Genomic DNA, 72089 nt, shown 5'->3' on the forward strand with positions numbered 1-72089 from the left:
TGGTTGCTACTGGTTACCTCCGTGTACCGCAGAGTCCTGCTGCTGCTGACCGCGCTATTACCCATCTACTGCTGACCCGCTCTCCACGCCTTCACGTGTCCTGCTGGATCATCTTCACTCTCCTGGGTCCTCCTTGAGTCCAGTTCCACGTGTTACTGATTCCTGTGGATTCGTGTCCCTGTTGGTCTCTTATCTGTGCGCTGCACCTACTGGACCGCTGCCTCATCTATCCTGGGACTTTTCATCCAGCCGGCCTCCTGCCGCTCAGGTATCGCTGCACTCCTATCTGACTGCCTGCTTCTGAACCACGGTATGCATACTTCTCATTGACTGTGCTGGTGTATTGCATATCCTGCTGGACTGTGTTGGTTCTCCTCTGGAGTCTGCTATCCGCTGAGTCTATTGCCATCATTGACTGTGTTAACTTGTGCTGGACTACTTCAAGAGACTTTCTATATTTGCAGACCTGTTCAGTCATTAATATATATTGTGCATGTTACTGTGGATCGTGTATAAGGTGCCTGTGTATATCCTGTGTTGCAGTCTCTCCCCGTGCACCTCCTCACATATATATTCAGTGGTACAACTTGCTAGTAGCAGACCACTGATCCCTGCTTCCAGTATCACCTGTTCCAGTATCCTCTCACATAGCAGTGGTACAACTTGCTATCGCAGACCACTGACTCTCCGGATACCTCCACTTGGATTCCATTCCTTCACTCAGACAGCGGTACCACTTGCTATCCGCAGACCGCTGACTCTCATCACCTCTTCGTTTCTGTTGGACATTCCCCCTCACTATAGCAGTGGTACAACTTGCTATCGCAGACCACTGACTACCTTCACGTGTCCTTGTCCTACAGTTCCTCGTGTACTATTACCTCCATATCACCAGTGCTGCTAGTCATAGACTTTCCTGAGCATCTCATCATCTGCTGTTACCTGTTCCGTGATCACCCAGCTACCAGAGTACCCTATTACCATCTACATTGCTCTGGTAAGCCTACCACCTGGTGATCCCTGGGTAAAGACTCCTAGTGCCCGTGACAGTAAGATCAGGCCATGACAGACCCAGATACGGAACCTACAGCCAAAGAGATGCTGCAGCATCTGGTCAGCCGTGTGGAGCAACAGGATGCCCGCCAACAGCTGTTACTTCAGTGTTACCAATCGTTAACCTCCCAAGGAACATCTGGACAGACTGTGACAGCTACTGAGGCTCCTGTGCTTTCCTCCGTTTCCCCAGTGCCATCCCAGGTGTCTACAGCTTCTACGCTTCACCTGCCTACTCCGTCAAAGTACGATGGGGACCCCAAAACTTGTAGGGGTTTCCTTAACCAATGTTCAGTCCATTTTGAGCTCCAACCTCAAAATTTTTCTACCCATCGTTCCAGAGTGGCCTATCTTATCTCTTTGTTTTCTGGACAAGCCCTGGCTTGGGCCTCCCCTCTGTGGGAAAGAAACGACCCAATATTGCAAGATAGTGCCAAATTCATTTCTACATTCCGAAGTGTGTTCGATGAACCAGGTCTTGTGACCTCCGCTGCTTCCAGCATCCTCCGTCTGCGACAAGGATCTCATACAGTAGGACAGTACGTCATTCAATTTAGGATCTTAGCCTCTGAACTTCAGTGGAACACTGAAGCCCTAGTTGCCGCCTTCTGGCAGGGGCTCTCCGATAAAATTAAAGATGCACTGACTACCCAGGAGCTTCCTTCGTCACTTGAAGATCTGATCTCTCTTTGCCATCGTGTTGATATGAGATTTCGCGAAAGAGAGGCTGAGAAAACAACTTCTGCTAAAGCACCTCTTCGTTCTAACCCTCAATTTCGTCCAGTTTCACCCTCTGTGATTCCCATGGAGATAGGACGTTCCAAATTATCTTCAGAGGAGAGGAAACGAAGAGTAAAGAATAGACTCTGTATCTATTGTGCTGATTCCACTCATATGCTCAGCTCTTGCCCTAAGAGATCGGGAAATGCCAGGCCCTAACTAGTTCTGGAGAGGTGAAGTTAGGGTCCCTGGAGTCCTCTCCATCTTCCATGAAATCTAAAGTCTGCGCCTTTGATGTTACAATTTCCTGTGCTACCAAAACCTTTGAGTCACAGGCATTGATTGATTCCGGAGCAGCAGGAAATTTTATTTCCAAATCATTAGTAAATCAATGGTCTCTACCAGTGATTACCTTAAAAACACCCATTACTGTGACGGCTATAGATGGATCACGTCTCATCAACGGTCTCATCACCCAGAGTACGTCTCCAGTAACCCTTCTGATTGGTGCCCTGCATCATGAAGAAATATCGTTTTTAATCCTCCCTGTTACGACTAGTCCAATTGTCTTAGGCCTTCCATGGCTTCAGTGTCACTCTCCCCAGATTGACTGGCGCACCCCTCAAGTCACGTCTTGGGGGTCTGAATGTCACCATCGTTGCCTTTCCCAAGTCATTCCTCTCAAAGTACAGCAATCTTCTATCTCATCTACCTCACCGGGACTCCCTCCTCAATATGCTTCATTTACTGATGTTTTTGATAAAGCTCAGTCTGAACGTCTTCCTCCTCATCGTTCTTGGGATTGTCCGATCGATCTTCTACCTGGCAAGACTCCCCCCAGGGGCCGGGTCTATCCACTCTCGTTACCTGAAACTCAAGCTACATCTGAGTATATACAGGAGAACCTCCAGCGTGGGTTTATTCGACCTTCCACCTCTCCCGCTGGAGCTGGGTTCTTCTTCGTTAAGAAGAAGGATGGATCTTTACGCCCTTGCATAGATTTTCGCGGACTCAATGCCATTACTATCAAGAATCGGTATCCCATTCCGCTGATCACTGAGTTATTCGATCGCATCAAGGGAGCCCGTATCTTTACTAAGTTGGATCTTCGTGGTGCCTACAATTTAATCAGAATCCGTTCCGGTGACGAATGGAAGACAGCGTTTAACACCAGAGACGGGCATTACGAATATCTGGTAATGCCTTTCGGGCTGTGTAATGCCCCCGCTGTTTTTCAAGGTTTCATCAATGAGATCTTCCGGGACTTATTATATGTATGTGTCGTCGTCTACCTGGACGACATATTGATCTTTTCACAGGACCTGCCTTCTCACCACCAACATGTGGCAGAAGTCCTTTCCAGGCTACGGAAAAATTCATTGTTTTGTAAATTAGAAAAATGTTCATTCGAATTACCCCAGATTCCATTCTTGGGGTATATAGTTTCCGGAGTTGGCCTGAAGATGGATCCAGACAAGGTGAATGCTGTACTACATTGGCCCCAGCCAACTACTCTTCGTGCTATCCAGCGTTTTTTAGGTTTTGCCAATTACTATAGACGCTTCATTCAAGACTTTTCTTCCATTGCATCTCCTATTGTGGCCCTGACTAGGAAGGGGGCTAATCCTAAGCAATGGTCACCTGAGGCTCTTCAAGCCTTTCAAACACTAAAAGAGTCCTTCTCTTCGGCTCCAATCCTTCGACAGCCTGATGTGACACTCCCCTTCTTCCTGGAAGTAGATGCCTCTAATGTGGGCTTAGGAGCTATTCTCTCTCAACGCTCGGAACAGCAAAAATTCCATCCTTGTGCCTTCTATTCTCGGGGCCTCCTGCCCGCAGAGAAGAATTATACTATCGGGGACAAGGAGTTACTAGCTATCAAAGCTGCATTAGAGGAATGGAGATACTTATTGGAGGGAGCTCGCCATCCGGTGACGATCTTCACGGATCATAAGAACTTGTCATATCTCCAGTCTGCCCAATGCTTGAACCCTCGTCAAGCAAGATGGTCTCTTTTCTTTTCCCGTTTTGAATTAATAATAACCTTCAAACCAGCTGCCAAGAACAAAAAAGCTGACGCTTTATCTAGAGCTTTTGTCACGTCCTCTGATATAGAAGAGGTTTCCAACCATACCATTCTAGACCCCAAATGTATCTCACTGGCTGCTTCATCCACCAAAACGCTACCATTTGGGAAGACCCTCGTGCCTGCTACTCTAAGGAGGAAAATCCTTTCGTGGTTCCATGCCTCTCGTTTTTCTGGACACGCCGGTGAACACAAGACCTTTGAGATCCTCTCTCGAAGTTACTGGTGGCCCTCAATGAGGAGAGACGTCAAAGAGTTCATTGCTTCCTGTGAGCTATGTTCCCAGTTCAAATCCTCCCGCAGAACTCCAGCAGGGTTGCTGCGACCACTACCCGTTCCGTCCAAACCGTGGACCCATATTAGTATGGATTTCGTTACTGACTTACCACCTAGTAAGAATCATAACACTATTTGGGTGGTGGTGGACAGATTTTCGAAGATGGCTCATTTCATTCCTCTATCTGGTTTGCCTTCCTCGTCTACTCTGGCTGAACATTTCATTAAAGAGATCTTCCGTATCCATGGATGTCCTTCTGAGATTGTGTCGGATAGAGGAGTACAATTCGTTTCCAGATTCTGGCGAGCCCTTTGTAAAACCTTGGGCATACGATTAGCACTCTCATCTTCTTACCATCCGCAATCTAACGGACAAACTGAACGTGTCAATCAAGATCTTGAGACTTTTATAAGGATGTTCTCTTCAGCCAATCAAGACAACTGGGTAGAGTTGCTTCCTTGGGCTGAATTCGCCCATAACAACATGTACCATGAGTCATCATCCAAAACTGCATTTTTTGTGGTCTACGGTCACCATCCGTCTTTTCCGGAATTTCCTGCCCTCCCGCCCACCCAAGTTCCTGCGGTGGAGACTGCTTGTCAGACCTTTAAAAATATCTGGTCTCAGGTCAAAACCTGTTTAAAGAAGACATCTATCAAATATAAATCTTTCGCAGATAAGAAGAGGCGGGCTATTCCACCACTAAAAATTGGAGATCGTGTCTGGTTATCTACCAAAAACATTCGTTTGAAGGTTCCATCTATGAAATTCGCCCCTCGTTTTATTGGTCCATATAGGATCATTCAAGTAATCAATCCAGTATGTGTGAAACTTCTTCTTCCTAAGAATCTTCGGATTTCTAATGCCTTCCATTTGTCTTTACTCAAACCCCTTATTATCAACCGTTTCTCAAATCCTCCCTCAGCTCCGCAGCCAGTTCAAGTTCATCAGGAGGAGGATTTTGAGATTACTGAGGTACTAGACGCAAAAATTTCGCGAGGAGTCCTCTGTTTCCTCGTTCATTGGAAGGGCTTTGGTCCTGAGGAGCGCTCTTGGATCAAGGCTGAAGATCTTAATGCTCCTGCCCTTTTGAAGAAGTTCTACTCCAAAAATCCGGACAAGCCCGGTTCCAGGCGTTCTGTGCCCACCTTTAAAAGGGGGGGTACTGTCACTCACCGTACTGTGAGTGCCTCTTCCCGGACATTTAGGAACCGTGGCCGTCCTCCATCCTGAGGGTCTGCGCATGCGCAGCCCTTTCCTATACTTCAGTGTATGTCCCTTTAACTCAAATTGGCAGATCAGGCAACACTCCCTATATTAAGCACCTGTGGTCAACACCACGTTGCCTGATCTTGGAGTCTCATTCCCTATGAGTCTCTGAAGGTGTTCCTGTATTCCTCGTGTTTTCAGCGCTGCTGATTCCTGTGGTTTCCAAACCACTTATACCTCTGTGGTTTCCAAACCACTTCTATTACTGTGGTTCCCATACCACTTCTACCATCAACTGTATCATCGTGACTGTTTGCTGATTCCTATCCGCTGCCTCCGTGCACTACAGTCTTCCAAACCACTTCAACGCTATTACATATCATTGTGACTGTTTGCTGATTCCTATCCGCTGCCTCCGTGCACTACAGTCCTCTAATCCACATCACGCTACTATATTTCACTGTGACTGTTTGCTGGTTCCTACCCGCTGCCTCCGTGCACTCCAACCTTTACTTTACATCCACTCACCTGTTCCTCATCAAGTCCGTGAGCTGATTCCTATCCGCTGCCTCCGTGCACTACAGCCTCCAGCCTACAACTCGCCTGTGTTCATTATCGTGACTGTTAGCTGATGTCTATCCGCTGCTTCCGTGCACTACAGCCTCCAGCCTACAACTCGCCTGTGTTCATCATCGTGACTGTTAGCTGATGTCTATCCGCTGCTTCTGTGCACTACAGCCTCCAGCCTACAACTCGCCTGTGTTCATCATCGTGACAAGTTAGCTGATTCCTATCCGCTGCCCCTGTGCACTGCAGTCTCTTCTCAGCTCTCCTGTGTTTCCTCGAGACTGCTGCTCTCATTGCCATTCGCTACTCTCCGTGATCAACAGCTCCTGGTCTACTCTGCTCTCCCGTGTTCCATCGCTACTGACACCTATTGGTTGCTACTGGTTACCTCCGTGTACCGCAGAGTCCTGCTGCTGCTGACCGCGCTATTACCCATCTACTGCTGACCCGCTCTCCACGCCTTCACGTGTCCTGCTGGATCATCTTCACTCTCCTGGGTCCTCCTTGAGTCCAGTTCCACGTGTTACTGATTCCTGTGGATTTGTGTCCCTGTTGGTCTCTTATCTGTGCGCTGCACCTACTGGACCGCTGCCTCATCTATCCTGGGACTTTTCATCCAGCCGGCCTCCTGCCGCTCAGGTATCGCTGCACTCCTATCTGACTGCCTGCTTCTGAACCACGGTATGCATACTTCTCATTGACTGTGCTGGTGTATTGCATATCCTGCTGGACTGTGTTGGTTCTCCTCTGGAGTCTGCTATCCGCTGAGTCTATTGCCATCATTGACTGTGTTAACTTGTGCTGGACTACTTCAAGAGACTTTCTATATTTGCAGACCTGTTCAGTCATTAATATATATTGTGCATGTTACTGTGGATCGTGTATAAGGTGCCTGTGTATATCCTGTGTTGCAGTCTCTCCCCGTGCACCTCCTCACATATATATTCAGTGGTACAACTTGCTAGTAGCAGACCACTGATCCCTGCTTCCAGTATCACCTGTTCCAGTATCCTCTCACATAGCAGTGGTACAACTTGCTATCGCAGACCACTGACTCTCCGGATACCTCCACTTGGATTCCATTCCTTCACTCAGACAGCGGTACCACTTGCTATCCGCAGACCGCTGACTCTCATCACCTCCTCGTTTCTGTTGGACATTCCCCCTCACTATAGCAGTGGTACAACTTGCTATCGCAGACCACTGACTACCTTCACGTGTCCTTGTCCTACAGTTCCTCGTGTACTATTACCTCCATATCACCAGTGCTGCTAGTCATAGACTTTCCTGAGCATCTCATCATCTGCTGTTACCTGTTCCGTGATCACCCAGCTACCAGAGTACCCTATTACCATCTACATTGCTCTGGTAAGCCTACCACCTGGTGATCCCTGGGTAAAGACTCCTAGTGCCCGTGACAGCTACACAGTGGAGACAGGTGGAACTTGAGCAGTTTAGCCAGTGGAACAGCAACACAGTGGAGACAGGTGCAGCTTGCGCAGTATAGCCGTTGAAACAGCGACACAGCAGATACAGGTGCAGCTTGAGCAGTATAGCTCTTGAAACAGCAACACAGCAGAGACACTGACGATCCAGGTGAGAGCACACAGAATAGGTAGGAACCTAATCAGACAAGTAACTTGATCAACAGGCCCAGAGGAAAGGGAGGAAGTGCCTTTTTTAAATTTAGAGCCAGATCCAGGAACCAATAGGATTCTTGCCAAAAGCAGACAGGTACTCAGTCTGCACATGTGCATATCAGGACTAAAGGTTTGAGGTCTGCTTAATGAGGCACAGGTGAATGTCTTAGTCTCTGTTTATGGAAGCCGAATAAGCGCTGTGTGACACTGCTCTCACAAAAGTGAGCAATGTTCTACTTACTGCAAAACCTAATGGTAATTTCTCCATACACATGATACTGTTGATCATCCTCTTCTTCTATACACCCTTCACTCTATTGGCCTTCGTGACACAGTCCTTTCCCGGTTCACTTCCTATTGAAGCGCTCCTTTAGTGTTTTCGACCTCTAGCACAATCTCCCCTCCACTCCCACTATCTGTTGGGGTCCCATAAGGCTCTGCTCTTGGCCCTTTACTTGTTTCATTGTATACCTCTTCTCTTGGGGCACTAATTCGCTCATTCGGCCTCCAATACCACCTCTAGGCTGATGACACCCAAATCTATATCTCTTCTCCTTCTGTACTCTCTGTAATCTCATGCAACCAACTGTCTTTCTGCTATCTCCACATGGATGTACCAACGCTACCTAAAGCTCAACATGTCCAAAACAGAACTTATTATCTTCCCTCCTGCCAGAATCATCAACTGCACTCAAATCTCCCTCACTGTCAATAGTACCACAATTTTCTCAGTATCCCAAGCCTGCTGCCTTAGTGTCACACTTGATTCCGCCCCCTCTGCTTTATTCCTCACATCCAGATTCTCTCCTAGTCCTGTCGACTCCACCTTAAAAACATTTCCAGAATACACCCTTTTCTTACTCAACATGCTACCAAAACTCTTATCCATTCTCTCATCATCTCCCGTCTTGACTATTGCAACCTCCTGCTATCTGGCATTCCTTCCACCCTTAGATCCACACTTCAATCCATCCTAAATGCTGTTGCAAGACAGATCTTCCTCTCTCTGCTGCACCACTTTGCAAATCCCTACACTGGCTCCCTGTGTTCTCCAGATTCAAATTCAAATTACTCACCCTTACCTACAAAGCCCTCAACAACAACACCCCTGCATAGATCTCAAATCTCATATCAAAATACTCTCCCTCTGCCCTCTTAGATCTACTGTACCTCTGTCCTGTGCCTTGTCTCGTCTCTGATAACCAATTCTCACTCCCGCCTACAAGACTTCTCCCTTGCTGCTCCCCACATATGGAATTCCCTACCATGCTCAATCACACTTTCCCACAGCCTTCAAATCATTATATGTTCTTTGAAAACCCTGTCTATTTTTTAGAGGTGACCTTATCCTCGATAAAACTATTCACACTAATGCACCCTCACAACTATCCCAATCTCCACTCAGAGCCACACTCACTCCTCTTGTTTCAGCTGTGCCCTCTTCCCTTTAGAATGTAAGCTCTCTAATGAGCAGAGTCCTCCATACCCTTTGTTTTCATGTCTCCATTCATTTTGTCTGCCTTGTCTGTTCTTGTTTTACATATGTCCTGTTTAATGTATGACCTTGTCTTCCCTACTGTACGGTGCTGCGGAGCCTTACAAATCTCCGATAATAATAGAGCCAAATCAGCAAGCAGGAGAATAGTCAGGAACAGTCTGCGGTTAGAATACCAGATCAGAATACTAAAGATGCAGGAACGCTGGAGTAAAGGTGTGATACTAATATTCTGACACTGAGAAGTGCATAGAGTAGGTTTATATAGGTTAGGTTATGATAGGTTAGCCAAATCAATAGTAAGGACATGGCACCCACAGCAAGAAAACATTTTGGACTGTGGTGGTGAAGTGGAGAGAGCAGCACCAAAGACACGCCAGGCAGACGCCTTACAAGTCACTAATGGATTATAAATGACAAAGTTGTGGAAATGGCATTTTTTTATATTCCTATTATTTTTCTGGGACAAACATTCCTTTGTTCCATTTCAAAGTTTCCTTTTCCAAATTTCACCACTTGTTAGTAATAAAGGGGAAGATTAATATATTTGCAGACAGTATTGCATATACTGTAAACTTCACTCTATAACATTAATTACTCTATATGGATAATACAGCTACAGGATCTCCCCACTAGAAACCCACTAGAAACCCATTATTCATAGCAAAATTTTAGATGGTCAGTTGATCATCCTCCTAATGCCCCTGCCTCTGTTCTTCTGTACATATTCAGGGGCTGACGTTTGTTCAGTGAAGCCCTAGGTGGTCTTTTAGTTGTTTAACTAAAATAACTGTGGTCTAGGCAGCCGATGGACAGACATTGTCAGGCTCCCCTTACCTCCTGGCTTCATACACACTGCAGATCCCGAACCAGCAGAAGTTTCACCACTATCATACACTCAAATGAGTGCACACCTTACAACAGTGTGTTTGTTCCAAAGGTTCCTGTAAGGCACACTATTAAACAATTTAGTGAGGAGGAGAATGGGGCATGGTACTCCAAATTCTGGAAAAACCATTAAATGTAAAAACTATTGTATGGAAATATAATAAAAGCAACACACTAAGCGCTGGTGAAAACAATTAGGTACTCAAGTGGTACAGACAGGATATTATATTTAGGCTATGCAACACACCTACAGCTTGCCAATCGTAACAAGAACTGTGGCTTGTTACATAAAAATATAAGAATAAACAACTAAATAAATAGTAGCGCTGATGTGACTGTAGAAAGCATATCTATTCAAAGATTAAAAGGTATTAAAGGAACCAATAACACCGCTCAACAGGCTATATGGATAGCACTACAAATTTATACAATTGCATAGAATGCATATGGATAGCAGCCATATAATCAACAATAGTGTAGCATACATGTAGTAATACTGTCCAAATGTATTTCAAATACACATTATTTGTACATACAGCGTTCCAGTGCTGTTAAATGCACAGATTCACTCTGAATGTTATAAGCATATAGATATATACAAGTGATAAAAATATTCAACCTAGATTCAACCTGGAGGCCCATGAAAGCTATCTGCAGTAGCAAGCTTCCTATAACTACCCGCTCAGTTTTCTCAACGGATGAACATTTCATTCATTTATCGGATACCCTGCAATCTCTATGTGATAGTATTTCCATGTGTTATCGGAGTCACGATAGATTCATCTCTATCAATACCATTGTAGCCAGACTCCTATCTTTAATTTGTGAGCAGACACGCACATGGTTAGTGTTCATTTTTCTACATTCATCACTCAATATATTGAGCCTCCCCGTGGGAGCGGAGAATTATCTCTTGATTATCAGTATTTCCACATCCATTGCGGTCACGGCACTTCCATCTCTATCAATATTATTGAAGCCGGACTCATATCTGCAATTTATGAACAGACACGCACATGGTGAGTGTTCATTTTTTACGTTTTCTACCTATTACTGAGCCCCGCCGTGGGAGGGGAGAAGCATCTCTGCATCAAGTTATTTGTTTACACCACGCTTAACAAGTGGAGCCAAATTAATTCTGTATAGCCATTCATTAATTATTTTCTAAATCCCTAATTTGGGATCACGGACTTCCATATAGCGCTTTATAAATCAGCATATTTCTGTGTAAAATTTAAGGACTCTTATTCTATATTTTTATGATTTATCATCAAGACACGTCTAATATACATCGTGGTATGGACATACTATCTGCTACCAAATACTAAGGCGCACATTTATCATTTATCAGGCAAAATGAGAAATACTTATCAATCCTTATCGCATGGATAAGGATTGATGTATTTCTCAAATTTATGAAAAATGGAACACAGAAACAGCAGTTCCGAAAAACTGCTGTTTCTGTGATAAAAAAAACCATACTCACCACTGCCTCTTCGGTCGCGCTGGCTCCGGATCTCCTCCTCTTCGGTGTACTTTCTCTTCTTCATGCTACTGCGCATGTGCCGTCCGGAGAGCTTGAGGCTGTGACAGGGAGGGATCACAAGATCACTCCCTGCGCATGCGCTGTCCAGCTCGGCTCTCCGGAGCAGAGCTGGACATAACGAAGAACAGAAGTTTTACCAGCACTTCGGATGATGTACGCCAGCCTCAGCTGGCGTACATTAACACAACAGGTTCCCGAAAAAAACATTTTTTCGGGACTTAATAGATTGCGGCCAGGAGCAGTCACCATTCTGTTGAATGGTGACTGCTCGCAAAAACGATTAGGAGTGCAAAGCAGCAGATATCAATGATATCTGCTGCGATGCACCTTTAATAAATTTGCGGAGAGCACATCGTGGCCTAATTTGCTTTCTTAAATATACCCCTAAGAGTTATCTTATCCTCATTACAGCATTCGGGACCCAGTTACATGAGACAACAACAATATTTGATTTGGATTGAGATTTCTAATTTTTTCCCTTTTCACTATCATCTGAGATTATTTATTTGATTGTTTTTATTTTTCTATACCTATTTAAGGGGTTTTATATCCCTGAGGATCTCATACTTCAATATTTTTTCATTTTATATTTTCAATTAGTTATGTGTTTGAGACCGGTCACCTAAGTTTTTGGCTTAATTCATATTTTATTATATCCTGTTTGTTATTAACTCCTTAAATAATTGCTACTATTTATAACATCTTTGGTACTCATTTAGTTGTAGTACACAACTCCTCTTGCTTATTACAATTAGCGCTGTCAGAATTGCTTGTGTTAGACTTACTTTTTGCTTAGGGTTTGGCATTTACCCTTACCTCTGATTCAGCTGCTTTTTAATCTAATTGCCTTTCTATAGCCTAGCGCAGGAATCTTTTGTTGTTGTTTTTCATATGTCTGTCTGACATTCCCATTGTCATCCATTGCAATTCCATTTCCCCATTACAATCCTTCCTGTAGCAATCCAAAATATTTCCAATCCTTGTAGTGTTGAAGAAGGGAGAGGTGAGTGGAGTGGGAAAAGGTGCAAAGGGAGAGATACTTGTTTATTTCCAGTTCCCCATTACAATCCTTCCTGTACCAATCCAAAATATTCCCAATCCTTGTAGTGTTGAAGAAGGGAGAGGTGAGTGGAGTGGGAAAAGGTGCAAAGGGAGAGATACTTGTTTATTTCCAGTTCCCCATTACAATCCTTCCTGTACCAATCCAAAATATTCCCAATCCTTGTAGTGTTGAAGAAGGGAGAGGTGAGTGGAGTGGGAAAAGGTGCAAAGGGAGAGATACTTGTTTATTTCCAGTTCCCTATTACAATCCTTCCTGTACCAATCCAAAATATTCCCAATCCTTGTAGTGTTGAAGAAGGGAGAGGTGAGTGGAGTGGGAAAAGGTGCAAAGGGAGAGATACTTGTTTATTTCCAGTTCCCCATTACAATCCTTCCTGTACCAATTCAAAATATTCCCAATTCTTGTAGTGTTGAAGAAGGGAGAGGTGAGTGGAGTGGGAAAAGGTGCAAAAGGAGAGATACTTGTTTATTTCCAGTTCCCCATTACAATCCTTCCGGTATCAATCCAAAATATTCCCAATCCTTGTTGTGTTGAAGAAGGCAGAGGCGAGTGGCAAGGGAAAAGAGTCAAAGCCTGTGGAGCACCAGGCCCAGGACATCATTAACCGCATTCACATGTGTGTAATGATATCACACATGAGGATGCATATAGCACATTGGCATAGGGGCGAACACACAACATTGCCGTGCATACCCTGTCCAGATGCAGCCTGCACTGTGCTGACACCAACACATGTTATGTACTGAGCAGACTCTTGGCCCTCAGTGTACTGTGTATGCCCTGGCTGGCACAGTCATTGTGCATGTAGATATATGCTATGTGGAGATGTGCCCTGCAGCGCCCACGAAGAGGGCGAAGATGGATCCCGCTGCTGTGAAGAAAGAAGTAAAGAAAATAAACTTACCGTTCCTGCGATCCAGCGCTGGTGAGTATTTCTTTTCTTCTGCAGGTCCCGTCAGCAGAGGGCAGATGAGACAATAAGGGCTCACCTCCCCCTGCTTGCCAATCGGCGGCCAGATGAGTGAGCCAATCCTGGCTTACCTCCGGCCGTTTAAATTATTGACACCATGGCGAGCCAATGAGTGCTCGCAGCGGCGGTTATTTAAGACGCCGGGCGGCTCCATCTTGCAAGAAGTTTGCCATTGGAGAGAGGAAAGGACGTTGTGGGATGTCCGGAGTGAAGAAGACAGAAGTGGCAGGGTGCACTTGTCAGGGCAAGGAGCTACCCTGCCACTGAAGAACAGCGCCGGAGACTTTGGCGGGAAGCCCTTGTAAGTGCTGGGAGCGCACCCGCCCAGAAGAGAGCAGGAAGACAGTGCCAAAGACGTCGGCGGGGAGCCCTTGTAAGGGCTGAGAGCGCCCCCCATCCAGAGAACCACTGGAATCCCCGCGCCAAACAGGAGAAGAGGCGCAGCCGGCCGGAGGGTCTGGAAGACCCGGAGAAGAAGTTGTGAACAAGCAGAGTATACTGCGCGGAGAAGGTAAGTATACTCTGCTGTAGGTCAGGACAGATAGCGGACACAGGGACCTGGCACAGATAGGAAGTGGTAGGTACATATTAAGGGCACAAGGCCCTCGTAAGTTGGGCTCAGAGCCCATAGGCAGATAGACCCAAGGCCCTAGTTAGAGGAAATTGAAGCCCATAGACAGGGCACAAGGCCCTGTAGTTAGCTGGGCATAGAGCCCATAGTTAGAGAGGGCATAAGGCCCTAGTAGAGAAGGCACCATGCCCTGGAGGTAGAACGGGTGTGAGAGCCCACAGCAGAAAGGGTGCAGTCCCAGTGTGATGTGAGTAAAGCTAGGTGATAGTCCTAGGCAACAGTAGAGCATAAGGCTCCTAATAGTGCTATACTTAACCGTCTGGTTAGGTAGCAGAGGTGTGTATTCCGTGGTCAGCCTTCCATATACATCAGCAAAGTCTTATTCCGCCTGTGTGGTGAATACTGTATTGTGCATTGTATTTGGTTGCGCTGTGTGTGTTTATTTACAGGTGCAAGACGTCAGGCCCCCATTAAAGGTAGGCTTTTGTTTCCTGACTGCTTTCCTGTTATACTCTGTGGGGACAGGGGTTAGTTAGGAGCACACACACAGTTAGGGAAGGACACACGGTCTTCCCGTCCCGTAGATCCCTGGGGTGACGCTGGTTTCCTGAGGCAGTGATTGGATACCTCACTAGCAGTACAGTACAGCCCCTTTGAATTCCAGCACTCAGTCCCGTGATTCCAATTGGTTGTCCAGTCTGAGCTCCGGCAGATTTCCTGGCGGATCCAGATTGGGCGGTGTCCCACTTGGGTGAATGCAGCCATTTCGAGTTCCGGTAGTGACGACTGGTGGTTCCGTACGGAAGCTGCCACCCCGGTGGTGCGCTGCTCCTGTGAGCCTCAGTCGTGCAGGTGGCGACTGGTCATTGGGATTCCGTGAGTGACCCCATAGTGAGAAGATAGTCTTCTCGGTATGACCTGGGTGAGGGTTTTAGGAACCGCCCTCCAGCGTAGAACGTGAACACCAGCTGGTGTTCCCCGTAGGTAGAGGGAGGAGGCTTAGGGAGTACACTACACCCATTTGTTAGTGAAGTTGCTTTCCTGACCATTAGTTAGTTGTTGTTTTAGGGTCAGCCACCTGTTAGCTAGTGTTAGTTGTGTGGGTTGTACATACTAGCCTCACTTGTAGAGTAGAGGGAGGCTGTGTTGTTTTAATGTCTTCCACAGTGACGGAGAGGAGCAGGAGAGTAGGGACCGGAAGTTGAAGTGCCTGGGTGAGTATAACGCTCTATTCCTACTTCTGGTTAGGCACTCACCGAAGGGTGAGTAGAGTATTTGGGGCGGGACTGTTCCTGGTCCCAAATACTCGTAGTCCCGCGCCCTTGGCAAGAACAAATCGAGGTGGCGGCAAGCGAGATTGACTCGAGTGTCTCTGCTCATTGCCGTGGTCTCGGTCACTTCCTTACTGGTAGGCACGGACTTAAGTTCTGTTTCTTCCTTAGAGGGAAGTGGAGTGAGGGGACAGAGGTTCGGCTCCTGTCTGCTGGGATTGGAGAGAGGCTGATGTGACTCAGAAGCGGACAGGAGGTGGCCATCGTTTGTAAGGTAAGATATTTGTGTGCGTCTGTCCTGTTCCCCGCAGGCATTACAGTATGCTATAAGTGTTTGATGGAAGTGACATCACTGCCATCCACTTGCCAACCAGGAAATATCTGGCAGCCATTTTCAGCTCTCAATATATACCACATAGTAATGACATATTTTCACAGTACTCCAGCCTCTTCTTGATTTGAACTCAGACAGTTTTATATGATGTCAGAAGGTTTGCTGCAGTGGCACAAGGTTTTTGACGCATAGATCCATTTATTTTTTATGACGCCATCGCGGATGCATTGCTCAAATTCCAGACGAATTGTGTGAATACTGCTGTGCTGGACTCTCAGACAATTCAAAAAAGGTACAGGCATACACCCTGCTTAATTTAGCTGGTGCTGAAGCTGTAGATAAAGCTGACACGTTTATCTATTCATAGGGGTAAGATCAGGAGAATTCAGACACACTAATAAAATAATATGCTTACCAGTGAAAAATGTCATAATTGACAGACATGCATTTAACACTGCTGTACAGAACCCCTCTGAAAGGGGTTGGGTACGGTTTATCTATGGTGATAATTCCCACATAGGCAATTCCTAGGAAAAAAAAGCGAAATAATTAAAATCCGAATGTAAAATAAAGAGACTTGCCTTGAAGCCGACGCTGGAGATCACCGATGGAAGCACAATGCTGAAAGCAAGCCATTCTGATTAAAGAAGTGTTCAGCAGTGCAAGGTGACATAATCGCGACGGCTGTCAATGCAAATTTAAAGCGGAAATTGTATTGACAGCCGTTGTGATGACGTCACCTCGCACTGTCGAACACATGTTGTGGATAGTAATGTCAAACCTTTGCTAGGTCTGCCACTACTGTATAAAACTGGGGTTAATAACGTTAAGTGCTTGTTAGGAACCCCAACAGCCAGCAACACAAAACCCGGTCTCTACTCAGAAGTCTGAATTTCGCTGGAACCCCTAGTGGTGGGGACAGACTTGGCCGCAGACAGCTGAGGGTCGTGAGTTGTGCGCTGACTGGGGAGAACCCAGCGATAGCGTAAAGGAGCAATTAGCAGAGTGAAGTGCAGGCAAGGGTCGAGGCTGGCAGTAGACAGAATATCCAGTACACAGAACCGAGGTCAGAGGTCACAGGCAAATCAGTAGCGTAGGAATCCAGGCAAAAGGTCTTGGGGCACAGGCAATCAAACGAAGCCAGGAACAGGCAAAGGTCGGCAACAATAAATCAAATCCAATAGTAACAGGAACAAGAACTATAGCAGGCTAGTAGCAGGAAGCAGGAACTATAACCAGCATGGGAGGATTGCCTCTCCCTGCCTTATAAATGTGCCCTAGCCAATAGAAAGGGACTGGGGGCAGGACCTACATTTAGCCACCAGGCTAAAGTATTGATTAGCGCGCGCGCCTGGCTACCCTGAATGCCGGGACGCGGTGCTGCATCTAATAGCGTCCCGACCGTTGCGGTTGGGGTAAGGTGGAAGTGACGTCCCGGTCGTCACGACGATGGCCAGGACGCTGGGAAACAGAGGGGATTGAGTCGCGGCGGTGCCCAGAGCCGCCGAGGCTCGTAACAGTGCTGACGTGCACATGCTGCAACAGGATGTTCCGATTGCGAGACCATTGGAAAATTCCCTGTCACATATCACATGTGTTTTGATGAGACTGTTCCTCCTACAGTGTGTGTTCCCAGAACAGTGCCTTTGGCCATGAAAGTTAAGGTGATAGCGGCGGTGCCCAGAGCCGCCGCGGCTCGTAACAGTACCCCTCCCTTGAGGAGGGGTCAAGGGACCCCAACAACCAGGTTTTCCGGGAAATCTTCTAAAGAACTCAGTGAGAAACCTATCTGAGTGTAGGTTTCTTTGCGGTACCCATGACCGTTCTTCGTGGCCGTACCCCTTCCAATGGACTAAGTAGTGAACCTGACCTTGGACCTTCTTTGAATCCAGGATTTTCTCCACAATAAATTCTTGATGTCCATCCACCGAAACTGGTTGAGGTTTGAATTTTTTGAAAGATCGGGCAGGTTTCAACAAAGAGCAGTGAAATGTACTGGGAATTTTTAAGGATTCCGGAAGCTTCAGTTTGAAGGCCACTGGATTGACTTGCTTAAGGATGGTAAATGGACCAATAATTTAGGTCCTAATTTCTTACACGGCTGACGGAGTCCAATATTCTGAGTGGAGAGCCACACAGAGTCTCAACCTTGAATGAACAAGTGGAACGATGTAATTCAGCAAAAACTTTGGACCTAAAGGAAGCTCGAAGTAAAGACTGGTGCACAGACTTCCATATCTTCCTGAGGCGGATGGCCGTGGCTCTGGTTTCAGGTGGTCTATCAGTGGTTAGAGAGGATAAGGAGTTGACTCTGGGATGGTACCCCAGGTTGCAATAAAAAGGAGAGTACCGGGAAGATGTGTGGCATGCGTTGTTGTATGCAAATTCGGCCCAGGGAAGGAGGTCAGCCCAATTGTCATGGTGTTTGGAAATATACAGTCGAAGGTATTGCTCCAAGGATTGATTCACCCTTTCGGTCTGTCCGTTTGACTGCGGGTGGTAGGCAGATGACAAACTGAGGCTGATGCTTAGGAGCGAGCAAAAGGCCTTCCAGAAGACTGCGATGAATTGTGAGTCCCGGTCCGACACGATATCTTCCGGTAGTCCATGGTAACGGAATATATATTTGACGAACAAGGTGGCCAAAGAACGGGCAGAAGGTAACTTGGTTAAAGGAATAAAATGGGCCATTTTGCTGAACCGGTCCACGGTTGCCCAGATGGTGTTACACCCAGAGGATAGAGGTAAGTCAACGATGAAGTCCATGGACACATGGGTCCAAGGTCTGACCGGAACAGGTAACGGCAGTAATGGCCCGGAAGGGGAACTCCGAGAAACTTTGTTCTTGGAGCACAGGTCACAGGATGATATATACTCTTTTACATCCTTAGACAATGATGGCCACCAGACAGTACGAGAAACAATTTCAATGGTCTTGGCAATACCGGGATGTCCCGAAGCCTTGTTGTCATGACACTGGGAGAGGACCGACTTTCTGAGGTGTACAGGCACGAAAAGTTTGCTCACTGGTGTTTCAGAAGGTGCTTGTGGTTGACATTGCTGAAGGGTTTTACCCAGTTCCTGCGTGAAGGCAATCAAAATAGAAGAAGCAGGAATAAAGGAACAGGGCTCAGAAACTGGACTTTAAGAAGAGATAAAGTTACGGGACAGGGCATCCGCTCTTAGGAAACGGGAGAAGAAGAGGGAACACCGTGCTTGCCTGGAGTTCAATCTTTTAGCGGACTCAATGTAGGATAGGTTTTTGTGGTCCGTATATATTGTGATAGTATGTTTTGCTCCTTCCAATGTCCATTTGACGGGCAGTAACTCATGATTGCCCACGTCGTAATGTTCTTCAGCGGAAGAGAATTTTCTAGACAGATAAGCACAGGGATGAAGGCGGTGGTCTTTAGAATCTTTCTGAGACAACACGGCTCCAACTCCAACATCCGAAGCATCAACTTCAACAATGAAAGGGAGGTCTGGATTAGGATGTCTTAGAACTGGGGCAGGCATGAAAGCACGTTTCAAGGCTTCAAAGGCGGAAACTGCAGTAGGCGACCAGACCTTAGGATAAGCACCCTGGTGGGTCAGAGCTGTGATTGGGGCGATGAGGATAGAAAATGAACTGATAAACTTACTATAATAATTGGCGAATCCCAGGAACCTTTGGATGACCTTCAAATTAGAGGGTTGTACCCAATCAAGAATGGCCTGTACCTTTGTGGGGTCCATAGCAAAGCCTTCAGGAAAAATGATATATCCCAGAAAAGTGACCCTGGAGACTTCGAACTCACACTTTTCTAGTTTGGCATACAGATTATGATGACGGAGCTTCAGAAGTATTTGTCGAACATGTTCCCGGTGTTGTTCTAATGAGCGGGAATAACTCAGGATGTCATCTAAATAGACCACTATGAAGGAGCCCAAGAATTCACGAAGGACATCGTTGATCAAATTTTGGAAAACAGCTGGAGCGTTGCTGAGGCCGAAGGGCATAACGAGGTATTCATAATGGCCCGTTTGAGTATTAAAGGCGGTCTTCCATTCATCACCACTTCGGATACATATCAAATTATAGGCCCCTCGTAGGTCAATTTTGGAATAAACTTTAGCTCCTTTTAGTTGATCGAAGATGGCTGAGATAAGTGGCAAAGGATATGTATTTTTAATGGTTATTTTATTTAACCCTCTGTAATCAATACAAGGCCTAAGCCCACCATCTTTTTTAGCTACAAAGAGGAAGCCTGCTCCGGCGGGAGACTTGGAAGGCCGAATAAAGCCTTTTTGCAGGTTCTCCTTTACATACGATTCCATGGCTTGGGTCTCTGGAATAGATAAAGCATATAGTCTTCCCTTAGGCAACCTAGAACCAGGGACAAGGTCAATAGCACAATCGTACTCCCGGTGTGGAGGAAGAACATCTGCTTCTTTCTTAGAGAAGACTTAGAGCAAAGGGAATGTAACCGCACTAGGTCTGTAACCAAATATCCTGTAATAGCTGTTATAATAAATATAATCAGTGTGTCAGCAAAACTAGCTGGGTGGTGCACCCTATAACCGCAATAACGTAGTTGCACAAAAAGAGGAGATAGGACAGAGGTTATGTACCAGGGCACTAAAGGATAGTTGGTTGCAGTTGATTTGCAACTTTTAAATCACTGTCTTTGTTCTTTTTAATATTTCGCGTTGCTTTACCTTGCTAGGTTGAGTTTGTTTTAATGTATACCAATAAAACATTTATATTTTATTTAGATTTACTCTAACCAACTATCCTTGAGTGCCCCGGTACATAACCTCTGTCCTATCTTCTTAGAGAAGACGTCAGAGAATTCACTGTAGTGAAAAGGCAACCATTCAAGACAGATCTGAGTAATTCTGAGTGGTAGAGACAAGCATGAGGAAGGACATCGAGGACCATACTTGATGACTTCACCCTTGGTCCAGTCGATACAAGGATTGTGAAGAACAAGCCAGGGGTGACCCAGAATTAAAGGAACCGAAGGGCAATTAATTAGATACAGAGAGATGGTTTCGGAATGAAGGGCACCCAACTTTAACTGCAGAGGAGGTGAACGATGATGTATTTCACCCTTATCTAGGCGATTTCCATCCAATCCAAAAACAGTGATGACGGATTCCAGAGGAACGGCTGCGAAACCCAAGGACCGGGGCGAGGGCCAAGTCCAAAAAGATTTCCGGCAGCTCCACTGTCCAAAAAGGCTGGAACGGAAATATCTTGTTAGTTAAAGGTGAGCTGAGCAGGTACAAGCAAAGAATTTTTTGGAGAGATGACTTGTAGGCCTAAATGGACACTCTCCATGTTCACTTGGCCTGGTCTTTTCCCGGTTTAACGGGGCAGGAACGGAGCAGATGGCCCTTCTCTCCACAGTACAAGCAGAGACCCAAAGTACGCCTCCGGGTCCGTTCCTCAGATGACAGTCGATATGCTCCCAGTTGCATAGGTTCGACTTGATCAATATGAGCGGTTTGCGGAAGCATAGGGGAACAGAATGAAGAACTTTCCTTCTCAGCCTTCCTTTCTCTGTATCTCCTGTCGATTCAGGGAGCTAACTGCATAAGTTCTTTGAGGGATCCCGCAGTAGGGTACTGGACGAGGGAGTCCTTAATTTGTTCAGAGAGACCCAGACGGAATTGACTACGAAGAGCTGGGTCATTCCAGGCACATCTCCGTACGCTAAGGCAAGGACGTCGCTCAGCGGAAGAGTATTGTGCGGAATTTCGGCGATGGTCCACTGATAGCGCCTGGAACGACCCAGCATTGCGAAGCCAATTTCGCTTAGGACTTACTGAGCAGATTAAGGATTCCTTAGTTCAGTATCCGATGTCCGACATGCTGGGAGACTCATTAGAGAATTTTTCAGGAAGTTTCCTACTAAACCGGGGTGTCGGGGTTCCTTAACCCCTCCTCAAGGGGGGGTACTGTTACGAGCCGCCGCGGCTCGTCTCCTGGTCCTGCTAGGGTCCCGGCCGTCACCTTGATGACCGGTACGTCACTTCCGCTTCCAGGTCGGCCGACACTGATAATATAGCGCTGCGTCCCGGCGGTACTAGTGGCCGGGCGCATGCGCGTAATTTAACACAGCCTGTGGGCTGATTAATGCAATTATCATGGGGGCTGTGTGAGACTCAGAGCTAGGCTCTGATTGGTGACTTGTGGTATTTAGGGCAGTGAGGTCTGCAGCCTCACTGCCGGTTATAGAGTTCTGTCCTCTGTTCTGCTGCCTGCTTGTGCTATCCATTTTGGTTCCTGCTACCTTGGATTTGACTACCCGTGTTTTGACCCCTGCTTGTTATTGGACCTGTGACCCTTCTTTTCTGACCTTGACCTTTAGCCTGGATTTCGGATTTTGCTTCTCTGCCTGTGAGTTTGACCCTTTGCTTTCCCTTGGATATTGCATCTGTGCCTGTGACCTTTTGACCTAGATTTCTTCTTATACTACTGTCCACCAATCACTCCACTCCTGGGAACTCCTTTAAGTCAGTATACATTTCTCGACCCTCGGTCGGCCCGCAGCCCAGTCTGTCCCCAACACTAGGGGCTCCAGCGAACACCTGGCCTTCTGAGTAGTTCCCGAGTTTCACTGTACTGACTTGGGAGTTCCTAACATATGCATTGAGTAAATGCCACATGATTGGCTGATTAGATATTTGCATTATCAAACAGGTATACAGGTGTACCTAATAAAGTGGTTACTGTCCCAATAATGTTGTTATTGCTTTTAGATTCTCAAAAGATACTGATCCCCCCATGTCACTTGTTACCTTACCCTTTATGTAACCATTCACAGCCTGACCCACCATAAGCTCCTTAGTCACACATCCTGACATTTACATAGGACTACCAATAAGGGAGCCAGCGGTCAGTCACATCACTGTCCACCGCCGTGAAAAGCGGAATTGCGTCCTCTTGCCCAGCAACAGGAAGCGCATGTGCAGAATTCCTGGGATGGGCGGGTAGAAGTTGTGATTGTCTAAGCACAGCGGGGAAAGTGCGGGGACAGAACACACTATCCAGCAGCCTGCCGAGCAAGCCAGGAACTCCATATCTCGTGAGATTCTGAAATCTCATGAGACTGCAAACTTCCCTGCTCACTCTGTAGGATGTTTTCTACTTTGATGTCAGCAGCATGTAGGTAAGTACAGGTGGGCTGGAGGGTGTCATAACGTGTCTGGGGGTTCATAATCTGTCTGGGGGGGTCATAATGTGCCTTGCGGGGTGGCATGATGTAACTAGGGGGTGGTGTGATATGTCTGAGGCGAGGCATGTTGTGATGTGGCAGGGGGGTGTGATGCGGCAGGGGGTGGTGTGATGCAGTAGAGGAGGGTGTGATAAATATAATATTTTATTATAATTATGTAATAAATACTGCGTGATTTGTGTTATGTACACTGTTCACTTATTTCTCAGTATGCCATATTTACATTTTCCAACAGGTCACAACATTCCAGGATCCATGCAAGAATCCAGTACCAGGTTGTGAAAGCTGTAATTACAATTAGGTGAGAGTAACACCATTTCAGTGTGCCAGACCAATGCCAGAAGTTGGAACAATATTGTTCAGCGGAACGTTGCCCTTGCGATAAAGATCGAAGCTGTGCTTCGGCAGAAGCCACTCGGTCCGGGTTATCGCAAATCAAACCAAGTGCTTCAAAGAAGGCGTCCACAGACTGCAACTGAGGGCTGTTGGAATCTAGGCTGAATGCCCAAGATTGCGGATCCCCTTGTAGGAGAGAGATAATTATCCCCACTCTCAGCTGTGGAGATCCAGACGAGAGTGATCATAATTTGAAGTAAAGTTTGCAGCTTTCACGGAAGTTACAGAAGAGCCTGCGATCTCCGAAAAAGCGGTCAGGTAAATGCATCTTGGGTTCCACCACGGTGGACTGAGCATCTTGTGAGGCTCTGAACGCCTGTTCTTGGGCGGCTTGCCGCTGGGACAGCTCCTGGACCATTTGGGACAAGGTCTGGATTTGTCCTGCCAGCACTTGCACCGGACTTGGTTCCATAGGACCGAATACAATACGATTCACTCACTCCTAGTGTAAATTTTTGGGCCGGTTATAATGTTAGGAACCCCAACAGCCAGCAACACAAAACCCAGAGTCTACTCAGAAGTCGCTGGAGCCCCTAGTGGTGGGGACAGACTTGGCCGCAGACAGCTGAGGGTTGTGAGTTGTGCGCTGACTGGGGAGAACCCAGCGATAGCATTAAGGAGCAATTAGCAGAGTGAAGTCCAGTCAAGGGTCAAGGCTGGCAGCAGACAGAATATCCAGTACACAGAACCGAGGTCAGAGGTCACAGGCAAATCAGCAGCGTAGGATTCCAGGCAAAAGTTCTAGGGGCACAGGCAATCAAATGAAGTCAGGAACAGGCAAAGGTCGGCAACAGTAAATCAAATACAATAGTAACAGGAGAAAGAACTATAGCAGGCTAGTAGCAGGAAGCAGGAACTATAACCAGCATGGGAGGATGCCTCTCTCTGCCTTATAAATGTGCCCTAGCCAATAGAAAGGGACTGGGGGCAGGACCTACGTTTAGCCACCTGGCTAAAGTATTGATTAGCGCATGCGCCCGGCTACCCTGAATGCAGGGACGCGGAGCTGCATCTAATAGCGTCCCGACCGTTGCGGTCGGGGTAAGGCGGAAGTGACGTCCCGGTCGTCATGACAACGGCCAGGATGCCGGGAAACAGAGCGGATCGAGTCACGGCGGTGCCCAGAGCCGCCGAGGCTCGTAACAGTGCTGACGTGCACATGCTGCAACAGGATGTTCCGATTGCGAGACCATTGGAAAACTCCCTGTCACATATCACATGTCTTTTGATGAGACTGTTCCTTCTACAGTGTGTGTCCCCAGAACAGTGCCTTTGGCCATGAAAGTTAAGGTGAAAGCTGAAAAATTTCCTACGACTTCATTAGGTGTCATTGCTCCAGTGGTAGAAGCCACCCCGTGGGTGTCGCCCATGGTTGCTGCAGTTAAAATGGATGGTTCAGTATGCATCTGCATTTACCCTGTGCATCTGTATAAAGCTCTGATGAGACCGCATCATCCCCTCAGGACCGTGGAGAAAGTCATTGCCGATATGCCAAATGCAAAGATATTCACCACTCTGGATGCCACGTTCGCCACTCTGGATGCCAAATGCAGGTTCTGGCAGATCACATTGGACAAGGAGTCATCTTTACTCACTACATTTATGATACCTCTGGGCAGACATGCCTTTCTCCGAATGCCCTATGGAATCTGTACTGGCAGTGAAGTGTTCCAACGCAGCATAGAACACCTCTATGAGGAACACCCTTGTAAAATCATCATTGATGACATCCTCATGTGGGGTCGCACCATGGAGATACATAACATGCGCCTCGGCAAAGTTCTCCACAGGATTCGAGAAATCAACATGCAGTTAAACCCTGACAAGTGTCGTTTCAGAGTTACTGAGTCCCATATGTTGGCCACATTCTAACCTCAGAGGGTGTCAAGTCGGGTCAAGCCAATACACTTCTACCCAGTACTCCAGTTCTTTGAGGTACATGTTCCTGTAGTCATCTCTACTGATGCTTCTGTCACGACTGTTAGTGGGTGTATGACTGGTAGGAGGTACCTGCTGTTGTTGGCGCAACTCAGAGGAAGGCGCGGAGTCTAACGTGCCCCTGGTATTCACCAGGAACCCCCGCAAGGAAGTATGGACTCCGCTGCAGGGACACGCAGGTCGCGGTCCTTCCTAGAGTCCACAGCGAGATACAAGGGGGTGTCAGACAGGCCGGTTCAGCAACGTTCAGGTAGAGGAGGTACAAAAGGGAAATCCAGAAGAATGGTGAGGCAAGCCGAGTCGGTAATCTTCAGGGAGCGCAGTACAAAGGCAGAATCCAGATAGGGGTGGTCAAACGGTCCGGGTCAAAAGGGTCACAGGCAGCACGAGGAAGGTCAGGAACAATATAGCAACTGGTACACAGAAACGCTGGAGGCAGGAAGACCTGATACTCTGGCACTGACTAGAGGACAGGAAGGGGTTTAAATAATGTGAGGATCCAATCAGCTTCAGCGCTGAGCGCTGTCATGCCTGCCGCCGGGAATACATAGCGTCCCGTTGCCTAGCAACGGGGCGCGTCATACTGCGGGGGAAATGGATGGCAGGGGGAATCCGGAAATGACGCGTCTGGTTGCCTAGCAACCAGACGCGCGATCACACAGTCAGGCGGCCGTGCGGACGGCGCCTGACAGTATACCCTCCTCTTCCTCCTCCTGTTTGAAGGAACTTTTTAAGAATTCTAGGAGCGTGAAAGTCCTGCTTGTCCACCCATGATCTCTCCTCTGGGCCAAATCCTTTCCAATGGACCAGAAATTGCTGTTTGCCACGAAGAATGCGAGAGGCCAAGATCCGACTGACTTCGAATTCAGTTCCATAAGAGGTTTGTATTGGTGGGGGACGACCGGGAGGTCGATAGAATTTATTGAGTACCAGTGGTCGTAGTAATGAGACATGAAAAGTATTATGACATCTCAGAGAAGGAGGAAGTTTCAATTTGAAGCATACAGGATTAATGACTTGCATGATGGTGTACGGGCCAATAAATCGAGGAGCCATCTTCATAGAAGGAACCTTTAGTCTTAGGTCCCGGGTGGATAGCCATACCTGGTCTCCCACCTTTAAGAGAGGAGTGGCCCTCCGATGACGATCTGCAAAGATCTTGTGATGCTGAGTAGCCTTGAGTAAAGCCGTCTTAGTCTTAGCCCAAATGAGAGAAAATTCCCGATAAAGAGTATCTACGGCTGGAACCGGTGAAGAGGATACTGGAAAAGGATCCGGAAACACAGGGTGACTTCCGTATACAATAAAGAACGGAGAGAATCCGGTAGACTCATGAATGTGTTGATTATGGGAGAACTCCGCCCAAGGAAGGAATTGAGACCATTTATTCTGGTTGTCGGAGGTAAAACAGCGGAGGAATGTCTCGAGATCCTGATTGATTCGCTCCGTCTGTCCGTTGGTTTGCGGATGGTATCCCGAAGAGAATTTCAATTCTATGTTTACTCTTTTACAAAAGGTTCTCCAAAACTGGGATGTAAATTGGACTCCGCGGTCCGAAATGATCTCCTTCGGGCACCCATGTAGTCTGAATATCTCCTTGATAAAGATATCTGCCAGACGACTGGCCGTGGGCAGTCCAGTTAGAGGAATAAAATGTGCCATCTTCGAAAATCGATCAATAACCACCCAGATAGTGGTAAACCCTGCACTGAGGGGTAGGTCTGTGATAAAATCCATGGCCACACTTTCCCAAGGAGCATCGGGGATAGGAAGTGGACGAAGAAGGCCTGCCGGGACTCTTCTACAAGTTTTGTGTTGAGCACAAGTAGTGCAGGAAGCAATAAATCTCTCAATATCGGCACGTACATTAGGCCACCAGAAGCGTCGGCAAAGCAGCGATGTTGTCTTCTTTATTCCAGCATGGCCGGCAATGCGGGATGAATGAGCCCACTGCAGGGTCTTGAACCGGAGATGGGGTTCCACAAATGACCGGCCTGGAGGAGGAGAGGACGTTTTGGTCCTAGTAAGGGCTACGATATTAGAAGGATCAATAATATGCTGCGGAACCAATGGTCTTAAACGATCGGAATCGTCAAATGAGCGAGATAATGCATCGGCACGTCCATTCTTGGCTCCCGGGCAGAATGTGAGTTTCATGTCAAATCGAGCAAAGAAGGATGCCCAGCGGGCTTGCCGAGGATTAAGGCAACGAGCCTCTTGAATGAACACTAGATTCCGATGGTCGGTAAACACAGTAACAGGAAATATAGCCCCCTCCAACAGATGTCGCCACTCCTCCAGAGCCGCCTTGATGGCCAGTAATTCCTTGTCCCCTATTCCATAATTACATTCGCTGGGAAGAAATCGTCTGGAGAAAAACCCACACGGGTTGTGTGAGCCAGCCGGAGACTCTTGAAAAAGCACCGCCCCAATGCCTACTGAGGATGCATCTACCTCTAGGAAGAAAGGTCGTTCTTGATCTGGCTGGGACAGAACTGGGGCTGAAGAGAATGCTTTCTTTAACGTTATGAAGGCAGACATGGCCTCCGAAGACCAGACCCTAGGGTTGGCAGTCTTCCTGGTTAACGCTGTAATGGGGGCTATAATGGTGGAGAATCCCTGAATAAATTGGCGATAATAGTTTGCAAAGCCGATGAACCTTTGAATGGCTTTAAGGCCTTGTGGCTGAGGCCAGTCCAGAATAGCTGACACCTTGGTGGGATCCATACAAAGACCTTGACTCGACACGATGAAACCAAGAAAAGATACCTGACTAATCTCAAACACACATTTCTCCAGCTTGCAATAGAGGTGGTGTTTCCGAAGTCTACGTAAGACCTCCTTTACTTGTTCCCGATGAGTCTTCAGATCTTTAGAAAATATTAATATATCGTCTAGATATACTACCACAGAAGTGTATAACAGGTCATGAAAGATATCGTTAACGAAGGTTTGGAAGATGGCTGGGGCGTTGCAGAGGCCGAAGGGCATCACCAGGTACTCGAAATGTCCATCTCTGGTGTTAAAGGCCGTTTTCCATTCGTCTCCTTCCTTGATGCGAATTAAATTATAGGCCCCACGGAGATCTAATTTGGAAAAGATTTGAGATCCACTGAGTTTATCAAAGAGGTCGGAGATGAGAGGTAGTGGATATCGATTTTTGACAGTGATGCGGTTGAGAGGACGATAATCAATACAAGGCCGGAGAGACCCATCCTTCTTCTTAACAAAAAAAAAACCTGCACCCGCTGGGGAAGTAGATTTGCGGATAAATCCCCGTTTCAGGTTTTCTGAAATATATTGAGACATGGCTGACGTCTCTGGACGAGATAAAGGGTAGGTCCGCCCTTTGGGGATGGGTTGGTCAGGAGATAAAACAATAGCGCAATCCCAGGGACGATGAGGAGGCAAGATCTCCGCTTCCACTTTACTGAATACATCCTGGAATTCCATATAGGCCTCAGGAAGGTGGGTTAGCTCGGACTGAGCCATTACTTGACATTTAGGAGGCAAGACTCTAGACAGACATTCAAAGCGACATCCTTCACCCCATGACATAACTTGAGCGTGGTCCCAATCCATCTGAGGAGAATGTCTTCTCAGCCATGGTAGCCCCAAGATGAGGGGATTAATGGACCTCGGCAACACCAAAAGTTGGATCATTTCGCTGTGAAGTACTCCTACCCTCAACCGAACAGGAGAAGTCACGGAGGAGATGGAGCCGTGAGTGACACGACTTCCGTCGACTGCCGTCAGAGATAACGGTTGGGGCAATGGGTTCAGAGGTATTTGGAGCTGCGAAGCTAGATCCGCCGAAATGAAGTTCCCGGAGGAGCCGGAGTCCACAAAGGCCGTGGTGGAAAAGGTACCCTTGGGGGTGCTCAGGATGACAGCCATCTGAAATTCTGGAGAATTTTCTTTAGCATAGGGAGCAACTGTGGATTCTCCTAAAACGGCCTCCCCGCCACCGTTTAGGAGGAAGAGTTTCCCGGTTTCTTGGGACAAACTCTTAGCAGGTGTCCCGGATCTCCACAATACAGACACAGGCGTTGTTTGAAGCGTCTCTCCCTCTCTTCAAGGGATAATTTAGAGCGTCCTACTTGCATTGGTTCGTCCACTGGCAGGATGGGATTTTGGAACTGGGGTGCTAGCCGTGGTATGAACCGTTTGCCAGGAGAGCGTTCCTGCGTGCGCTCTTGGTAACGCAAATCCACCTTGATGCACATGGAGATGAGAGAATCTAACTCAGCCGGGAGTTCTCTGGAAATTAACTCATCTTTAATCCGGTCCACCAGACCTTGCCAAAAGGTTGCCACCAGTGCTTCGTTATTCCATTTTAACTCGGAAGCCAGGGTTCGGAATTGAACTGCGTATTGCCCCACGGACAGGTCACCTTGGCGGAGGTTTAACAAGCTGGTAGCTGCAGAAGCAACTCTTCCGGGATCATCGAAGACTTTCCTGAAAGCTTCAATGAAAGAGTTGGAGTTATGAAGAAGTGGACCCCCTTGTTCCCATAAAGGTGAGGCCCAGGCAAGGGCTTGACCACTGAGGAGGGAGATGAGAAAAGCTACTTTGGTGCGTTCTGAAGAAAAGGCCCCTGGGTTGCACTCAAATTGGATGGCACATTGGTTCAGAAAGCCCCTGCACTTCTTGGGATCACCGTCAAACTTTTCGGGTGTCGGGATGCGTACACCGGAGGCCGCTGTAGAGACCGTAACCACACTGGATGCTGTGGATGCCGCAGAGGTTATGGCTGGTGTAGCGGGTGCAGCATTCTGAAATGTATCGAAGCGGGTAGCAATCCCTTGGACACATTGTAGAAGATGCGCTTGGGCTGCTTCTTGTTGCTCCACTCGTTGGGCCAAATGCAGAAGTAGGTCACGAGCAGACGGTTCACCAGACCCCTCCGTTGTCATGGCCAGAGTATACTGTCACGACTGTTAGTGGGTGTATGACTGGTAGGAGGTACCTGCTGTTGTTGGCGCAACTCAGAGGAAGGCGCGGAGTCTAACGTGCCCCTGGTATTCACCAGGAACCCCCGCAAGGAAGTATGGACTCCGCTGCAGGGACACGCAGGTCGCGGTCCTTCCTAGAGTCCACAGCGAGATACAAGGGGGTGTCAGACAGGCCGGTTCAGCAACGTTCAGGTAGAGGAGGTACAAAAGGGAAATCCAGAAGAATGGTGAGGCAAGCCGAGTCGGTAATCTTCAGGGAGCGCAGTACAAAGGCAGAATCCAGATAGGGGTGGTCAAACGGTCCGGGTCAAAAGGGTCACAGGCAGCACGAGGAAGGTCAGGAACAATATAGCAACTGGTACACAGAAACGCTGGAGGCAGGAAGACCTGATACTCTGGCACTGACTAGAGGACAGGAAGGGGTTTAAATAATGTGAGGATCCAATCAGCTTCAGCGCTGAGCGCTGTCATGCCTGCCGCCGGGAATACATAGCGTCCCGTTGCCTAGCAACGGGGCGCGTCATACTGCGGGGGAAATGGATGGCAGGGGGAATCCGGAAATGACGCGTCTGGTTGCCTAGCAACCAGACGCGCGATCACACAGTCAGGCGGCCGTGCGGACGGCGCCTGACAGCTTCCCAGCATGTTCTTGTTGCTGTCTGTTTGCAGCTCAACAAACCCATCAGTTTTGTGTCCAGAGCCCTTACAGACACTGAGTCACGATACGCTCAGATGAAAGGAACTGCTTGCCCTTGTCTTTGTCTGTGAAGTTCCATGGGTTCATCTATGGACGTCCAGTGGTGGCTGAAACAGAACACCAACCACTGATAACTATTCTCCGCAAACCTATGCACACTGCTTCGGCATGGCTCAAGCTCCAAAGGTACCATCTCCATGTGGTGTACAAGCGCTGAAAGGACCTCCAAGTAGCTGACACTTTATCACGTACTCACCTTTCAGACTTATGTGTCCCAGATGCTGATGATGACATGGATGTTATGGAGTTTGATGTCCTCTCCACCCAGTGAATGGAAGAGCTGCGTGATGTTACACTCAGGGATGAACTTTGCCAATGGTTGTCGCATGTTGTCCTGCATGGTTGGCTGTCTTCCTCCAGGGAATTGCCTCGTGACCTCAAGTCAGTCTTTACTTTTAGGGACTAGTTGACTACCTCAGAGGGAATACTCTTGCGTGGTCAGCGGTTTGTATCCCATATGATGTCCAAGGATTTCATGCCCAACAGGCCCATCAAGGTCACCCCTGGTGGAAGGCCACCTTGCGATGGGCTAAGGATGCATTGTATTGGCCCTCTATGGCTGCTGACATTGTGCGGTTAGTCTCTGCTTGTGTCCCCTGCAATGTTCTATTGCCCCATCATGGCAAAAAACACTCACTCTGCATGAGGTACCTGGCCTCCCTTGCTTTATTGTTGCTGCAGCTTTTTTTTGTGTGGAGGGGGAAATAGCAGCTTGTGTTAGTGGATATTCCATTTGGTTCGAGATAGACTATCTTCCTAAACTGACAAGTGCTACAGTTATTAACAAAATGAAAAGAAACTTCTCTACCCATGGTATACCATGCAAGTTGCTCACTGACAGCGCCATGCAGTTCAAGAGTGGTTTGTTCCAGTTCTTCACCAATGAATGGGACATCTCACATGTCACTAGCAGTCAGCGCTATCCACAATCTAATTGACTAGCAGAAAGGGTAGTATGTTCTGCAAAGCACCTGCTAGACAAGATGGTTCAGGCGTATTCATGGCGTTCTTTAATTTGAAATATACCCCAAGGGATGAGCTCCCTTCTCCTTCTCAACGCCTTCTGTCCACACACACTCGCACTATCATCTTACCACCAAAGCCAAGCTTACACCAACCAATAGTGAGCCCTGTTTAAAACAGGACACATCACTAACCCCTTTCTTCATCACGCGGTCTGGTAGAATCTCCAGGCCTAATACTAAATTCCAAAATTTTATGTAACTTTCGGCATTGCCAGTTCATGTGTATTTTCACTTGCACACGGTTCCCACACCTGTCACACTGTCTTGCACACATGCATCTATTGATTGTTACTTTGTTCTAAAAAAAAGAGGATGTAGATGTATGTGTTTGATTAAAGTGACATCATGGCCATCTACTTGCCAACCAGGAATACCTGCCAGCCATTTTCAGTTTTCAATATATACCACATAGTAAAGACATGTTTTCACAGACCTCCAGCCTCTTCTTCTTGATTTGTACTCAGACAGTTCTACAATGCATGCGCCTTTTGTGCTTTTGACATTATCACAGAGGAGAACTGGAGCAGGTCTGTTCTTTCACACTTATGTATACAATACAGACAGCACAGCTGATCTATGTAGTATTGAATGTCAACTAAAATAAGTAACTTTATTTGGGTTTGGATTTTACATGGGATACTACTGTTAAGTATAAGTATAGTGTACATCATAGAGGATCTAATTTGTCATTTAAAAACATAAGTTTGCAGGCCCAACTTTAATATAGGACACAGAAACCTACGGTGACATATAATATTCTTATATGTATTCTTATATGTAAAAACAAGGGGTGCACAATTCCTTAGAATAGTAGTTTTTGACAAATAAAATGATTATTTTAGTTTTATATTACAACTTTATTAGAGATGGATGGGCTCGGTTTCGTGAAAAGCGAACCCACCCGAACTTTGGGGTTCCGAGTATCGAGCTGAGTCAGCTCGGTACTCTCGCTCCTATTCAGATTCCAAAGCGAGGTAAAAGGTCATCGTGACGTCGCCAGGTCTCGGAAGTTTTGGAATCTATAAATACCGCCCTCCACGGCGAACTATGGCCATTTGAGAGAGGGACAGAGAAGGGGTAGGACAGAATATAGAGCAGTTTGGCAGGCAAAGTGATAGAAGAGAAAGAAGAGGGTGGTAGCAGTGTTAGAGAAAGCTCCATTGCTGAATTTTTCATTGTTGAAATACAAATTAGAAATCTACAAGTCCTTGCAGGCTTTTTTCTGAATTTGCACTACTAAGTGTAGGGTCTAATATACACCCAAATTGAAGCGTTGCTTTGGTCATTTGGTCATTGCTGAAATCCTAATATACCAGTTATTGCAGTCTTTTTTTCTGAATTTGCACTACAAAATGTAGGGTCTAATATACACCCTTATAGAAGAGCTGCTTTGGTCATTTGGTCATTGCTGAAATAGTAATCTTGGCTTAATAAATTGAACATGCTACCTCTCCTAATTGTGGGTGACATTGTTATCTTGTTTATTGAGGGCTGAAGAAAATAAGCACTTCAGCCACAAAAGTGCCACTCCTTGTGGATGAACTGCTTGGCTTGATAAATTGTACATGCTACCTCTCCTAAAATTGAATGAAAATCACTGGAAATTAGTGTTAGTGAGGTTAATAATAATGTAGGTAGAAAATAATAATGAAATTATGTGATTTTACCCCAAAAAATGAAATTTAGTAAAAAAAAATAGCTAAACAAAACCAAAACCAAAAAACGCAAGGGCGGTTTTGGCAAAACCAAAGCTAGAGATGGGTGGGCTCGGTTCCCCGAGATCCGAACCCGCCTGAACTTTGCCTATCCGAGTACCGAGACGAGCAGACTAAAAAGTCATATTTAGCAGCAATATCTATAGCAGGCTCGGTACTCTCCCGCCCGTTCAGAATCTAAATCGAGGCAAACGTCATTGCGACGTCGTCGGATCTCGGGGCTCGGTTCTCGCCTCCACAGCAATCCATTGCTATTTGACAGAGGGAGAGAGCAGGGTTAGGTCACAGGCTGTATTAGAGCAGGGACAGAGTAATAATTATATACCTTATTCTTTCAATTATTAATGCAATTCTGATACCAATTCTATTAGCAATTGTTAGAGCAGGAAGAGAGGAGGATAGAGGAGGCATTTTGTCAATATTTAGCACTACAAGTGCTTTGGAGTGTCCCATATTCCCCAGTGTGAAACACTGATTTTTCTGGATGCAAAAAGTCATATTTAGCAGCAGTATCTATACAATATTTTGCACTACAAGTGCTTTGGGGTGTTCCATATTCCCCAGTGTGAAACACAAATTTTTTTGCCAGCAAAAAGTCATATTAAGCAGCAGTATCTATACAATATTTTGCACTACAAGTGCTTTGGGATCATTAAAATGGATTCAATGCAGTCCACATATGAGCAGGATCAGCAAGCAGGTGCTGGCACCAGTCCTGATGGTAGTGTTCCTAGTACATCATCTGGTAAAGCCTATGTAAAAGTACACAGTCTTTTTAAATCAGGGAAAAAAACAGACACACCGTGTTGAAGCGAAAAAGAAGTGTAACTGAGGAAAAGTTAACTGCCGATAAAAAAAAATTGCCAACATGCCATTCTACACACTCAGTGGCAAAGAAAGAATGAGGCCTTCGCCTTTCTCTATTAGTGGCAGATCAAAAAATGTTACTGAGCCTTCTTCTTGTACGGTCACTCGTGACCAAGCAAGACCAAGTAATTTGGAGTCTAAAAGTGGTGCACAACTACTGTTACGTGTGAAAGCCGAGCTGCAAGAAAACAGTAAGGCATTAGAGGATAATGTATGCTCTGAATCAGAAATGACACCAATCCCTGTGGAGAGTCCATCCAACAGTGATATGTCTAATCGTGAGCATTCTGATAATGTACCCATAAAGAAGGGCCCTTTCAGCAGTTCTGCTGATGTGTGCCTGAACAGCCAGAGTGTAGCCGGTGATACACCAATTGAGGATGCCACTTTGGAATTAGAAGAGGATGAGGGGGAGATTTGTGTAGGCGACGAGGGCGCTGATGATGATGTTGATGAGGATGATGCAGACAGATACCAAATTGCCTTTCTCAATTTCTATTTATATTCTACAGTCTATACCGGCTGAATAGTTTTCTATTTTACTCCTAGTGGAGAGGGGGTCTGATGCAGACAGATACCAATCTGCCTTTGTCCATTTATTTTTATATTGTTCAGTCTATGCAGGCTGCTTTTTTTCTATTTAACTACAAGTGGATGGAGGGGGGGAAGTTGGTCATAGCCAGCCACCACACTACCTTGGTCCATTTATTTTTATATTGTTCAGTCTATGCAGGCTGCTTTTTTTCTATTTAACTACAAGTGAAGGGAGGGGCTATACAGACAGACACCAAACTGCCTTTGTCCATTTCTATTTTTATTGTGCAGTCTATACCGCCTGTTTTTTTTCTATTTTACTACAAGTGGAGGGGGGGATAATGCAGACAGAAACCAAACTGCCTTTGTCCGTTTCTTTATATATTTAACTATAAGTGTAGGGTGTAATACACACCCAAAGATGATGGCTGCATTGCCAATAGGCTAAGATGGAGAGGAAGACAATCAGGTTTGTGTGCAGAATTAAGGACGGCCTACCAGGGATTAAACTGTTTTTTTCATAATTTATTAGCTTTAGAATCACCTTATCCAAGAAACAGGAGGAGCACTAAATTAGGTTAATTTAGGCCCAAAAAAATTGATTGTTAAACAAAATTGCAAAACAAAACCAAACAAAACCAAAACCAAAACCAAAACACGCAAGGCCGGTTTTGACAAAACCAAAACCAAAACCAAAACCCAAAGGTAATCCAAAACCAAAACCAAAACCAAAACACGGGGGTCAGTGACCATCTCTAACCAAAACCAAACCCGAAGGTAATGCAGATCCAAAACCAAAACCAAAACACGATGGTCAGTGAGCATCTCTAAGCTTTATCAAGTGTTTTATAATACTTATTTGTGTTGGCTTTTATCGCTCTCATTTAAAAGATCTCTCTAATCCAGTGGTTCACAAACTTTTTTAAACTGCCTCCCCCCCCCCCCCACAGATTTTTTTCCCTGGGAATCCCCATATGTTTAGCAGTGCTTAACCTCAAGGGTATTAACAAGACAGTTTACAATGAAAATAATTAATTCATTGACTTTTAAAGATTACTTTGTAAGAAGCTAGAGCTAACTTTATATTTTTATCTGCAAGACCACAAAAAGAAAGGAGTGCACATAGAGAAAGCACTAGCATGCACTGTAAACCAGGTCTTGACAGTTGGGCACTTCAATATTCTGCAGTTTCCTTCAGTACTCAAACCACCATTGGGTGCTCCAATAGTCATGTAAAGCCTCCAAGAGATACAGAGTTTACTGCCACGCAAAGCAAGGATTCAAAATCCCACAAAAAAGATTACATGGTGACTCAAAACCTGGGATAAAAAAGCACCCAAGGTAAAATTTCAAAGCAGGCATTGATTCTACTAAGCTTGAAATTGCACTTGAGGCAATATAACGAGTAAGTGAAATTACAAAGAACCACCAGCACCCAATATATAACTGTAAAACTGTAAAAACAAAGGCCCAAGCTGGAGATGAAACAGTCTGAATGTAAATAAGTATATTTTTTGACCCTGAAACATGTGGCCTTTTACTGAAGCATTTAATTTAAAAAAAAATTGCAAACGCTCCCAAAATCACATTTTTGAACATGGACTTGATTCGGCCTTGGACATTAAAAACTGTTGTATTAGGACTTTGAAGGGTTTCATTTAATTCATTAGTTTCTGAAAAAATATCTGCTAAATATGCCAGGCTTTGGAGCCATACGGCATCTTCCATTATGCTGGAGAGGTTAAATGGGTGATCTAAAAAAGATTTGGACTTTAGAACTAATTTCAGACAAGAGCACAAGAAGCTTGCCTCGCAAGAGACACCTTACTTCAGTATGCAGCAGCAGAGTAACATGCTGGCTGCCTATTTCTTCACATAAAACAGTAAATCATCTTTAATTTGTGAGTCGTGATTTTATGAAATTAGCAATTTTGACTACATTGTCCAAGACTCGCTTTAACTCAACAGGCCTGCGTTTAGCTGCAAGAGCTTGTCTGCAAATACTGCAGTGAATACAAGATACATTCACTGCAAGTGTCTAAATTTGAGCAACAAGCCCAGGATATACTCCTGTCATTCTGTTGGCACCATAAGTGCAAATGCCAACACAGTAAAATCAATCAAGGTTTTCATCAAAATACATTTTAATCATGTTTAAAATGTCTTCACCTGTTGTACATCTAATAAAGTACCACCAGCATTGCTAGGTTAGCAACTTCAGTGCACTCATCTACCTCTGATGTGTGGAGATGGTGCCCGAGAAGCGGGCGAAGATGCCCGCCATCGCTATGCCCCTGGACGGGCTGAAGATGTGCCTGGTGCCCGTGAAGGGGGTGAAGAGTCCCCTGGTAGCTGAGCCCTGCAAGCGGGTGAAGAAAGAAGGTTACTCACCCGTCCATCGATCCAGCGGCGGTGAGTATGGCTTCTTTCCTGCAGGTCCTGTGCGCGGGGGAAGGATGAGCCAATCAGGGCTCATCTTTCCCCGCTGGCCAATCAGCGGCCGGATGCGCGAGCCAATCGCAGTTCGCACCCGGCCATTCAAAAGATTGGCGCCGACGCGAGCCAATCAGCGCTCGCGCCGGCTGACTATATAAGTCGCCGGGTGGCGCCATTTTGTCAGAAGTCCGTCGGCGGAGAAAAGGGGGGACGTCTCTTCAAGACGTCCAGCAACAGGATCAGCGGCAGCGGCGGCAGGGGGCCCTTGTGAGGGCCGTGAGCTACCCTGCCGCCCGAAGACTACAGTCAAGCCGCTGGAGCAGTGATCGCCGGCGGGGAGCCCTTGTAAGGGCTGAGAATTCCCCCGCCAAGCAGCCCTCAACAGCGCCGAACCGGAGAAGAGGCGCCGCCGGCTGGAGGGTCTGGAAGATCCGGAGAAAGAGGAAGAAGACGGCGTGGCAAGCTGAGATTCCTGCGCAGAGCAGGTAAGTGACTCAGCGTTAATTCGGGCACTAGGCCCGGGGCCACGGTCGGGCACAAGGCCCGTTGGCACAGAGTATTAGGGGCACAAGGCCCAGGGACCTGGGCACTAGGCCCCTTACTATTTAGTGGGCCAGTAGGCCATAATTTTGGTAAAGGGGACAAGCCCCTGTTAGTTAGACAGGGGGCGTAGAGCCCCAGGTGTACAAGGGCACAAGGCCCTTAGGTAGTTAGTGGCCTAGAGGCCATAGGAAGGCCACAGGGCCTGGTTAGGGGCTGGTAGCCTGTAGGCTATTAAGGGCACAAGGCCCTCAGTCAGTCAGGGAGGCCACAGGCCTCAGGCAGGGGCTAGGACCCCTAGGTAGCAGGGCACAAGGCCCTAGTTAGTGGGCTCAGAGCCCTGAGGTAGAGAGGGGGCTGAGGCCCATTAATCAGAGCACAAGGCTCTGTTTGTAGCTGGGCAGAGGCCCATGGTGTGAAGGGCAGACTGCCCCGGTGGTGATGAGGTAGAGGCGTGGGAGCCTCGTGAGTGTAGGCGCGGTCCTGTGTGAGGTGAGCACACGTGGTTAGGAGGTACAGTAGAGCGGAGGCTCCTGTGGTGCTGTAGCAACCGGCTGGTTGGCTAACAGCGGTGTGCTCTGGTAAGTAGCTTATACTGTATATTGTACAGTCTGTCTGTGCGGCGGGTATTGTTGAATTACAGTATTTTGGGTGTGCCACGTAGTTGTGTCCAGGGGCAAGACGTCAGGCCCCCATTAAAGGTAGGCTCTTGTTCCTGTGGTTTCCTGTGCTAACCCGTGCTGTGGGGACAAGTGTAGTTACCAGCATACACATAGTCAGGGGAGAACACACGTAGTTTTCCTGTCCCTTAGGTCCCCGGGGTCACCCTGGTACCCAGAGGGGGTGGCTGAGTGAGTTGGTGGCAGTGCAGCACACCTTGAGGCAGTTCCAGGGGCGGTCGTGGTTCTGATCAAGGGTCCTCAAGGCCGGTTCCGTGCAGGTGGACCTGTGGTTCCGGACGTAGGGACACGTGTGAGATACCCGAGTACAGGCAGTCGGGCGGTTCAGTTCGATCGACTGTTCCGTGCGGCAGTCGGCTCGCGGGTTAGTGTGCTGTTCTACTGAGCCTCAGCCGGGCTTAAAGAACCGGTCCTTAGGGTCTGTGGGTGACCCCATAGCAAGAAGGCAGCTTCTTGGTACGACCTGGGTGAGGGGGTTAGGAACCGCCCTCCGGTTTAGTCCGTGAACACCGGCTCGTGTTCCCCATAGTGTGTAAGTGAGCAGTTCCGTTAGTGCACCACACCTAGTTAGTCATAGTGGTTTGACTGAGTTGCATTGCCGACCATTAGAACGTTGTTAGGGTCGGGTCCGTGTTGTAGTCAGTTTAGCATTTGTGGGTGCCATCTTAGTCTCACTGACAGTGCAGAGGGAGGCTGTGTGTCCTTGTCATCCGCAGGTATTGGGGAGGTGCAGGAGAACCGGATCGGAAGTGGGAGTGTCCCGGTGAGTATTAAGCTCGATTCCCCCTTTCAGTTAGGCCCTCACCGGCAGGTGTGTGAGGTACTTGAGGCGGGATTAGTCCTCGGACTAGTCTTGGTCTTAAGTGCCTGTAGTCCCCCGCGTCTTGGCAAGAACAAAGTGAGGAGGCGGCAAGTCAGCTTGGACTGACCGTGTCCTTGTTCTTTGCCGTAGTCTCGGACATCCCTTACCTGGTAGGCACGGCCGTAATCTCTGTCTCTTCCGTAGAGGGACGTGATTGGAGGTGACGGGTTGCGGCTGCGGATCTGCTGGGATAGGATCGCAGCTGGGATATCGGAGGCGGACTGGAGGTGACCATCGTTTACAAGGTAAGTTCTTTTGTGTTGCGTCTGTCCCTGTCTTTCCCCGCAGGGGGTGTTACATTTTGGCGTAGTCGGCAGGATCAACGATGGCTCATCGGGGGATCATTCCGCTGTACGAGGGATACAGCTGTGTCATCTCTCGTGACGACGTGGCAGCGTTCACGAAGCAAATCCTGGAACGTTGTGAGACAAGGAAGAAGAAGAACAAAGGTACTAAACGGCAACAGGTGGAAAAAATGCTGTGCTGGAAGTGTGGGTTGCCTGGACACTTCGCATACCACTGCCCAGTTGCCGAGGAGATCTTTGGTGAATGGGAGGACGACAAAGTCTCCGATGAAAGGGAAGACGAAGAAGTCTTCGAGTGGAAGGACGAGGAAGCCTTCCATCAATGGTCTCAACAGAAGTCGGAGTCTGGAGGGAAGGATCGGCAGAGCCTGCTGACTGTTGGATCGCAGGTGATCGTCTCGTCCAAGCAAGATTCGCGACAGGAATACCCGCATTAGCCGGATGCTGGAGCCGGGGTATTGGAGACGTCAGGATACGTCAGACGACTTGTCCGTGGCTGTGGAAGAGTTGGTCCCTGAAGACGAAGGGAGAACTGAGCAGACCCTCCACGGGGAAGCGTTGTATCCGGAGACATGTGAAGATGTCTGCCCGGTGGTACCTGAGAGGATGGAAGCCATCAGTACCCCGGATGAGAGAGCTGCTGAAGAAGTACTGCCTGAAGAAGACTGTACTTTAGAGAGCGCAGCTGGAGAGTGGTTGATGTTGTCACCTTCTGAAGAAGCTTCCCGCACAACCGAGGAGGTATCGGACGAATGGGAGGTTCCGGCAGGCGCCGAGGAAGAGACTCCCTGGATACCGACTTCGGGCGAGGAAGTTGCCAGGATGGTGTGGATCCTGCGCGAGAGGGCCTTACCGCGAAGGATCCGGTGGACGCAAGTCAGGAATGCCGGTAAGCGACCCTTGGAGGTGGACGTAGAGGAGAAGAAGTCGATTGTGGGGACCACAATGGAAAAAGGCGCCGGAAATGTGGAGATGGTGCCCGAGAAGCGGGCGAAGATGCCCGCCATCGCTATGCCCCTGGACGGGCTGAAGATGTGCCTGGTGCCCGTGAAGGGGGTGAAGAGTCCCCTGGTAGCTGAGCCCTGCAAGCGGGTGAAGAAAGAAGGTTACTCACCCGTCCATCGATCCAGCGGCAGTGAGTATGGCTTCTTTCCTGCAGGTCCTGTGCGCGGGGGAAGGATGAGCCAATCAGGGCTCATCTTTCCCCGCTGGCCAATCAGCGGCCGGATGCGTGAGCCAATCGCGGCTCGCGCCCGGCCATTCAAAAGATTGGCGCCGACGCGAGCCAATCAGCGCTCGCGCCGGCTGATGACGTCACGCCGGCGACTATATAAGTCGCCGGGTGGCGCCATTTTGTCAGAAGTCCGTCGGCGTAGAAGAGGGAGGACGTCTCTTCAAGACGTCCAGCAACAGGATCAGCGGCAGCGGCGGCAGGGGGCCCTTGTGAGGGCCGTGAGCTACCCTGCTGCCCGAAGACTACAGTCAAGCCGCTGGAGCAGTGATCGCCGGCGGGGAGCCCTTGTAAGGGCTGAGAGCGCCCCGCCAAGCAGCCCTCAACAGCGCCGAACCGGAGAAGAGGCGCCGCCGGCTGGAGGGTCTGGAAGATCCGGAGAAAGAGGAAGAAGACGGCGTGGCAAGCTGAGATTCCTGCGCAGAGCAGGTAAGTGACTCAGCGTTAATTCGGGCACTAGGCCCGGGGCCACGGTCGGGCACAAGGCCCGTTGGCACAGAGTATTAGGGGCACAAGGCCCAGGGACCTGGGCACTAGGCCCCTTACTATTTAGTGGGCCAGTAGGCCATAATTTTGGTAAAGGGGACAAGCCCCTGTTAGTTAGACAGGGGGCGTAGAGCCCCAGGTGTACAAGGACACAAGGCCCTTAGGTAGTTAGTGGCCTAGAGGCCATAGGAAGGCCACAGGGCCTGGTTAGGGGCTGGTAGCCTATAGGCTATTAAGGGCACAAGGCCCTCAGTCAGCTAGGGAGGCCACAGGCCTCAGGCAGGGGCTAGGACCCCTAGGTAGCAGGGCACAAGGCCCTAGTTAGTGGGCTCAGAGCCCTGAGGTAGAGAGGGGGCTGAGGCCCATTAATCAGAGCACAAGGCTCTGTTTGTAGCTGGGCAGAGGCCCATGGTGTGAAGGGCAGACTGCCCCGGTGGTGTTGAGGTAGAGGCGTGGGAGCCTCGTGAGGGTAGGCGCGGTCCTGTGTGAGGTGAGCACACGTGGTTAGGAGGAACAGTAGAGCAGAGGCTCCTGTGGTGCTGTAGCAACCGGCTGGTTGGCTAACAGCGGTGTGCTCTGGTAAGTAGCTTACAAAGTGCTGTATATTGTATTAAGTCTGTGCGGCGGGTATTGTTGAATTACAGTATTTTGGGTGTGCTACGTAGTTGTGTCCAGGGGCAAGACGTCAGGCCCCCATTAAAGGTAGGCTCTTGTTCCTGTGGTTTCCTGTGCTAACCCGTGCTGTGGGGACAAGTGTAGTTACCAGCATACACATAGTCAGGGGAGAACACACGTAGTTTTCCTGTACCTTAGGTCCCCGGGGTCACCCTGGTACCCAGAGGGGGTGGCTGAGTGAGTTGGTGGCAGTGCAGCACACCTTGAGGCAGTTCCAGGGGCGTCCGTGGTTCTGATCAAGGGTCCTCAAGGCCGGTTCCGTGCAGGTGGACCTGTGGTTCCGGACGTAGGGACACGTGTGAGATACCCGAGTACAGGCAGTCGGGCGGTTCAGTTCGATCGGCTGTTCCGTGCGGCAGTCGGCCCGCGGGTTAGTGTGCTGTTCTACTGAGCCTCAGCCGGGCTTAAAGAACCGGTCCTTAGGGTCTGTGGGTGACCCCATAGCAAGAAGGCAGCTTCTTGGTACGACCTGGGTGAGGGGGGTAGGAACCGCCCTCCGGTTTAGTCCGTGAACACCGGCTGGTGTTCCCCGTAGTGTGTAAGTGAGCAGTTCCGTTAGTGCACCACACCTAGTTAGTCATAGTGGTTTGACTGAGTTGCGTTGCCGACCATTAGAACGTTGTTAGGGTCGGGTCGCTGTTATAGTCAGTTTAGCATTTGTGGGTGCCATCTTAGTCTCACTGACAGTGCAGAGGGAGGCTGTGTGTCCTTGTCATCCGCAGGTATCGGGGAGGTGCAGGAGAACCGGATCAGAAGTGGGAGTGTCCCGGTGAGTATTAAGCTCGATTCCCCCTTTCGGTTAGGCCCTCACCGGCAGGTGTGTGAGGTACTCGGTCCTCGGACTAGTCTTGGTCTTAAGTGCCTGTAGTCCCCCGCGTCTTGGCAAGAACAAAGTGAGGAGGCGGCAAGTGAGCTTGGACTGACCGTGTCCTTGTTCTTTGCCGTAGTCTCGGACAGCCCTTACCTGGTAGGCACGGCCGTAATCTCTGTCTCTTCCGTAGAGGGACGTGATTGGAGGTGACGGGTTGCGGCTGAGGATCTGCTGGGATAGGATCGCAGCTGGGATATCGGAGGCGGACTGGAGGTGACCATCGTTTACAAGGTAAGTTCTTTTGTGTTGCGTCTGTCCCTGTCTTTCCCCGCAGGGGGCGTTACAGATGCACAATATGGACTATTTTTATCTCTGTAATACTGTGCACTCAATATTATCAGACATGTCATGAATTTGCTGTGATACTGTATTATTAGAAAAGGAAACCATATTATTTTTTTCCTCGCTTCCCTGCCCCCAAATGTGCAACAAACTTGCTATTCTCGCTATTGTGTGGGCTTCAGGAGCTTTTGACACTCAGTAACTCGCTCGATATGATGCCTCAAGTACATTTACATTGTCGCAGCTGGCAACTGACACAAACGATGTAACATTAATTTTTAGGTCAGCCAATTTATGCTTAATAAAAAATCACCAGGCCTATCTTATCTATACATGGCATGCTTGGTTTCTAAGTGGTGCTTCGAAATATGGTTTTAGGCTACTTTTTGAAAGCACAACACACTGTGGTTTAGGTTGCTCTTGACATCCAATATATGTAAAACCAAATTTTGATGTAATCAGCGTCATATTTTCTTTACTTGTATCTTGATATTATCTTTTTCTTCGTCATAAAGATGTTTTGGAGGGGAGGTGGCAATTCAGCACATGGTTGATCAGATTCAGAAGTTGATGCTGCTGCATTTTGTGTGTGTTTCCAGGCCAACATTTTTACTTCCCCTATATAACCAACGATCCACTGTCTATTCTAGCCAGAAAGAGGTGGTTAGCTTTCTTTGTTTATAAATTGTTATTAATAGTTAGGAAACATGGTTTTATTCTTGTTGAAAAGTGTGCCTTTTCTTGTTAGTGGAAGCATACATTTCAGGTGGAGGCAGTGATTTGCGGCCCTCCAACTAGAGACTTTTTAAGAAATGAATGGTCTTGTGTCCTTCTGACACCCACCCTTGAGCAATATGCAAATAAAGATGCACACAGATTCAAGCTAAGCAAAAAGCTATCTATCACACTAAAATTGCTGCCAAGAAAAGTAAACGCCAATGTTACTACAGTAAAATTTCATATCTCTAGATACTGTAGAATTAGGAGTAACTTGCTAATTACAGACAATCTGTGACAACCTGCAGCTCCCCAGATGGTGACTGGCCATTCTGATAATTCCAACTCCTCCCTTCCTGGCTCTCTGGCCGGACGACTAGAAATGTCACCTGACAGGAAACACATCTCAAGTAGATCCATCCACTTATAACAGTAAGGATAATAGTACAGCAATTACTGATGAACACTTCAAGTACCCCTAGGGGTTCCTGAACCCCTGGTTGGGAATCACTGCTCTAAACTATGCTCTTGAGAGGTTTTTCATGGGGTATACAATATTTTGTGTATTCACTAGCTGCAGTAGCTAAGATGCAGGTGTAAGTAAATAAGCCAAAATCAGGTACTGTATATGAATAACTTATAATGTTCTTATATATATTATTTATGTATATACAAGGGGTGCACAATTCCTTATAATGGTATAATAATAGTAGTTTTTGACAAGTAAATTGATTATTTTAGTTTTTATTTTACAATTTTATATATTTTAAAGTATGTTCTATAATGCTTATTTTTGTTAGTTTTCATTTCTCTAATTTAAAAAAATAAAGAAAAGGATCTCTCTAACTATGATCTTGAGAGTTTTTTTCAAAGTAACAAGCTGCTCAATATATGGCATAGGCAAAGTCAAGAGCAGTGATGGTGAATAAACTTGTTAGGGATCATCACCAGTATAATGTGTATTAACTAGCTTCAATAACTAAAATGCAAGTGTAAGTAATTGAGCTAAAATCAAGTACTTTATATGAATAGCTAGCAAATGTATTGTTAATGTTATTGCTTTCAGTCCATGTCAGGGCAGGAAGTCAGGTTCAGAGAAGGGCCTGGCGATCCCAAAATTCATATCCCTATTCCCCAGTCTGCCACTTGCCTTGCAAGGGGGAAGAAACACAAAAAGCTGTCAGTAGCATCTAGTAGAGTGCTCCCAGCACTCTGATTTGTCTATAGTGCCTTAATGTGGACGTTACTTGCACAGTTACTTTAGCATCTATTCAGAAATGTTCCTGGTTGACAAATCAGCCATGGCTATGAATTGTGTGTGAACAGGGCACCGAGGGGAGGGGGGTGGGGTGGTTACAAATTAACTGGGCCTGGACCTTCCTGGGGAGCTGAGGTCCCATTAGAACACTATAGTTACAAAAAATATATATTTTTAAAAAAATACTTTTCATTTTTTGCTCGTGAGTGTGTGCAGCGCCGGACCAGAGCAGCGGACAGATGTTATAGAGTGCGGGTGGGCTGCTGGAAATCCTGTGCTGTGCAGTGGAGAAAAAGATGAGAAGATGTGATGAGGAGGGGGCATGTGTGACTAAAGGTGTTGGGCAGAGAGGAAACATGTGTGACTAATGGTGCTGGGCAGAGAGGGGGCATGTGTGACTAAAGGTCCTGGGCAGAGTGGGAGCATGTGTGATAAAGGTGTTGGGAAGAGGTGGGCCATGTGTGTTTATAGTTGCTGGGCAGAAAGGGGGCATGTGTGATTATAGCTGCTGTGCAGAGAGGGGGCATGTGTGATTAAAGCATGTGGGCAGAGAGGTGCATGTGTGATTTAAGCAAGTGGGCAGAGGGGTGCAAGTGTGATTAAAGCAAGTGGGTAGAGGGGGCAAATGTGATTAAAGCATGTGGGCAGAGAGGGGGCATGTGTGACTAGAGCAGGGGGGCATGTGTGATTAAAGCAAGTGGACAGAGGGGAACACGTGTGATTAAAGCTGCTGGGCAGTGGGGGCATGTCTGAGTAGTGTATTTTTCTATAGGAGGGTGGCCTAGTGCTTTTCACCTCATAGACAAGCCCACAATGATGCACAACCACGCCACCAATGTTATGGCCACATTCCCTTTGACGGCGCGCCGCCACTCGGTGAACAAATTGACATGGTAATCACCTATAGGGGGTCCCATAAAGTTGCTGCACTGGGCACAAAATTCCTCTTGGGGGCCCGGTGTGTGCTCCCCCCCATTGCAGTGGAGTATCAACTCATGAGTCAGGGTGGACCCCGTGCTGGCCCCTTGACCTGTGGGACCAACCTGCACCAACAATTGAACTATAGGAAGTTGGTCCTGGCATATAGGTACTTCTTAGATGTTTGCCCATCCACAGTTTTAAGCCATAATTTTAAATGTCCTATTGGTTACAGTAGACATCAGCCTCATGCTCTGACTGACTAAAGATCTGTCAAAAAACAAAAACAAAAAAAACGAGTCTGCAGACAAAAATTATTAAAAGAAATATTGAAAGAAAAAATGCATGCAATGAGCAAAATATATATATATATATATATATATATATATACATAAAAAATCTTTTAATTTTTTATTTTTTTTTTAAATAAATTTTTTTTTTGTTTTTTGACAGATCATTGTTACATTGTACTATGTTTGTTTTACATGTTGTGGAATAACACCACATTACTTTTATCTTCAGCATTATTGGTCTTCAGTTTTCTGTTTTCTTCCTAGCGCCGGGGATTGTTTTGTTTTTATTATATTAATGTAATGTAGCTGCTGCTGTTAGATATTTATGTAATGTGGAGGTTATTCATATAAGGTGCGGGTTTTTCATGTAATTTGGGGTTGACTGAGGGTAATCAAATATTGTAGTGATCAATAATGTAATATAGAGCTAATAATGTAATGATAAACCTTACCTTGTTGCACCTTCGCAAACATCCTTCTCTCATTCTCCCCTCTCTCCCCCAGCCCCGCCTTTCTCTCCCTTACTTTAATGGCTCCCTCCTGTGCCTGTTTGTCCACCCTCCCTTAGGATGTGTGCTCGTATGAGCAGGGCCCCTCTCCCCTCCTGTCTCCATACCTGTCCTTTTACTCCATCTTCGCTCATATGTCTGCCCGGAGTTCTGAAGTATTGGTACTTTGTGTTTATTGCTCTGTACTATGTCACCCTGTATGGTCTCCTGTTTGTATTATGTACGGCGCTGCGGAAACCTTGTGTCTCCTAACAAATAAATGATAATAATAATAATAATAGCTGGAAGGTTTGATTTTGGTTCTAAAAAAAAAATAATACTGCACGAACATTGCTATAAATGACACTGTATATCATTTACGAAGCACACATGATGCACAGTGAAAATTGATTACTAGTGTATACTAGTAATACTAAATAAATACTAGTGTACCCAGTTATCATGGCTGCACACAATTAGTTGAACAATGTGTTTAACAACTTTCCACTTTCTAAAAACGCCAACCCAAACTAAAAGTGTGCCTAGGTAAGGGTAGAGGTAAAAAAAATTAAAAAGGCACGCTCCAAAGAGAGGATATAAAGTCTACATGCCCTTATTGAAATTGCGCAGACACAGAATTATAAAAGCTATTGTTGTTTTGAATTGGTATCTTTATAGTCATTAGATTATGTATTAAATATGATTGGCAAAGTATTTGAACATTAGTATGTTTAACCTGTGTATAAACGTAACCGGTGGTAATCAGTATCCCAATGCTGGGTGCACCGACACCCAATACTCCTCACAATGCAGCGCCGGCATCCAGCCTCTTCGGATTTGACAGCAGTCGCAGAGCAGTGCTTCCGGGAATGTCCTGCGTCGCAGAGAAGGTAAGTGTATATTTTAATAACTTCGGTGATTACACGCTTCAGTGTTCTTTTGGGGGGGCATTGGGTGTCGGTATCCCCAGCATTGGGATAGTGTACTCAACCCAAATGTTACGTCCCCTTCCTTTGTGATTTAGTCACTCTGGCGATGGTAAATCCCTCTATCAAGCATCTTGAGTCTGAAAAAAACATTTGTCTATAAATTTATTTGCCTTGATCTGGCAGCTTGAACCTAATAGAAAAGCCATTAATAAAATAAAAAAAAATCTTCTGTTCTTGAAGCCTGATAAAAAGCCCAAAGGAACGTGCTTGGAAAAATAATATACCCTTTCCAAATGATGGAAACTAGCTCTTGACTACAGGAGCTCCTGCTATATAATGAGACAATGACAGACCCTAGGGGGTAAAAGTATCAAGGTCCAATTTTCAGCGATTTAAAATCGCAGCAAATCGCGGGTGATGATTTTAGTCCCCAAGTCACCAGATGTATTAAGCTGTGATATTTACTCTGATCTTCAAACTCGCTGGTCATCTCTAGCGATTTGCTGCGATTTCAAACACTACCGTATTTAGCTAATTCTCCCATGTTTAGCAAACTCTCCCTGTGTGTCCTAGCTGCGAGATTAGTAAACACATCCCTGTTATACTGCCTTACCTATACAGCTGGAGGTCCGCCAGCGGTCAAAATTTGATAAATGTTAAAAAAGGGTGGGGTCCCCCCGCCTGACCACTTTTAACCATAGTGCTGCCAGCCTACTGCTGGTTGCATGAAAATTGGGAAAACTTTGCGTGTAGTCCCCCTGATTTTCATGCAGCCAGCACTAGGCAAACCAGCCCGGGGTGGGTGGCACTATAGCAGTGTACAAGCTGTTTTAGCGTCGTCTGTCATATTATTTTTTTAGCCAAGCATGGTCCGGTTGGAATACAATTATGGTGGCCCTTCTGGCCTGAAGATATGAAGACTGCAATCAACAAAGGGGCCTTTCTGGCCAGAAGAACAGAATATATTTCCAAGAATGGACAATTGGAATATAAATTATTTTGGGACATTTCAAGCATGGACAATTGGAATACAAATTATTTTGAGACATGGTTTACAAGCATTTTTGGAATAAAAGCTGCTGACAACAGATGAAGAATTCAGATTGGTAAGTATATTGGGGTTTTATTATGTTTAATAAATTGATGTGGTATTAATTAGGGTATTTATTGGGGTTTTATTATTTGTATTAAAATGTTGTTGCTTTAAACAGGGTCTTGTAGTTTTGTAAACATTTTGTTTTGTGGAACAACAGGTCTCAGACAGCCATGGGTGTCAGGCCATGATGTCACTTGTGGTACTCCAAGTGACAGCATGACCTGGCTGTCATGGGCATGCTGGTGCTTGTAGTTATAGAAGTATCAGCATGCTCACACTGTTGATGGCAATCTGGCATGGATGGGACTTGTAGTTCCACAAAACAAAATGGCGTCTGTTTTTTTTTTACTTTATTGCTGTTATTACCCTACTACTCACAGCCCACATTGTTAGGAAAAGCTCTAGTACTTTCAGCACTGAGCTGGGTCTTTCTAGATGGGGTGCCACTCATTTTTTTCGGTGGACCCCACTCCATAGGGAATCCAGCCCAATGCTGAACAGCCTGGGGTTGGTTGTCATTATGGCAGGGGGACCCCTGCCGCGTGTCCCCCTGCTATAGTGACAACCACCCTGCCTGGTTTGCATATTGCTGGCTATGTGAAAATCAGGGGGACCCCATGCAAATTTTTCCCCAATTTTCACGCAACCAGCAGTAGGCTTAATAGTGGTCGGGGGACCCCATGCATTTTTTTTTGAACATTTATCTACATTTACTTTTGCCAGCCGCCGGACCTCCGGCTGTATAGACAGGCAGTTTAACAGTGATGTTTACTAATCTCGCAGCTAGGAAGCAGCGTGTTGTATCTGGCGATTTTTAAACCAAACTCGGCAGAGTTTGCTTAATCACATCTTCATACATTTGAGTCTATAGCTAGAGTGGTAAACAGTCAGGACTTTGATCTCTATCAATTTTGGAAATGGCAATTTTGACAGAAACACATCTCTGCCGAGTTTACATGAAATCTCAGGTTTATACATCAATGAGTTTCAACTCTCCTGAAATAAAATCGCTGGATTTTCAAAATGGAAGCTTGATACATTTACCCCTAGGTCTGTTTATAGCATTGGGGCTTTCCCATATCCTCAGCTCTTATGGGTTTTTTTTTAGTTTCAAGCTGCCAGATTGAGGGATATAAATTTATGGAAATGTCTTTTTACCAGGTTCAAGATGCTAGAAAGAGGAATATAATTTTATGGACATGACAATCAGGGATCAAAGATGAAGAACTTGGATGTTGGTGAATATTACTGTTTTTTTTATTTATTTCAAATTGAAGTATTTTTATATACACAATCCAAGATGCAGGTGCACTCTTTAATGACTAAGACCATATTTCTACATAATTAAAGATATGTTCAACACTGCTGTCATTTAAACTCTATAATAGAACTAGAATACACATGAGGTTCTTTTTGCAGTTTGTGCTTCTTTTATACACTGTGTACACCCAGGCACGCACTGGGAAGTTCTTTGTGGAATAATAACTTTATATTAAGCTGTGCAGTTATATTAGCATAAAAAAAGAACATATCTTGAATGTAACATTAACATGAGAAGAACCTAGAATATTCCTTGTACAACAAATACTGTACATTACTATAAATAGTCACTACACAATAACAAATTTAGGAACAGCTTCACCTGCAGTCGCTCCAGTGTATTCACTCATGCAACTTAAGTCTGAAGGGTATATGTACTAAGCTGGATATCGGCGCTTTGCTGTAATTTCTTTTTCAAAACAGCAATTTTATTAAAGACAAAACAAGATTGGCCTGCAGTTTAATAAAACTGTCATTTTAAAAAATGATGGCAAAGCGTCCAAGAATCGACAGTTTTTCAGAAACCACAGCTTAGTAAATATGTTTTCGAAGTGGGGCGGTATGTGCCAGTATGTCATACCGATACTTCTCCGACCCACTTCTTCACAGGGCCGGCGGTAAGCAGGGTAGGCAAGGAGGGAGAGTGCAATGCTTCGCTTTACATGCCTTCCCCATCTCTCCACTGGTGTTGCATCCGGCGATGATGGCTTCCTTCTCCTCTCCGCTCTGTCTTCCATTCTCACTAACTGTTGCAACATGATGATGTCACGCCCGATAGTCTGCGAGAATGGAGTAGGGAACAGAGTGGAGCCAGAACACAGAACAAAGGAAGAAGAGGAGGAGAAGAAGGCAGAAGAAAGAAGGTCACAGAAAGGTAAGTATAGAACGGAGGGGGACAGCGTGATGAATTAGGGCACAGGGTAATGATGGATGAGGCACAGGGTGATAAAGGAGGACACAGTTTGAAGAATGAGGGCATTGTGTGATATATGTAAGAGGTACAGTGTGATATGGAGTGGGTACATTGTGATGTGGAGGTACGTTGTGATGAGGGGGCACAGTGTGATATGGCACTTTTTTGATGCAAATAGGGTATCAATCAAAGGACCACTAGAGGTGTTTTTCCTTGTTTTATTGTGATAGTTTGAAAAATGTTTACATTGGCATACCTTACTGTATAGCAAAAGGTCTTCTAAAAAAATGCTACTACATGTTTCTTTTTTGTAAGTATGCATTGTATCTTTTGAATTTTCTGTTTTGAGTGAACAAGAAACAGACAGTATCAGCTAAGAGGAACCACTGTTTGAAAGAACAGACTAACCCCTGTGCCTGTGGGAGCCAGGATGGGAAATACTGAGGTTATTTTAGAGCATTCCCCCATCCCATTTTTATTTTCTGAAGTGTGGTGGGGGTGGATCAAGTGCTCTGTGACATTATCACACATAACATCACATCACAATGATGACGCTCATTGATGCGGTTCAGAAAATATACTCAATGATCTGCTATTAATTACCAAGCGGCTATTTCTTGTGATGTCCGAGTCTTATGAACCACTGAGGATAAATTGGACTTAGCATTCATAAGGTATATCTGCAGGAGATGTCTCGCTCATGCTTAGTAGTAAAGAGGTAAATATCTGATTGATTTAAAATGTTCTGGTGCTGTATGATACTTTTTGTTTTGTAAATGCTATGTGATTAATGTGTAGGATAAGAGAGGATTGGTGTTGTGGCTCATATTTTGTAAAGTTTCACATAAGTGGGTTATTTGCTATAGGCCCACAGTTTTTATACTACATTTCAAAAAACATTCTATTAGTAAGTTTTCATCTATTTGTTTGCTTTTATAACACTCAGAATTAACAATCATGTGATGTCAAGATGATATGGACCATTTGTTCACAAATGTTGAGCTGAAATTATTATGGAGATGTCTTCCTTACAATAAGCATAGATATACTATGCTAAAAGCACAACATACTTGCATGTACAAAAATGAATCTCATCACGGCAAGATTTCCAAATAACAGTTTTTTTTTATTTTGGTGGTCTGTGCATACATGCATGCTTCATCATAGGTCACAGGGCTAGATAGAAAGCAGACCAAAGGAGAGATTGAATGTGATTCACCAAGGACCTTGGAAGATTTCCCTAGTAGTGAATCCTAAAGAGTCAGCTATGATGTTTAATTTAGACAATGTGAATATCTTAATCATATATACAAATCTATAGGTATAAAAAACAACTGTGTAATCTGTTAACTAGTAGATGTCTGGCGTTTGTAGTATTATGTTTAGTCTATTGCATATTATATAATTTACTATGGATCACTGCTCTCTGTGTACTGTATACTACTGTAAATTTCATGTTTATTGCTGTGGACCTTTTGTGGCACCTTGTAAATAAAAGATAATAATAACAACTGTCACAGAGACTCATAAATTCCCTTTTGAGCGTTGCATTAGAAAAGGCAGAGTTTTCCCCGTACAACCAGTGGTGAAAGAACAGAATAATAAAGAATGGGCATAGGTGGACTAGTGTCAGTGTAACCTAGAGATTGGAACATATGTATCCATTCACAGATGAAGAGGCTCAGAAATTAAGCTTATTCCAAAAAGTAGACGTACCAGTGGTTAATATGTCATCCAGAACTACCATCCCTATAGAAGATGACAGTCTGTTACAACTTACCTGCTCCACACTTCTGTGTTGCTGATTTCCTCTGTGTGAAGTCAGCACTTCCTGGTTTGGGTGGTCACGTGATCCTGACTGGGAGGCGGCATAATCTTTCTGCAGAGTATATAAAACCTCACTCTGAGACTGCTGCAGAATCAGAGCTACAAGTGTCTCAGCTTGTCTGACTCCTGGTCCTTGTTCGATTCTTGTGCTCTCGCTCCCCAAGTTGCGATAATGTTCATTGCGTGTACCAGACTCTGGCTCCGTCTTGAAACTCCATCTGCCTCCTGACTCTGTACCTCATTGTCTACCTTTGTACCAGACACCGGCTTGTTCTGACACTCCACCTGCCACCAGAATCTATTATTAACCATTTGTGTACATATTCAGATTCAGTTTCTCCGATTGCTGCCAATTGCTTTTTCCCTCTCCTACTGTGTTCAGTATAGTGTGTTTCACCTAGTGGCAGGTCAGGGGACTGTGACCTGTGGGTTCTCGTCAGCTAAGTCCATCCCGCCTTGCGGCGGTTCTTGGTGAAGACAGGGAATCCGTTAGACTCCGCACCTTGGTCGGCCAGCGCCAATCTAGGTTAACCCTTAGAGATCTTGCAGATAGAAATATGGAGAGTTATTTTTAGAAGCTTCATATTTCATCGGTCAGTACTTTGAAATATGGGGTGGCTATGGCCACAGTGGTCAAGGCACATAAATTGCGGAGAGACGCTTTATAGAAAGACAAAGTCTGAGAGAAAGTGAGAGAAAGTCCAAGAGAAAGTTAGCAGACAATACATGTTGAAAAGCATCAAGGATATACAGATCTTGACAAAGACAGTGGCATCAGTAATGGTAGCAAGGAAGGTCTCTTGTTGCACCCTTTCGCAGCAGACTCTCAATCAAAGAATAGACTTGCCAATCTCCCATTTTAATGGTTCCTGCTTTTTGGAGGCAAATTGGACCCTATCATACAGAAGTCTTCTAGGGGTAAATCTAACTTCTTGCCACAAAATAGAAGGCATTAGTATCCTTCCTAGGCACTTGAGCACTTCAAAGATGTTAGAATGTTTAAGCCAAAGAGACAGTTTGTAGGCAAAATATTGCATCCAAATAGTCCTGCCAGGCATAACGCCTTAAGGAAGTGTGGCCAATGACTCCACAATGTGTATTGTTGGGATCAACCCCCATTAACACTAATAGGGCACAGAATCACACAGCATGCAGTGGATGGATCCACTCTATCACAGATCAATCGGTATTGGTCCTATTAAGAAATAGGCACATCAGTATCCTTGTGGGAACTGTTTTGTCCAACTCAGAACTCCTTTAACTCTAATTGAATTGGCAGTCTTGCATAACAGGTGGCAATCCTTTCTCTTGTTGCTACAGATGAAGACGGCAAATGTTTCTATAGCAGACTCTTCCTTGTCAGAAAGTTATAGGTTTGAAGAAGCTCAACAAGTTTGTTCATACCAGACATTTTTGCATGGAGCTATTGATGGCCACAATCCTTGTGGCCATCAACAAAGGGGATTTTCTCACATCTATAGACTTTCTGGATGTCTATTTTTATATCCTTGTTGTTCATCACAAAAATTTCCTCATGTTGGGCCAGAACTTTCAGTTCACCTGTCTATCATTCTGGTTGGCGATATCTCCAAGAAATTTTATGAAGGTGCTAGTTACTTTGGTGGCAGAATTGAGGAGACAAGGGACATAATATATCCCTGTCTGGAAGATATTCATTTTTGTAGTGGTGAGTTCAGAGTGCAATGTCAACTACAGAAAAGCTTATGTGAAGGCCCTTTTACAAGAGCATGGCTGAATTGTGAACACGGCAAAAAGTTATCTCATCCCATGGCAACAAATAAAGTTTATTGGGGTACAGATAAACACCATACAGAACAAATGTCAATAGAGAAGTGCATCAAAATCAATTCCCTGGCACATCAACTACAGTCTTATCATTAAATTTCACTAAGTGACTTCAATTGTAATCCATAGGGATTATTCCTTGGATGAGGTGGACAGAAAGTTAAAGGCAATAGTGCCACTTGAAGTCATGCAAATTTAAATTGTATGATTGTTTCTGCTTTTATTTTATGGGGTGTGTATTATGATCTATACAGTAATAGCTTATTGGTGAATACATTCAGTACCAAAAATATATATAATACTTAAATGATGTGTTAAAGTATCCTGAATACTAGCAGTTGCAAGAGTAAACTTGAACACAGATTTATTTCTGCTTGTATCTAATTCAGAATTAGGATTTCATCTCAGTTACTTTTTAACCCAGAAATTAACCACAAAATTGAAATGATTACTTCTCTCAGATTAAGGATAGCAAATATGTATAATTTGTATAAAGGTTTGACACAGTTAGAGGGAACCATAAATGTTTACTTGTTGTTCCCCTTGAGGATACTGTATATCATGACTGCAAATCTTTGGGAAAAGAACCAGGAGTGGGTGGACAAAAATTAATATGAAGTGCTGTATTCTGCAAACTGAGTAAACAGTCAATGGTTGACATCTCTGGGTATGCATCTCTTCAGAAATTGAATTTTAATAGTGATCTAGTGCTTGATGACATTGCAGTTTGCAACAGGTCAGTATTATTAGTGGTCTCATAAAGCAGAGACAACAGGTTTCTGTGGAAATCCCCAAAGTGGAAATACTGTTTCTGTAATGGTACATAGGGCCTCATTTCGTAGAGTTTGACACATTTGTGCATTGAATGTATGTAGGAAAAGAAGCATACAATTAAAAAGTGTACTAACATGTAAATGTAATGTCAGATGCATCTCATGTTGCATCCAACTCAAAAACAGTAGTATTTGCTACAGGTGTACATCAGTTGTACACTTATAAACAGTGTTAGTAGTCAAATGCTATTACTCATTGCCCTGTTTTTTACACAATGTAATAATGTATTAAAGTGTCATATATACAAGAAAGAATTGTGTCTTGACTATTAATAATGAATATAAATATCAAATTTTTCATATAAAATGTAATTGAATGCAAACACCCTAATATTCGTTGTTGACCCCTTTAAAATACAATGGGAATTATCATACCTGTAATAGTCCAAATGGAAGTAACAAGTAATATTAATAGACAGCTGTGACTTGGTATAATATAGCAGCAATGCTAATGAATTAACCGCTATCGGTTGGAGAGATTAACACCCAAGCAATTAATCAGAATCAGCTAGATAGTGCTGCTGCTGATAGTCATCATCACCATCCTGTAGCTTTGCAGCAGCCCTCCAGTACCCTGAAGAGATACCCCTCCTAAAAGGTGTACCTGGGGATGCGTCCACATCTAACTATGTCACATTTGCATGAGCATGCTTTTACTGTCCTCGGCTTAAGCTTGCCCTACTCCTGCCTTCCTTCCACTCCACATCTCCATTAAGGATGCATATGCAGTATGGGCATATGTAACTTGGATCAAAAAAATTGTGTATGCCCAACTTGAAATATATTCAGTTATCGAGTATTTGTGGCCCACATGTAAATCATTCCTGCATTTATTTTGCTACAATGGTATAATTATATAGATGGATACATTATGTGCAAAAAATGAAGATGCTTTATCTTGTTTTTGAATATACAGACATTCTCAGATTCATGCTTTGTGTAGTATATTTTGTGTACAGTAAAGCATGGCTGGAATTTATATAACTAGATTATTACTAATGTTCCATGTCTGTTGCATATTAATTTGGATGGAGGGAAGTGATTTGGGAGTTCTAATAAAGTTTCTAGAAGCAGGACATGCTTAGATTATTGAGCATATAACAGATCTTTATAATGGCTGTATTTTATCATGGTGACTAATCAGCTCAATCAAATGAGCACATTACTTAGATTTTTCCAACTCTCGTTGTTCACTTAAAATAATGCAGTTTGCATTTACCTTAACCTGTCACATGGAGTCAGTGTGTCTGTCTAATAAAATAGTAGAATCTAGATATGTATTTCGCTTACAGTTACCAGTTATTGAGTTAATATGTTTTATATGTATGACTTTTATAACAAGCATACACAAAGACAATTTCATTATTGAAAGAAGACAGTATTTTATTTTTAAATGTATTCTTTGCTAAGATCAGTAGCAAAAAAAGAATTAATGAGACATGAAAAAGCGTCCTGAGTATACAAAAACTCTAAATCAATTAATTCTGCCTTACGTCAATCAAAAATTAATTATACATGGAACATTTTGTTATGCTTTTACATTGTATTTACCAATTATTTCTCTATTCAGCTGCAGCCTCAGAAGACGAAGGCAGACTCTAATATCCAGCTGTGCAGCTCTGTCATGACATTTTCTAAAAGGTTTAGCACTTTTCTCTTGTGCCACACATTTCGAAGAGATGTATTCTCTTGGCTAGGTCGAGCTGTACTCCTTTCTCAAACTAGTTCCTCAAAGTTATGGAGAAGCGGTGATTACAACAGAGAATAAAGGAAAGGAGGGACATAAAGCAATGGAATGGGTAGAGATGCAGATAAATGTCAAAAAACAACTCACTGAAAAATAAAAATGGAAATTCAAATGTTTTAATATGTAATCTTTTAATTATTTATCAAATAAAATCTTGAAATCTGTCTAGTATTTTTTTTTTTTTTTTAAAAATTGAAAGGCAAACAGCATGCCACAATGGGTGGTATGATATTTCAAGAAAACTACAATGAGTTAGAAATAGGTGCTGTTAGAGAAAAATCCCTATTAAAGCGTCATCACAAATGATTCATAAATTGTAAGCTCATTTTGGCATTGTCATTTCTTTCTGTTTCATGTCTTACTTTGTATGTTATTTATTTGTATCATGATCCCCCAATGTACAGCTCTGCCTATTAAGGATAATAATAAAAATATTTTGAGCACAGAAAGCTGCTATCAAACATCAACATATACCAAACAAAACATTTTATAACACCTTTTCAAATTACTTCAGTTACCTAGTTAATCATTAAACAATTAGATGGTATAAAGAAGAAAAGATACAAAATTATTGACATGAAAATAATATTTTGTAAATTATACACCTATGTACAGGTTTTGGACATAAATGGTAGCGTCACTATAAAGTCAATGAATAAGGTGGTGCGGCTACTTTGGACTGTATGTGCCATGACATTTAGTCTATCAATATCTCAACTTGTTTAAGAGGGATGCAGCACAACTTTTTCATAAGAATTCACTCAACTGTCAAGCAGTTGAAGGTGGTGGAAAACACTGTCTCAGGTGCTGTTCCAGAGTATCCCCTAAGTGCTTAATTTGGTTCAGATTTAATAACTGAAAGGTCATGACATATGGATAATATTAGTATGATTTGCTGTCAGAATATCAGGACTTAATTGGCATTGACTACAGAACCAATTTAGCCCCAATGAGTCTATAAATTAGCCTTCATCCTGGTTGATACTGTAGAGAAGGGCATCTGGATCTTGCACCTGAGCAAATACATTTAAATAAGAATAAAGTCTATAGCACTTTTATGAATAAGTTATTTCAGTTACACTACACAGTGCTTTATAACATGAACAGGGAAACATAACAATTTATATTTCATACACAGCAAACTTCCCTGTAGTAATCATTTGAGAGCAAATTCCAGAGATGAATGTTCCCCCTGCTCCTTCTACTGGCAAGAAAGTGGTTAATCCCAATGTCATTGTGTGCACACAATGGGTCAAAAACCAATGGAGGTTTGGTTGAAAAGTCACATTGAGTTCTGATATTCATCTGGATGTTTGCTGCTCCTGGACAGCCAAAATCCTGACTGCATAAATCTCCTGATTACTCCTGGGTGCTGCTCTTTTTTCTTGCACCAATTCCCATAGTAGTGAATTTTGGATATCAGGAAGAGTCTAAATTGGTGCCCACTATCTGCGGGGGTGATTAAAAACTTTAGGGGTAACTTTATCAAACTTCCTAAAAAGGAAAAATAGAGCTGTTGCCCGTAGCATCAGATTATAGGTATAATTTGCTAGAATGTACTAGATAAACAATATCCAGAATCTAATTGCTTGCTATGAGCAACATTTCCACTCATCATAAAAGGTTTGATAAATTTACCCTTTAGTTGTTGCTCCTCTTTCTCAGGGTCTCCCTGTCTTGAAGCATGGATATAAGGTGTGTGATTCATGTACAAGAAATGCTGTAGGCAGGGCAGATTGGTTGGATGTATTTTTGTGTTCAGAGTTTACTGGCACTTCTGGTCCAGTTTGGACCAGCCACCATGACATGAAGTCCCGGTATCTGTAGTGGCAAGGGTCAGTGATTGCCAGGCTTGAAGCTGAAGTGTGCTAATGACAATTCTTGGTGGGACCAGGTGGTTATGACTCTTTCATGGGCTATATGACATTTCAAATACATTATACAATCAACATATACAGTATTTCCACATGGCTATATATTTAATAAATATAGGGGAAGTTCCATGTGTGCCTAACCTTGATTATTAGTACCTACTCCTGTTACATACTCATGAAACCTTTGGATGACCAAATGTGCTCTGTGAATGGCTGCATTAGAGTAACACATTATATAAAAAGGATCGATATATGACACTGAATACCCTTAAAATGTTTTTTTTTTTATACTGGACAATTTGACTTTTGGTTGTCTTTAACTTTCTGTAATTCTAGACTAAAGTCAATTGTTAAACAAACAAGATTTTGCCTTTGCCTTCTGCCCTTACTTGTGGTATTTCTCACTACTCACACACTACACTGTGTAATATGTAGGCTGTCCATTGAGTATAGCCACACAGAGTGCTTATGATTACTCTGGAAATCATTACTATTTTGGAGGTCAAGTGTAATGGGAAAGTTGTAACTGTTTTATTCTGTATCTCTTCTATATCCATTTTTTCCTTTATCATGCAGTGTGAGTCTCTTTGATGCTTCAGAACAACGTAACCAGGGATTTATTTTTTTACATTTTCCTTGACTGCTCCTGGGACAGGGTGATTAAGAAAGCCCCTTATTAAGAAAAGAGTTGTAGGAGTCTCATAAATTTAGACAAATTCATAAAATAATTTGTTGAACTTTTCCTACATTACTACACCTACATTTTTATTTGCCCATTAGGCCCAATTGACAGTGTTCATAATGGAAGACTTGATGAATTTCTTTGTTATGCTTTAAAAAATAAATTGTACTAGACAGAGACAGAACGATTCTAGGACAGATGTTGAATTTATTATGTTTATGGTTGCTACATAACTGTAAGGAAAAGTTTACACCGTCTATTTTATCTAACCATTGCCATCTGGAATAGTGAAAATTGTTTGTGACTTTAAGCTGTATCAATATCAGTTATGCCTTGAAGAGGCAATAATGAAATACTCAACTGTCATTCTGTGTTGTATATTTTAACTGCAACTGTTATGCTTGTTTGAGTCATCACAGAGTCACTTTTAGTAAGAGGAAAGCATAGAATTTTCTACTTTAACACTGAATTGAACAAAGCTTTCTTCTGGCTAGTCAGGTCACTCTTGCTCAGTTGAGACTTGAGAAATGTTGGATGTGATTAGCAGAAGACCCTGATGTACTGTATGTCAGGGCCTGCATCCTGTTAAGTACAAAGAATGATGGGGACTTAAACGGAGGGACTCTCACCAAAATATCCATATATTGAAAAGAGAGTAGAGTGTAAAATGAATTATTAAAGTGGCAAAATGTTAATAATAGAGACCTTTAAATAAACCTTTCAATATAAAAATGTTCTGATTCAATGAATTATCATAAATTATATATCATATTACATAAATATTCATAAATGCCAGACTCTCCCTATCCTGTTGCTGACATGTCCTTCCTAATGACAGTTATATTCTATTCAAAAGAGAGAAAACATCTGTTAGAGTATACAGCTTTTAGTCAATGCAACTAATTATCTTTTCATAATTGAACAGGTAAATACAATATAATATAAAATATATAAAACAGAGAAAAAAATCCAAGAAAGAACACCTGGAAATATGTGGATAAGTGATCTCTGGACTGATTTAATATGCTGAGCTGAAATAGAGCCATGTTTCAACCCCAAGGGTGAATTGAAGGAGAATGCCATAGTTAATTATATCTCCAGGGATTAGGCTCCTTTAATTACGATCCATTGTGGAAAGATGCTACAGACATTGTGGAGCCACCTTTAGCAGAAGGTCTCAGAAGGAGATGGGCACTACCTGAGTCATGATCCAATCCCAGGATATAAGAACCTCCAATCGGGTAGGCAGAAAAGGAAAATGCCACCTTGATGGATTGGGGGCAAAGTCAGTATAAAAGGAATCATGGCTGATTTTGAGCTAAATGTCAGGACTGGTGAGGGCTATGGCTCCCCCTGGACTGGCTGAAGATTGGAGCACTACTGAAGAACTGCGAGGATCAGCAGATCTTCTTCTTTCATCTGGTCATTCCTGCAGGTCTTGCAGATCTGTGCTGACAACGGGGTGACAGTGAAGTGGCCTCATTAGGAGATTAGCCTCTGGAGCATAGGATCAAGGCCAAAGCCGGTACCCAGGGTTAGCCACTACTAGTCCAGTGTAGTATATGCTTTGTGTGTTATTATTGCATTCACTGCAGTATGACATTATTAACCATTTCCTGTAAGTGCTATATTTTGCTATTGGTGTCTTTAACTTATTTCTGGAAGTGATATTTTACTGGTGGTGTACTTTGTGTTAATAAACCTAAGTTATCATTATTATCACCATTTATTTATATAGCGCCACTGATTCCCCATTGCTGTACAGAGAACTCATTTACATCAGTCCCTGCCTCATTGGAGCTTACAATTTAAATTCCCTAACATACACACACACAGACAGACAGGGAGAGACGGGTTAATTTCGATAGCAGCCAATTAACCTACTAGTATATTTTTGGAGTGTGGGAGGAAACCGGAGCACCCGGAGGTAACCCACGCAAACACGGGGAGAACATACAAACTCCACACAGATAAGGTCATGGTCGGGAATTGAACTCATGACCCCAGCATTTTCTTTTACTGGATATTTGTCTGTTTCCATTTCCACTTCACTGAGGGTGGGCAGTGGGCGGAATGTAGTCTTGTAAGCATTACTCTGGCAAGGAAGTCTCTTCTGATTATCCCTGGGCACTCTGTCCACTGATTGGCCAGTGTATATAGCCAGTCGGTGCTACAGTATAGTGACATGTATGCAAAATATCAAGTGAGTACTTTTTGTTTGTAAAAACAGAGACAATGGTGTTTGTATTTCCCTTAATTCCAAATCCTAAATATTTGATACCTCTGCCATAGGTGCAAGTATGGCACAATGTCTTTGTCATCTCCATTATCCATAGGTGGTTGTGCACACATTAATAGGTTGCAACTTTTAGGTTGCACAAGTTGCCTTTCTGTGTTTCCTTTACCAATTTTAGGGTTAGTTTATCTAAACTGATGCTGACCTAGTAGCTTGCAACACAGGTCCAGTTGTAGAATTGGCTTTTATTTGCTGTCTCCCTCCCTGAGAAACATATAGCTGTGTGACTAGTCATGTACAAATGAGTCAGATAGCTCTATGGAAATTGATATTACTATGGGTGATGACCAAAACTGTTTGGTTTCACTTCTTCACGTACAGGGTTTGTCAAGGTGAATAGTCCACCAAAGTTCCAATGACAGATTTTAAACCTAGAAGATGTATTAAAACAGATCAATAAGTTTTAATGCTGTATGATCATCATATCAGGTAAAAAAAAATAATTCATCTAATCACTAGTTTTCAAGTAATATAAAGAGATTGAATGAGATTAGCTAAGGAAAATAGTCTACACATAATCTTTTGAATTTTCAATTTGTCAAACAGTAAAATACACATATAGAAACATAGCCTCCAGAAAAGAACCTATAAACCCAGCTAGAAAGCCTCTTAAGACACTATACTTTAAATACTAATGTTTCTTTTGGTATATTTCAGTGTTTGTATCATGTCACCACTTCACCTTCTCTGCTGTACATGTTCAGCTCTTAATGGCTTCCTTATGCAGTACATGCACCATTTTAGTAGATCCTCTCCTATTTTATCTTAGTTCTATTAATATTCTTAATATTCCCCCCTCCACTGGAACCAGCTCCCCTGCTCCATCAGAACATCCCCCAACTTGTCCAGCTTCAAACGGGCCTTAAAAACCCACCTCTTCCTTAAAGCCTTCCAGCCCCCCACCTAACCGACCTCCTTCCAACCTCCCACCTACCGCCCTCCCAATCCTGCCCTCCTCCAACCTCCCTCCTCGTCATTCTCCTCTCCCCCCCCTCCGTCTCTGCCTCCGTTCTCCCCCTTTCCTCCTCCTACCCTTGCATCTCTGTCCGTCCTACCCTCCCCTTAGATTGTACGCTCCTTCGAGCAGGGCCTCCTCTCCTCCTGTTCTCCACCACCTTAACTCTGCTCTCCAGCTCTTTGTCTCCTCCGTGAGGTCCTCCTGCCCTTCTACCCCTCTAGCTATCCCGCTGGGTGCTCTCACCTCTCCTCTAGCTGTACATTGAGCTTCCAAGTTATTGTGCTTTTTGTTAACTGTTCCGTGCTGTCTCACCCTGTATCGTGTTTCTGTCTGTCCCTGTACGGCGCTACGGATACCTAGTGGCGCCTTATAAATAAAAAATTAATAATAATAATAATTAATAATTCTATTAATGTCTATTGGAAATAGAACTTCCAGAACGGTACACAGAACTCAAGGTAAGGTCTCACCTTATGAAGTGGAAATGTAACCTTCCTCTTCCTACTACTAATTATTTTTTCCTACAAAACCAATATTCTACTATCGTTCCTCTTTCTTTACTACACTGCTTGCTTACCTTCATAACGTATGAGAATATAACACCAAGGTCCGTTTATTCTGTTGTTGGTGACATTACATATGTATTTATTATTTTATTCTGCTTTTGGATTTTCCATCCCACATGTATTACTTTACTTTGTTTTGGATGTATTTAAATTAAGATTAACACTTGTGTCCATTCCTCAATTTTCTCTAAGTCCCAAAATATTTAATTTAGCACTTAAGGGCTGACAAGGTCATACACAAATCATTGTATCATTATTATTATTATTTATTTATTTATAAGGCGCTACAAATTCCGTAGCGCCAGATACAGAAGCAAGTAGCAAATAAATAAGGTAATACATGTCAGCAGCGCAGATAAGTGAGAGTAATGCTATGGGGACTCACACTGAGTGCAGCAAAAGGCATGACAGGATGTACGAGGGACAGGAGACAGATGTGGGACAATAGGTAGAGAGGACCCTGCCTGCAAGTTCTTAAATTCTAAAGGGAGGGGTGGTGAGAGACAGTAGGACCAACTGGGAGAAAAGATTTAGATGGAAGACAATGAAGAAGAGGTGATGGATATAATGGTTAGGAGGTGGTAGGATAGGCAAGCTTGAAAAGGTGAGTTTTGAGTGAGCGTTTGAAGGACTGAACGTTGGGGGAGAGTGGAGTCAGACGGGGTAGCGAGATCCAAAGATTAGGGACTGCACGGCAGAAGTCTTGGAGGCGTGCATGGGAGGCGGTAATGAGGGGTGAATTGAGGTGGAGGTCAGAGGTGGAGCGGAGTGGACGGGTAGGTATGTACCTCGAGACAAGGTCAGAGATGTAAGGGGGAGAAGTGTTGGAAAGGGCTTTGTAAGTGAGGGTAAGGAGCTTGAACTGAATTCTGAAATAGATAGTAAGCCAATGAAGGGATTTGCGCAGAGGAGAAGCGGAAAAGGTGCAGTGGGAGAGGAAGATGAACCTAGCTGCAGCATTCTGTATGGATTGAAGGTCAGAAGTGCGAGAGTGAGGAAGGAGGTTGCAATAGTCGAGACGAGAAATTATGAGTGAATGGACCAGGATTTTGGTTGCTTCCTAAAAGAGGAAGGGACGAATTTTCGTAATCTTACAGAGGCAGAAGTGGCAGGATTTGGTGAGGGACTGGATATGAGGGGTAAAGCTGAGGGCTGAATCAAGAGTAACTCCAAGGCAAGAGGAAAGAGTGATGTTGTCAACTAAGAGGGAGATATGGGAGGGAGAGCAACATTGGCAGGAGGAAAGATGATGAGCTTGGATTGGAGATGTTGAGTTGTTGAGTTGCAGGACGTGCTGTGACATCCAGGTAGTTACAGCAGAAAGACAGCTAGATACCTGGGTTAGGACAGCGGGAGAGAGGTCAGGGGAGGAAAGATAGATTTGGTGTCATCTGCATAGAGGTAGTATGGGAGGCTAAATGATTAAATGAGTTTACCAAGAGAGGTGGTGTAGAGAGAGAAGAGCAGAGGGCCAAGGACAGAGCCTTGTGGGACGCTAATAGAAAGGGGAAGAGCGGGGAGTAAGATTCAGAATCAGACACACTAAAGAGCAGCCAGAGAGGTAAGAGGCAAACCAGCAGAGCGCTGTTTCACGAAGACCTATGGAGAGAAGGGTGGTGAGAAGAAGAGAATGATCGACGGTGTCAAAAGCAGCAAAGAGGTCAAGGAGTACGAGAAGGGAGAAGTGGCCATTGGACTAAGCTGACAGCAAGTCATTTGTTACTTTAGTGAGGGCAGTTCAGTGAAGGGGATGGAAGCCATACTGGAGAGGGTCAAAGGGAGATTGGAAAAAGAGAAAGTGAGACGATTGAAGGCAAGTCGTTCGAGAATTTTAGAAGCAAAGGAAAGCAGAGATATGGGGAAATAATTGGAGAGAGAGGATGGGTCAAGGGAAGGTTTCTTGAGAATAGGAGAGATGAGAGCATGCTTGAAGGCCGAGGGGACGATACCAGTAAAGAGAGAGATTAAGGAGGTGAGTAAGGTGACAACAGGCATTGGAAGAGAGGGAGCGGAGGAACTTGGAGGGACTGGATTGAGAAAACAGGTTGTAGAAGAAGAGGAGCAGAGAAGAGAGAAAATCTCAGGCACAGTAACAGGTGATTAGGAGCCAAGGGTGGCAGAGTGAGTGATAGAGAGGACAGGTGTCACGGGCACTAGGAGTCTTTACCCAGGGATCACCAGGTGGTAGGCTTACCAGAGCAATGTAGGTGGTAATAGGGTACTCTGGTAGCAGGGTGATCACGGAACAGTAAATAGCAGATGATGAGATGCTCAGGAAAGTCTATGACTAGCAACACTGGTAATATGGAGGTAATAGTACACGAGGAACTGTATGGACAAGGACACGTGAAGGTAGTCAGTGGTCTGCGATAGCAAGTTGTACCACTGCTATAGTGAGGAGGAATGTCCAACAGAAACGAGGAGGTGATGAGAGTCAGCGGTCTGCGGATAGCAAGTTGTACCGCTGTCTGAGTGAAGGAATGGAATCCAAGTGGAGGTATCCGGGGAGTCAGTGGTCTGCGATAGCAAGTTGTACCACTGCTATGTGAGAGGATACTGGAACAGGTGATACTGGAAACAGGGATCAGTGGTCTGCTACTAGCAAGTTGTACCACTGAATATATATGTGAGGAGGTGCACGGGGAGAGACTGCAACACAGGGTAAACACGGCACCTTAACACGATCCACAGTAATATGCACAATATAGATATATATATGAATGACTGAACAGCACTGCAAATATGGAAAGTCTCTTGAAGTAATCCGGAACAAGATAGTACAGTCAATGATGGCAACAGACTCAGCGGATAGCAGACTCCAGAGGAGAACCAACACAGTCCAGCAAGATATGCAATACACCAGCACAGTCAATGAGAAGTATGCATACCGTGGTTCAGAAGCAGGCAGTCAGACAGGAGTGCAGCGATACCTGAGCGGCAGGAGGCCGGCAGGATGAGAAGTCCCTGGATGGATGACGCAGAGGTCTAGTAGGTGCAGCGCACAGGTAAGTAAACCAACAGGGACACGAATCACCAGGAATCGGTAGAACACGGAACTGGACTCTTGGCGGACCCAGGAGAATGGTGATGATCTAGCAGCAGGATAGCAGATGAGACACGAATCCAATGCTGACAGGCGGGTAGAGACCAGCGGGACCCAGGAAGGTGTGGAGAGCGGATCAGCAACAGATGGACGATTAGCGCTGGCAGCAGGAGCAGGACTCTGCGGACACACGGAGGTAACCAGTAGCAACCAGCAGGTGCAAATAGCGATGGAACACGGGTGAGCAGAGTAGCCCAGGAGCTGTTGATCACGGAAGTAGCGAATGGCAATAATAGCAGCAGTCTCGAGGAAACACGGGAGAGATGAGATGAAGACTGCAGCGCACAGAGGTAGCGGATAGGAATCAGCTCACAGTCACGATGTTGAAACACAGACGAGTTGCAAGCTGGAGTCTGTAGTGCACGGAGGCAGCGGGTAGGACTCAGCTAACAGTCACGATGCTGAAACACAGACGGGTTGCAAGCTGGAGTCTGTAGTGCACGGAGGCAGCGGGTAGGAATCAGCTAACAGTCACGATGTGGAAACACAGTCGAGTTGCAAGCTGGAGACCGTAGTGCACGGAGCCAGCAGATAGGAGTCAGCTCACAGTCTTGATGATGAACAGGTGAGTAGATGTGGAGAGTGGCTGAAGTGCACGGAGGCAGCGGATAGGAATCAGCTCACAGTCTAGATGATGAACAGGTGAGTAGATGTGGAGAGTGGCTGAAGTGCACGGAGGCAGCGGATAGAAATCAGCTCACAGTCTAGATGATGATATGAGATAGAGTTGAAGTGGTATAGAAGACTGTAGTGCACGGAGGCAGCGGATAGGAATCAGCTCACAGTCTTGATGATGAACTTGATGGTAGAAGTGGTATGGGAACCACAGTAGTAGAAGTGGTTTGGAAACCACAGGGGTAGAAGTGGTTTGGAAACCACAGGAATCAGCAGCGCTGAATGAACGAGGAAACACAGGAACACCTTCAGAGACTCATGGGGAATGAGACTCCAAGATCAGGCCACGTGGTGTTGACCACAGGTGCTTAATATAGGGAGTGTTGCCTGATCTGCCAATTAAGTTAAAGGGACATACACTAAAGGGTAGGAAAGGGCTGCGCATGCGCAGACCCTCAGGATGGAGGACGGCCACGGTTCCTAAATGTCCGGGAAGAGGCACTCACGGTCCGGTGAGTGACAACAGGTAGGGGGAGGCAAGTCTGACAAGAACAGATATCATTGTGTATAGATTAAATTTTGTCTTTGAAGTAGGTGGTCAAGTCAAGAGTGATCATGGACTAGGGGGGAGGAGGTGGGGCAGGATACAGTAGAGAATTAATGGTAGCAAAGAGGCGTCTGAGTTTATTGGACAGGGAGGAGATAAGGGATATGAAATAGCTTTGTTTGGCAAGAGAGAGGGCAAAATAGTAGGAAGAAAGGATGAATTTATAGTGGGGGAAGTAAGCAATGGAGCATGATTTCTTCCATTGGCGTTCAGAGGAGCGGGAGCACTTTTGTAGGAGATGAGTAAGAGGGGAGTGCCAGGGATGGGGTTTAAATTGGCAGGGATGAAGGGGGTGGCAGGGGCTGCAGTATCAAGGGTATTATAGAGAGTGTGGTGTTGTAAAGAAAGACAACAGCTCTCTTTGGGACATGAAAGGGTAGAAATAGGAGTAAGTAAGGGTTCGATAGAGGACGCAAAGATGATGGGGTCAATGCTGTTGATGGGAGGCAGCGTGCTAGCAACTTTGTGTGGGAGAGGTGGGGCAAGGGGCAAAGAGAGGGTAAAGGAAAGAAGACTGTGGTCAGAGAGGGTGAAGACAGAATTGTATAAGTTGGAGATGTAACAGAAATAGAAGAACACTAGTTCCAGGGAGTGACCATCACAGTGGGTGGCAGAAGTTGTCCATTGGGAGAGGCCATGGGAGGAAGTGAGAGTGTGGAATTTAGAGGCAGCAGTAGTAGAAGGAGAGTCTGTAGGGATGTTAAAATCCCCAATAATAATAATGGGAAGATCAGAAGAGAGGAAATGGGAAAGCCAGGCGGCAAAGTTATCAAGAAATTGAGAGAATGGAGACGATAGATGACCACAACACAAAGGTGGAGAGGGGAGAAGAGGCGGATGGAGTGAACTTCAAAGGAGGAGAAGCAGAGGGAGGGTTCAGGAGGAATAACACTGAAGGTGTAGCCAGGAGTCAGTAGGACACCTTCACCACCTCCTTGGCGGTCCCCAGGACAGGGACTGTGGGAGAAGGAGATCTACCCGTGAAAGAGTGCAGCAGGCAGGGCCTGATTAAGGGTTCTGGCCGCCCTAGGCTAATACGGCCGCAACCCCCCCCCTTCTCCGAATATATAGGTGTATAGGAACACTCCTGAATATGAATGTTCAGGTGTATTCTCCAGCATTCAAATTTAGACAGATTGTGCCATTGTCTCTTACCTGTTCTTGCTCTTCTCTCTTGCAACTTTGTTATCCTCTCGCTGGCTTCTGGAAAGTTGGCGTCCTGTTTTGAAAATGCAAAAATGAATTATAATGCGAACCCTGAATGATTAGGCCCTTTAGTTAAAACAAAACACTCCATTATGGCCAGCTAAAAGTACCCCATTGGACAGGCATATATAAGCAATATCTGAATATTTGTTGTCAATCAAATACAAACCTCTACCAGCCCCATCTCAGTAATATTTAGTATTCTAGTGATTGCTGAGACCACCCATGTGACCACCACAAAATCATGAGATTCTGCCCCCCAATGCTGCTCTATTTTTTAAATACCCCCTGCAGCCATTTTCCTTAACCACAACCCCCCCTCCTCACAGCCATTTTCCTTAACCCCTGCTGCAGCCATTTTCTTTACCTCCCACCCTGCATCCATCCCCCTTGCAGCTATTTTCCTTACCTCCACTCTGTAGCTATCCCCCCGTCACATCAAAACTCCCCCAGTCACATATATCAGCCCCCCTCCTCTGCCCTCCTTCATACATATCAACCTCTCTCCCTCCCTATAGATTTTCATGGCAGCCCCCCCCTCCTCCCACCCTATAGATTTCTATGACAGTCCCCCTCTCCCTCCCTATACATATGCATGACAGTCCCCCCTCTCCCTCCCTATAGATATGCAGGGTAGTCCCCCCCTCCCTATAGATATGCAGGGCAGTTCCCCCCCCCTCCCTATAGATATGCAGTGTAGTTCCCCCCTCCCTATAGATATGCAGGGCAGTTCCCCCCCTTCCTATAGATATGCAGGGCAGTCCCTCCCCCCTTCCTATAGATATGCAGGAAAGTTCCCCCCCCTCCCTATAGATATGGAGGGCAGTCCCCCCCTCCCTATAGATATGCAGGGCAGTCCCCCCCTCCCTATAGATATGCAGGGCAGTTCCCACCCCTCCCTATAGATATGCAGGGCAGTTCCCCCCCTATAGATATGCAGGGCAGTTCCCCCCCTCCCTATAGATATGCAGGGCAGTTCCCCCCTCCCTATAGATATGCAGGGCAGTCCCCCCCTCCCTATAGATATGCAGGGCAGTTCCCCCCTCCCTATAGATATGCAGGGCAGTCCCCCCCCTCCCTATAGATATGCAGGGCAGTTCCCCCCCTCCCTATAGATATGCAGGGCAGTTCCCCCCCCCATAGATATGCAGGGCAGTTCCCCCCCCTCCCTATAAATGTGCAGGGCAGTTCCCCCCTCCCAATAGATATGCAGGGCAGTCCCCCCCTCCCTATAGAAATGCAGGGCAGTTCCCCCCTCCCTATAAATATGCAGGGCAGTCCCCCCCCTCCCTATAGATATGCAGGGCAGTTCCCCCCCCTCCCTATAGATATGCAGGGCAGTTCCCCCCCTCCCTATAGATATGCAGGGCAGTTCCCCCCCTCCCTATAGATATGCAGGGCAGTTCACCCCCCCCTATAGATATGCAGGGCAGTTCCCCCCCTCCCTATAGATATGCAGGGCAGTTCCCCCCCCTCCCTATAGATATCCAGGGCAGTTCCCCTCCTCCCTATAAATATGCAGGGCAGTTCCCCCCCTCCCTATAGATATGCAGGGCAGTTCCCCCCCCCTATAGATATGCAGGGCAGTTCCCCCCCTCCCTATAGATATGCAGGGCAGTTCCCCCCCCCTCCCTATAGATATGCAGGGCAGTTCCCCCCTTCACTTACCTGTAGTTGTGCCAGCGTCGCTCCTCTCCTCAGATCAGCAGATAGGAAGTGAAGACGTCTTGCTTCCTGTCTGCTGCACAGCAACAGGCAGCCTGGCGATTGGCTGTGTGTTGCTAACCACTGACCACCAATGCTTTTGGTCAGCCTAGTGGTTGATCAGGCCCTGGCAGCAGGGGAAGCTGTTTCAGAGGGGGAGATCCACATTTCTGTAAGGGCCAGGAGACCAAAGGAATGGGAGAGAAAGAGGTCATGAATGGGAGTGAGTTTTGTTGCACACAGATCTTGCATTCCAGAGTGCACAGGACAGAAGAAGGTGAGTAAGAGGAGTAATGGAAATAAGTTTGGCGGGATTGGATGTTCAGGGGAGTCAGAGTGATATGTGGTGGAGGGGGGAGCGACAGGGGATATAGGGAATGGGCTTGGGTCTGTAGTATGGAGTAGTGATGTGGGGAGCCATGAGGGGAATGGGTGGAAGTGCTAAATGTAGAGTAATAAAGTACAGGAGATGTTTTAATTGAGACCTTGCAGAGTCATGAATTAGGAGAGAAATATTGAGTGGAAAAGACAAATGAGAGTATGGCAGAAGGCAAGGACTGAGACAGCAAGTGAGGTGAGGAAAGAGAACAGGACAAGTGAGTAAAGTGAGAAACTACAAAAGTAGTAAGAGAGTGAACAGAAAGAAAAATATGTAAAAGGATCAGCAAGGCAATGGGAAGTAGTTAGGACAGTAGAGATAAGGGATGAGTGAGTAAGAAACAGTTAGACAAGACAGTGACATAGGGCAGGCGTGAAGAGAGATTATAAAATATTAGCCACAGTGGAAGGTGCACTGAGGTAGCTGTGTATGTAGAGTGTGCTAGGGGGAGCAGGGGCGTCACTTAGAGAATCTGGGTAAGTGGAG

This window comes from Mixophyes fleayi, chromosome 6 (genome assembly GCF_038048845.1).
Source record: "Mixophyes fleayi isolate aMixFle1 chromosome 6, aMixFle1.hap1, whole genome shotgun sequence".
NCBI lineage: Eukaryota > Metazoa > Chordata > Amphibia > Anura > Limnodynastidae > Mixophyes > Mixophyes fleayi.